The sequence below is a fragment of the Pan troglodytes genome, chromosome X (genome assembly GCF_028858775.2).
Source record: "Pan troglodytes isolate AG18354 chromosome X, NHGRI_mPanTro3-v2.0_pri, whole genome shotgun sequence".
NCBI classification, from domain to species: Eukaryota; Metazoa; Chordata; class Mammalia; order Primates; family Hominidae; genus Pan; species Pan troglodytes.
In genome coordinates this window covers 97,529,818-97,601,906 of record NC_072421.2, presented here as the reverse complement: position 1 = coordinate 97,601,906, position 72,089 = coordinate 97,529,818, and positions in this window count along the sequence as shown.

Below are 72,089 nucleotides of genomic sequence, written 5' to 3'. Positions count from 1 at the left end.
AGTCAAGGATCACATAGCAAAAATACATACTAGCTGAGACTAACCTAGGCCACCTGACTCAAGAACTCATTATGTGCCAAACGTAATGTTAGATGCTGGGGATGCAGTAGTGAGAAACTAAAACAAGTTACCTATTCTCTTCAAGCTCACTGACTAGTGTGGAAGACATATATTTATCAAATAACTTAACAAATAGTTGTGAAATTACTGATGTGGCAGTGCTATAAAGGAGAGGCAAATGGTCAATGAGATTTTATAATATGGAAATCTGACTAATTCTAGGTGATTAAGGAAGGCTTCCCTTAGCTAGTGATGCTGAAGTTGAATGCATAGGTTGAGTTGGCATTAAAAGTGGGGGTAGAGGACACCTTCATAGAGAGAAGGTGGTCTTAGAATAAGCTGGAGAGGTAGTTCTAGGCTGAACCATAAAGAGCTTAGACTGGTTACATTAATGAGTCTGTATCCTATTTACAATGGAAATCCAATGGAGAGTATAAGCATAGATGGAGTGAGGTAACATGATTACATTTGCTTTTCACAAAGATTCCCCTGGCTGTAGTATTGAGAAAATATGGGATATTGGTAGATTCATGTACATTACAGAGGGAGCAGTTGTATTTGTCTGGACAAAAATGATGACAGTTAAGAGCAGGCTATAGGAGAGAAGTGCACATATTTGAAAGAAATTTAGGAAGTAAAACCGTTATGTCTTAGGGATGAATTGGATATGAGGAGTAAGAGAGAGGGATGTATTCAGGATCAGGGAACATGATCAGATATATGTTTTAAAAAGGTGATTTCTGAGCCAGTGATCTCTCTTTTTCATTGTGGTCACTTTATTTTACTTTCAAAAGCTTTAAAACTGGAGAGAGACCTCAGAGAGTCGTAATGGCTGCTTCTATCTTGCTCCTTATGTAAAGACAGAGAAATTATGGTTGCTAAAGCAACACAACTAACAAGTGGCAGAACCAGGATTGGGTCCAGGTTTCCAGACCTCCACCTACAATTGTGGCTCACTCCAGAATGGAAAGTCCTTATATTCATAGGTTACACCAGTTAGTGTGAGAGGTCTGGGATTGTGAAAAGAGGTTTGCCTTGGAGGTAGTAGACAGGATGGTGATCAGAAAATTTGAGCAGAAGAGACAAAGGGCAAAATTTTTTACAAAATTATAGATGGTAGGCTTGGGTAAAGATGATTATGTTTGAAATATATCCTATTCTTGAACCGGCCGATGATTGCACAGTATCCATCCCTCACATTTGACTATTTCTATTTAATTGAATAAAGAGCAAATTCTTGTCAAACCTGATATATAGATATGCATCATTCTGCAGTCGACTGCCACCAATGGATTTGAAGTCTGTGAGAATGAAACTTATTTCTTATCAAAACCATTTAAACATCTTTGAAGTACAGAAAAGAATACATTCTGATATTTGTATAATGCCTATTTTTAAATTTTGTCTTTATTTTATTTTATTTTATTATTGAGACAAAGTCTCACTCTGTCATTGGGCTGGAGTGCAGTGGCGCAATCTCGGCTCACTGCAACCTCCGACTCCCTAGTTCAAGTGATTCTCCTGCCTCAGCCTCCTGAGTAGCTGGGATTACAGGCATGCACTACCACCCCCAGCTAATTTTTGTATTTTTTTTTGAGACGGAGTCTCGCTCTGTCACCCAGGCTGGAGTGCAGTGGCGCGATCTCAGCTCACTGCAAACTCCGACTCCCTGGTTCAGGTGATTCTCCTGCCTCAGCCTCCTGAGTAGCTGGGATTACAGGCACGCACCACCACCCCCAGCTAATTTTTGTATTTTTAGTAGAGATGGGGTTTCATCATTTTGGCCAGGATGGTCTCGATCTCCTGACCTCATGATCCGCCCACCTTGGCCTCCCAAAGTGCTGGGATTACAGGCGTGAGCCACCATGCCCGGCCTATGCCTATTTTTATAACTTTATCTCTTTAACATTTTCCATTCTCCAAGGAGGGACTTGGAGACAAGCAATCACCCATTCACCATGTTGCAGCTGTGAGCAGGTTTTTGGAGATGTGTTCCTGTGTGGCACTGCGATAGGGTATAGTGATTAGAGGATTGAAAAAGTGAAGGAGCTTTCAGATAGGACTGTCTTTCCACCTAGAAAATATCTTCCCATGACAAAGCATTATTGGTGTAATGTGCAGGAAAGCGGTGATGGAAGCATATGTGCTTATGATAGTTCAAAACAAATTGTATCATTCTGTTCTGATTCTTTAAAATAAAAAATCATAACTTTCCTTTTTATTTTCCCTTCCCTTCCTCTACCCATCCCTTGCATTTCTTCCATTTCATGTTCTTTCCTTCCTTTCTTCCTGAAAAATTCAGTCTTGAGTCCACTAAGTAGGGCACAGAAATATAAATGTCTGAGCCTGATTGGATAGGGAGCTGTGGTGGTACAGAGGTGTGAGAGCCTAGAGGGGTAAAGAGGGCATCTGCATAGCAGGACTGTAGGGGATGTTACAGCATGAACAGGGTGAAGAGGGGTAAAGAGGGCATCTGCATAGCAGGACTGTAGGGGATGTTACAGCATGAACAGGGTGAAGAGGGCATCTCCATGGAGGAGCTTAAGTAGGATGAGGAATGCATTCACCCAAAGGAAACCCTCATAGGGTGGCATAGTTTGGTTGGGGTAAGATGAAATAAAAGCCTACACTTTTATTAGATTAAACAGACCCAAAATTACATTTTAATAAATATAATGAGAACAAACATCATAGGAAAAAAACTATTTACCTACCAAAACCCTAAATTAGTCATTGAAAGTGTAAGTATAGGCAATTAACGATCACGTGAGTGAAATGGTGATTCCTCATACTAGATGCCTATATGAACATTCTAAAAGACACTGTGCATATCACGATTTAAAGTTTTCAATGTGACAAATGAGCCTGCTTCTAGCTAATGAATTTACATAATCTAGGCTGGATTGATGACAATGCTACTCCCAAGAAGTAATGTACATATAACTCTCCTATGTTTTGTTTTAGTAACATTTAGAGGAGAGAAATGCACTTCATAAATATGTTGACAGGAATAGAAGACATTTCCAAGCATTTCGGCAGGCTGTAGTTATTACTTTTAACTTTTATTCAAAATAAAATAAATGATGCTATAGTTTCAAAATTCATTTTCAAATGTTCACTGATAATCATTTCTAAAAATTTCCCTGTAAAGTTATAGTAAAATTATCTTTTGTTGAAGGAAATGGATTTTAGAGTTTTAGATTTTATTTAAACATTTGGGTTTAGTTCATGAACTAATCTTAAAATATTTAATGTAATGTGGTTCTACCACACATATGTCTGTGACACAGCTTTCATCAAATGTGAACCATCACGTCAGTTCAACAACATCTGAGTTCAATGACAAAGGCAGTTTCTTAAACACTGTGATTATGTCCATGTGGCTATAGAAGTTTCTAAACTCAGTGGTTATACTTATTTCCTTGTGGACTGGTAACAGCTTGGGCAACAGAGTAAGAACCTGTCTCAAAATAAAATAAAATAAAATAAAATAAAAAATAAAAGACAGTAACACGAGGTTTAAATAGTTTACTCAGGTTATTGACTACCTTGTCTCTTAATTTCTAGGAAATATACCGAACTTCAGCTAAGTCAGGAAGTTCCTGACAGGCACCCTTACATTTCCTGCCCTTACTGGGGAAATATGAATTGGGGAGCTGATATTTTGAAGTTGCCTAATGGCTTCATGGAGATCCCATGAGATTACAAAGGTGCCTGAGGTGAACTTTCCAGATAGCAGTCTGGGCAAATATACTTGATTCTGGGTCACTTGTCAGAATTTTGAGGGCTTCTGGCAACTGCTTCTCTCTTTATTCTTTAACATTTTTGGGCCTTCAATAAGTGGTCTTTATAAGTAAGATCACTTTATTGGTAATAGAACAAATGCCATGTTCTCTTGCCTTATTATTCTACCTTGAGTATTAAGCTGCCAAATTTAGCCTTATAATCATCAAAAGTATGAGCTAGGTATAAGAGTAATGAAAGACAGCACAGCAGACATATATTAGTACCAATACACCAATAGAGAATTCCTTGGCTAAGAAATTCCCAAAGGGAATTGACCTCTTCCTCCTATATTACAAAATGACCTCAAATTGCATTTATGGGCCTAAGGTAGCTGGAATGTATCTATTCTTCTTTTATCTGGCATGTTTATTATTTTTTGTTAGTGGTGGTGTTTATGGGATTGCTCCGCTCCTGTTTAGCATGTACATGCACATTTTCTGTGTATAGTTGCACTTTTTTGTGGTTCAGTTGTTTTAATTATGTGTTTTAAGGACATTGTTTTATCATGGGTATTATTAATTGTTCAATTATCATTCTGTTCCTGCTTTTATGTGTATGGCGTAGCAGCCTTGAAATATTAGAGAAGGACAAACCTAGCCTCCCATCCCAAGAAGGGACAGCTTCACAGTCAGCCCATCTTTTTTTAAAAATATCTCTGAAAAACAACCAGAATGGGTAAAGAATAAAAAGTGGCAGCAGCCATCCTAATCTCTGTCTTCTAGTTAACTTGAACTAGCCACTAAGCCCTGATTCCAATAAGATATTTCTCTTTTTTTTTTTTCCAATTTTTATTTTAGATACGGGGATACATGGGAATATTTTGTGATGCTGGGTTTGGAGTATGGATCCTGTAACCCTGGTAGTAAGCATAGAACACAATAGGTAGTTTTTTTTAGCCTACCCCTCCCCCCACCTTCTAGTAGTCCACAGTGTCTATTGTTTCCATGTTTATGTATATCCATACATGCTCAAAGCTTAGCTCCCACCATAATTGAGAACATGAGGTATTTGTTTTTCTGTTCCTGCGTTAATTTGCTTAGGATGATGGTCTCCAGCTCCATCTATGTTGCTGCAAAGGACATGATTTCATTCGTTTTATTGTTATGTACTATTCCATGGTATATAAATACAAAGTTTTGTTTATCCAGTCTACCATTGATGGACGCCTGAGTTGATTCCATGTCGAATAAAACATTTCTAATAATAAATGCCACCACTACATTTCATTGTAAAAGAAAAAAAAGATGACTCTGAGCTATCCATAGCCCAATTTTGACTTCTAAAAAACAAACTAGAAAATGACTGTCTTCAGATTTGGGGATTTTTTTAGGAGTAGAAATAATTACAGTCTTTCCCAATTTCTTTTGGTAAAAAATTATAGAAACAAAATAACCTTTTAACATTTAAAAAATCAACTCAAATTTGTTTGGATTTGATAAGCAACATCTTTCTGTTTTCTTATATTTGAATAACATCTCCTGGGTAATACTTAAAGAAAAATGAATTAATTTGGACATTGTTGAAATTAATTGAAAATCACAGTTTCTGAATGAGTATCACAAAAAGCCTACCACGCTCTAATTGTATTATTGTTTTTCCTAAATGTATAGTATCTTGATGTTTCTAAGATATGGCTTAATTACTCTTACTGCAGGTTTAACTATTGTCTATTTAGAAGAGAAAAACCATATATGTGTACATATATATGTACCACATATGTATTTCATATACATATTCTTATTAAATATTATTTTATGTATCACATCTTGATAAAAGTAATTTTTTTTTGTTTTCTGTTAAGCATAGTTTCCAATGTTTAAGACTTCAAGCTTCTGAATAAAATATCATTCTTCCTCATGACATATGTATATGGACAACTCACATATATGTTTCTTAACAGTAGGATGTGCTTAAATCATTGTTAGAGAGTTCTTTACTGATCAATATAAAGTAGGTCCCATTCCTTTCTGCCATTCTTTATATTTTATCCTTGTTTGCTTATTTCAAGGTACTTATCACAATTTTAAATAACTTTATTCACTTTCTATGTACTTTATTTGTCCTCCCTCTCACTTCCACCAGAATGTAAGCTTTATGAGGCAGGGCTTGTGCCAGACATGTTCACTATTGTATTCTTGTACTCAAAACATTGCTTGGTACATAGTTGGAGCCTAATAAATTTCAATAAAATTAACAAAAGTTCTTTTAATTCTTAATGTACTATGTCACTGTTCCACTGAGTCTGTGAAACATATGTATCCCATTTTTTCTATTTGTTTTATTAACATGTAATAGTCAGAGAAGCCAAGTATCATACATGACCAGTAAATCAATGCCTCCAACACAAATGATGCAAAGATGATACCTAATACTGGATAAGAACAAGAAAGGGTGAAGTTAAAAAAAAGAGAGAGAGAGAGAAAAAAAATGTAGTCATTAAGCAGTCTGTATAGTAGAAAGAAAAACAGCAGGTAACAAGCTGGTAATGTACCAGGTCTCTGTGTTAGTGTTAGAGTGAGAAGGACCCTGGTTGGGAAATCAGGAGATCTTGGTTTGAATCTGAACTCTGTTAACTTACTGGTTGTATGACCCCAAACAAACGAATGAAATTTCTTAGATCTTGATTCCACAACCCTAAAAAGAGGGTAGTAATAGCCTCATATTCTACAGTGAATATTAAATGAGATAACATATATGTGAGTTCATGGACAGACAACTACATTTTATATTAACCATGAAATTTAAATTCAGCCACTTTTAAAATTCTTTTAAATTATTGTTTTTTTGGCTTTACCACTTACTTCAGTAAGTTATTTAACGTGTCTAGGCCTCGGTTTCCTCATCTGAAAAGTAGGCATAATTGTGCCTACCTATTTGGGTCACTGAAAATTATCTGCGACATTACCTTGAATGGTGCCTAATACATAGAAACGGGTGCAGTTGTTATGGGTAATAATAAACTTTGATCATTTCAAAGCCTGTTGGGGGGTGAGAGGGAGGTAAGAACAAGAACTTGCATTACAGGAGCCAACATCAGAGAGGCACATAGGAAATAAAGAGGGGGCACTGGTACTAATATTCTACAAAGATTGATTTAGAGATTCTGGGATCCACTATAAGCTCCCAGATTAGCGCCTGAGTTAAAGAAAACATCTGAACTTTCTGGAGTTTGGTGTTTTGTAACAGTATAATGCCACTTCCTTACTCCTCAATTCCTATAACTGTTCTAAAAATAATCGAAATAGTGGTTTGGTGACACTTTGAAAGTATAAACATGTTATAGAACTGCTTAATGAGAAAGTACAAAAGAATATACTTCATCTTGTTCAACAGTAAGTGTTGGACAGATAATACTATAAGGTCAATAGTAATGATAATAAATGATATATATTTCCACCCTTAGGATCAAAGAAAATAGACCAGGTAAATTTGCAGAAAAACAGGATCATTTTCTTAGATAGAACATGTGGTGATAGAGATTTGAGGGAGGAGAGTTTGAAAATAGTTTAATGAGATTCGATAAAAGTAAACTTAAGTACCCTTTGCTGAGCTAAGACAGCTTGCCATAAACTTTTTGGGAGTGAAGGCTGAGACTGGGAAAAGCCTTCTCCTGAATCACCACTCTTCTCACCATTTCTGTTTATCTGTCTCGTTCAATGGGTTTGCTCTACAACTGTTTGCTATGTGAAGAAGCTTTGCATTGAATGAGCTCATCTGGACTATGGCCAATGATGTGCTGATAAATGTTTAAAAACTGCCTCCCTGACAACAAACTCTGATTTGTAACATTTGCCAGTTTCCATGGTAGAAACATTCCCACCATGGCTTATTTTCAGCTACCAGTGGTTTAACTGTTAGCTTGAAAAATACTTGAAAATATAACAATCAGCTCTTGTGGCCTAGTCGTAGGCAGCTCCAGCACACCACTTACTCTGGCTACAATGCACATGGCTTCTGGAATAGGTTATGTGGGATGACTGAGGCAGAGAGGGATGGCTTCATAGGAAGCTCAGCTGAGATATACTCAACATCTGATTCTACCATGATAGCAGTACTTTATATTGAATCCCATTATATTCTCTTTAGTAAATACAATCTATATTTTAAGTTTCTGCAAATGCTTAATTATTAATTCCCTAGGGTTTGGCTTCTTTCAATGTTGCCTTCCATTATTTTATGTTGGTTCAGATATTCTGAAGTATCCCAATCTATTGTTTTAGAAATGGAATTTTAAGCCTGTGTCTTTGTTTGCACTGAATGTGGCCATTTAGTTAAACTGGCCAGTCATTTCAGTCTAAACATTCAGGAAAATTGATTCAATTCTCAAAAGCAGTTGATGTCCAGCAAGTACCTATTCTCTGCCTGGCTATGTGCTAACCACTTGCCAATATGAGTGCAGAAAATGCAACTCCTGCCTTCACAGAAATCATCATCTTGCACACAAGTCAGTTACTGTTATGGGCTGAATTGTGTCCTCTCAAAATTCACATGGTGAAATCCTAACATTCAGTACCTCAGAATGTGAACATATTTGGAGATTGGGCTTTCAAGAGGTGATTAAATTAAAATGAAGCTGTTAAAGTGGGCCCTAATCCAATCTGACTGGCATCCTTAGAAGTAGAAAACATTTGGGCACACAAAGAGACACCAGGGATGCATAGGCATAGAGAAAAGACCATGTGAGGATACACTGAGAAGATGACCAAGGCCAAGGAGAGAGGCTTAGGAAGAAAACAAACCTGCTGACTCCTTGATCTTGAACTTCCAGCCTCTATAACTGTGAGAAGACAAATTTCTCTTTAAGACAACTGGTCTGTAGTGTTTGGCTTATGGCAGCCCTAGCAAACTAATACAGTTGCTATAACCAGATATTTATAATATCTATCAGTTAGCATTAGGTTCAGTTGTGAGGAACATAAAACCTAAAATGGCAGTGGCTTTATGGAAATAGAAGTTTATTTATCTTTCGTATAAATGTTTCGATTATAAGCAGTGCAGAATTGGCCACCTCTGGTCCATGATATGCATTTGAAACCCAAGTTCCTTCTAATCTATCATTATGTCATATCGACTATGTCTTCCTTGATTTTATGTTGCAAGATTGTGGCATCTGTATTCTAAGCAGAAGGTTGGAGGAAGATTTGAAATAGAGAAGGGAAAGTTGTTAATGGAGGAAGACTCCTGGAAGCTGCTATAGGATATTTCTGCTTATGTTGCATTGCATATAACTGTGACCCATAGCTACATCTAGCTTTAAGGACAGTTCAGAATGTAATATTTAACACAGCTGAAAAGTTTGTTATTATGAAAAAAGTAGGTACTAGATCAGAAAACAAGTTGGAACTTCTGAGACACTCTACCTTATTGACTACCCAAATAACAGTGCTCATTCTTCTTTCTACGCATAGAACACATTTCACTTCTTCCCAAGAGAGAGGACCCAGAGTCCTATCTAGGTTACTGTGTTCATCTCAAAGTCCAAGATATCTGATGCTACACCCTTTTTATCACATTCAGATATAATTCATTGTCTTGTGGTCACCTATAAACTAACAGACAAGTTATCTGCCCTCTCATTCACCCACCCGGTATACATCTGTAGAGAAGAAACAGGATATTTGCCACAAAAACCCCCATTTAGAAAGGGAGAATTGGAACCACCCAGCAGTTATTGGTCCTTAGCAATGATCCAAATCATTTGGGCACAATTCATAAAAACCATGAACAAAGGGATGAAGATATGAAATTCAATTTTATGAATTGAACAGTTGTTTCATATAACTTATTAGTTATTTCAGTTAACTGACCAGTTTATTTAAGTGTTCATAGATAACAACTGAATTTTCTCTTGATAAGGCTATTTCAAATAATTTAAAGATAATAAAACTTCTCATCTAACATAAAAGTAGGGGAAGAGAATGAAAATGACATTTATTGGTTGCCTATTATATTTATTGATTCAACAAATAATTTTTAAAAATAATGATTGTCCACTCTGCTAGGCACTGAGAGGATAGAGAAGTGAAGAAAACTGCCATAGTGCATGCTGTTGTGGAGTTTACATTCTAATAAGGAGAAGCAGGTTATGAATAAAAATACAATTAAATATATGCTACACCAGGTCTTAAGTGCTATAGAGAAAAATAAAGCTTGGTAAGAGGGTTAGGAAGAACCAGTGGTGGTGATATTTTACACAGTTATCAAGGCAGATTTGAGCAGAGACCCAATGAGACCATTTGTGAAACGTTGCTTTTAAGTCTCATGAATCTTAGAGAAGAATCCTTGATGGCAAGATGGCCAAATAGAGCCTCCACCAATCGTCCTCTCTGCAGGAGCACCAAACTGTACAACTATCCACACAAAAATGTACCATCATAAGAACCAAAAATCTAGGTTTTAAATTCACACCACTGAAAGAGGCACTGAAGAGTGTAGGAAAGACAATCTTAAATCACTGATGCCATCCCTCCCCCATCCCCACAGCAGTGGTAATGCAGCATGGAGAGAGATCCTGTGTTCCTGGGGGAGGGAGAGCACAATTATTGTGGGGATTTGCATTGGAACTCTGTGCTGTCATGTCACAGCAGAAAGTAACACAGGCAGAAGTCAGCCAGTGCCCATGAAGGAAACATCTACACCAGCCCTAGCCAGAGGGGAATCCCCTATTCCCAGTGGTCAGAATCTGAGTTCTATCAAGCCTTGCCTCTGTGAGCTAAAGTACTTTGAGGTCCTATATAAACTTGAAAGACAGTCTAGGCCACAAGGACTGCAACTCCTGGTAAGTCCTAGGGCTGTGCTGGGCTCAGAACCAATGGACTACGGGGGCATGCAACATAGTGAGATGCCAGCTGGGGCCACCAAAGGAGTGCTTGTGCTACACCTCCCCTGACCCTAGGCAGTGCAGCTCTAGGAAATACTCCTTTCTTTTGCTTGAGGAGAGGATAGGGAAAAGTAAAGAAGACTTTGTCTTGGAACCTGGATATCAACTCAGCCACAGTAGAATAGGACATCAGAGTACTGAGGCTGCCATTCCAGGACCTAGCTTCTGGACAGTTCTAGACACATCCTGGGCCAGAAGAGAACCCATTGTTTTGAAGGGAAAGACCCAGTCCTGGAAGGATTCATCACCTGCAGACTAAAGAGCCCTTGGGCCCTGCATAATCAGCATGGTACCCATGAAGTACTCACCATGGGCCTTGGGTGACACTTCAGGTATGACCCAGCACATTCCCAGCTATGGTAGCTATGGGGAGGTACTCCTTTTGCTTGACAAAAGGAGAAGGGAAGAATAAGGAGATTTTGTCCTGCAGCTTAGGTACCAGCTTGGCCACAGTAAGGCAGAGCACCAAACAGTTTCTTGGTGTCCCTGATTACAGACTTTGGCTCTTGGACAACATTTCTGGACTTGCCCTTGGCCAGAGGAGAGCCCATTACCCTGAAGGGGAGTCTCAGGTCTGGCAGCATTCACCACAATCTGACTGAGGAGCCCTTGGGACTTCAATAAACATCAGTGGTAGCCAGGCAGTACTTACCATGGGCTTGAGTTGGTGAAGGCCACGGGGAGAAACTCCTCCACTTGTGGAAAGGAGAGGTAAGAGTGGGAAGGACTTTGTCTTGTTGCTTGGGTGCCAACTCAGCCACAGTAGAATAGAGCACTAGATAGATTCCTAAAGTTTCTGACTCTAGGCTGTGGCTCTCTGACAGCATCCCTGGACCCGCTTGGGACAAGGGAAAACTCGCTGTCCTAAATGGAAGGACACAAGTCTGTCTGGTTTCATCACTTACTGATTATAGAGCCTTAGGGCCTTGAGTGAACATAGGTAGCCAGGCTGCGGTTATCGTGGGCCTTGAGCACAACCCACTACTATGCTGGCTTCAAGACTGACCCAGCACAGTCCCAAGATTGGTGGCCACAGGGACACGTGTGTCACCCCTGCCACAGTTCCAGGCAGCCCAGCACACACACTCACACACACACACAGAGAGAGAGAGAGACTCTGTTTGTTTAGGAGGAATTTAGGGAAGAGAACAAGAGTGTCTGCCTTGTAATTCAGAGAGTTCTTCTGGATCTTATTCAAGACCACCAAGAGCCACAGCATTCCTGAGTTTGGGGTGCCCGCATTTAATGCAGATACAACTGCAATGACCAAAAACTTAGATCACAACACCCAAGTCCATTCAACTACCTGGAAACTTTTCCCAAAATGGATGGACACAAGCAAGTCCAGAATGCAAAGACCACAATAAATACCCAACTCTTCAATACCCAGACACCAATGAACATCCACAAGCATCAAGACCATACAATAAAGCATAACCTCACCAAATGAACGAAATAAGGCAACATAGACTAATTAATCCTGGAGAAGCACAGATTTATAACCTTTCAGAGAGTATTCAAATTAGCTGTTTTGAGGAAACTAAAAAAATTCAAGATAACACAGAGAAGGAATTAAGAATCCTATCATATAAATTTGACCAAAAGATTGAAATAATTAAAAAGAATCAAGCAGAAATTCTGGAGTTGAATAATGCAATTGACATACTGAGAAATGCAGCAGAGTCTCTTAAGAGCAGAATTGATCAAGCAGAAGAAATAATTAGTAAGCATGAAGACAAGCTATTTAAAAATACAGTCAGAGGATACAAAAGAAAAAAGAACAAAAAAGAATGAAGAACACTTAGAAGATCTAGAAAGTAACCTCAAATGGGCAACTTTAAGAGTTACTAACCTTAAAGAGGAAGTAGAGAGAGAGATAGGGATAGAAAGCTTATTCAATAGATAATAACAGAGAATTTCCTGAACTGAGAGAAAGATATCAATATCCAAGTACAAGAAAATTATAGAACACCAAGTAGATTTAACCCAACTAACACTATCTCAAAACATTTAATAATCAAACTTCCAAATGTCCAGGATGAAGAAAGTATCCGAAAAGCAGCAGGAGAAAATAAACAAATAACATACAATCTAGCTCCAATATGTCTGGCAGCAGACTTCTCAGTGGAAATCTTAAAGGCCAGGAGAGAGAGAGGCATGACATATTTAAAGTACCGAAGGTAAAAAAAAAAAAAAAAATCATTTTACCCTAGAATAGTATACGTGGTGAAAATATCCTTCAAACATGAAGAAGAAATAAAAACTTTCCCAGAAAACAAAAGTTGAGGGATTTTATCAACACCGGACCTGTTACAAGAAATGCTAAAGGAAATACTTTAATCATAATGAAAAGGACATTAATGAGTAATAAGTAATCATCTGAATGGACAAAACTCACTGGTAAATAATAAGTACACAGAAAAACACAGATTATAACACTGTAACTGTGGTGTGCAAACTACTCTTATTATAGGAAGAAAATCTAAATGATGAGCCAAGCAAAAATAACAACTACATCAATTTTTCAAGAAATAGACAGTACAATGAGATATACATAGGAACAACAAAATGTAAAAAGTGGGGGAATAAAGTTAAGGCATAGAGTTTTTATCATTTTTCTTTTTCATCAACACCAGACCTGCCCTACAAGAAATGTTACAGTTTAATTATTAAATACCTAGAGGTAGCCTTCTTTGCTTGTTTGTTCATGCAAACAGTGTTATGTTATTCCCTAATAATAATGGGTTATAAGATAGTATTTGCAAGTCTCGTGGTAACCTCAAACAAAAAATCATACAACGTATACACAGAAAATAAAAATCAAGAAACTACATCATATGACCAGAGAAAATCACCTTTACTAAAGGAAGGCAGGAAGGAAAGAAAGAAGGAAGAGAAGACCACAAAATGACCAGATAACAAATAACAAAATGGCAGGAGTAAATCCTTAGTTATCAATAATAACATTGAATGTAAGTGGACTAAACTCTCCAATCAAAAGACAAGGAGTGGCTGAATAGAGGAATAAACAAGACCCATTGATTTGCTTCCTACAAAAAACATACTTCACCTATAAAGGCACACATAGACTAAAAACAAAGGGATGAAAAAAGATACTTTATGCCAAAGGAAATACACAAAAAAGAGCAGGAGTAGCTATACATATATCAGGCAAAATAGATTTCAAGACAAAAACAATAAGACAAGAAAAAGAAGGTCACTATATAATGATAAAGAGTTCAATTCAGCAAGAGAATATAACAATTTTAAATATATATGCACCCAACACTGGAACACTCAGATATATAAAGCAAATATTATTAGAGCTAAAGAGAGAGATAGATTCCAATACAATGATAGCTGGAGACTTCAACACCTCAGTTTCAGCATTAGATGGGTCTTCCAGTCAGAAAATCAACAAAGAACCATCAGTCTTCATATGTACTATAGACCAAATGGATCTAAAAAATATTTAAAGAATATTTCTTCCAATGGTTGCAGAATACACATTGTTTTGCTCAGCACATAGATCATTCTCAAGGATAGATCATATGATAGGTCATAAAAGAAGCCTTAAGAAATTCAAAATAATTGAAGTTACGTCAATTATCTTCTCTGACTGCAATGGAATCAAATTAGAAATCAATAACGAGGAATTTCGGAAACTATAGAAACACATGTTAATTAAACAACAGTCTTCTGAATGACCAGTGGATCAATGAAGAAATTAAGAAGGAATTTTAAAAATTTTTTGAAACAAATGATAATATAAACATAATGTACTAAAACCGGCTGGATACAGCAAATGCAGTACTAAGAGGAAAGTTTATAGTGCCTACATCAAAAAAGTAGAAAAATCTCAAATAAACAACTTAATGATGCATTTTATAGAACCAGAAAATCAAGAGCAAACCAAACCCAAAATTAGTAGAAGAAAAGAAATAGTAAAATCAGAGGAGAAATAAATGAAATTGAAACACAGAAAACAACATAAACGATCAATGAAACAAAAAGTTGGTTTTCTGAAAATATAAATAGTATTGACAAACCTTTAGCCAGAATAACTAACGAAAAACGAGAGAAGACCCAAATGAATAAAATTAGGGATTAAAATGGAGACATTATAACCAATACTGCAGAAATTCATAGGTTTGTTAGAGGCTACTATGAACAATTACATGCCAATAAATTGGAAAACAGGGAAGAAATAAATTCCTAGACCCATAGAACCTGCTGATATTTAAACATGAATAAATCCAAAACCTGAACAAATAACAAGTAATGACATTGAAGCCATAATAAAAAGTCTCCAAGTAAAGAATTGCCCATGACTCAATGGCTTCACTGCTGAATTCTACCAAATATTTTAAGAAAAATTCGTACCAATCTTACTCAAACTATTCCAAAAAATAGAGGAGGAGGGACTACTTCCAAACTCATTCTACAAGGCCAGTATTACCCTGATACCAAAACCAGACAATGACACATCACAAAAAAAGAAAACTACAGGCCAACATTCACCCCATAAATATATACAACTATTATATACCCACAAAAATTATACATACGTTTCTTCACCCTCATGACATTGGTATTTTATTAGTTAACATTATCATCTTACAGAAAACTAAAAGAAAAGTGAGGATGGGAAAACTACACTTCTCAAAGAAATCAGGTGTGATACATCAAGGCAATTCAGAGTGGATTATACTCAGATCTTATCAACGGGCTCTGTTCCTCAGATACTGTTCAGATGCATTTTTGTAATTTTTCACTTTATATAATTACTTATAAAATATACAAACAGGTTTTTATTCGTTTAAGACACATGCGCCTGGGTGCGGTGGCTCATGCTTATAATCCCGGCACTTTGGGAGGCCGAGGAGGGCAAATCGTCTGAGGTCGGGAGTTCGAGACCAGCCTGACCAACATGGAGAAACCCTGTCTCTACTAAAAAATACAAAATTAGCTGTGCTTGGTGGCGCATGCCTGTAATCCCAGCTACTCGGGAGGCTGAGGCAGGAGAATTGCCTGAACCCGGGAGGTGGAGGTTGTGGAACAGGGAGCTGAGATAGCACCATTGCACTCCAGCCTGGGCAACAAGAGTGAAACTCTGTCTCAAAAAAAAAAAAAAAAAAAAAAGACACATGCTATTTTTCTGTATCTTATTCTGGGTGAACAAAGAAATATGGGCTGCACTGAGCAGGGGTATGTACTGAAGAAACCAGGCTTTAAAATCAGATTGACTTGAAGGTGAATCTTAGATCTGTTCCCTTCCAATCTTAAAGACTTGAGTATTGTTTCTTGACCTTTTGGCTAAGATCAAGAGTTGTAAAGACTTGGGAAAATTAATTTGAGTCTTAGTTTCCTAGACTGTAAAAGTGGGTTAATACCTACTTATCTTATAAGTTTGAGAAAATTAAATGTAAATATAAAGGGTTTAGCATCCTACCTGGAAGATGCTCAGTGTTGATTGCCTTTTTCCATGATGCATCTGCAAACCACTTTATATAATTTGAAAAGGTAATATAAACTACAAAATTATCATTCATAAGAATAAGAATATAAACTTAACTAAATTTTGATGCAAAAATATACTTGATTGTCAATGTAATAAGGTGGTGAAAAGGGCAAATTTTGGAGTCAGGCAGACCTAGAGTTCCCTCCCTTTTCCATTACTTAATAATATATGTCTTGTATGTTGTCAGGTACCTTAAATGCCGTTTTTCTTGATTCTCACAACAGTCCCGCGAATTAAGTATTATTATCTCTATGGATGTATAATAAACTCAGGTTGAGTGTTATTTCCATGATAACAAAGCTAGTAAGCAGAAAAATAGACATAGAAACACATGCCTATTTATTTATTTATTTTTAATTTTTTTATTATACTCTAAGTTTTAGGGTACATGTGCACAACGTGCAGGTTTGTTACATATGTATACATGTGCCATGTTGGTGTGCTGCACCCATTAACTCATCATTTACATTAAGTATATCTCCTAATGCTATCCCTCCCCCCCCTCACCCTACAACAGGCCCCGGTGTGTGATGTTCCCCTTCCTGTGTCCGTGTGTTCTCATTCTTCAATTCTCACCTGTGAGTGAGAACATGCGGTGTTTGGTTTTTTGTCCTTGCAATAGTTTACTGAGAATGATGGCTTCCAGCTGCACCCATGTCCCTACAAAGGACATGAACTCATCATTTTTTATGGCCACATAGTATTCCATGGTGTATATGTGCCACATTTTCTTAATCTAGTCTATCATTGTTGGACATTTGGGTTGGTTCCAAGTCTTTGCTATTGGAAACATGTGCCTATTTAATTTCAAACCCGTGCCTTTTAAAATTATATTGCACTCCCATTATGGCTATCAGTTTGTAGATCCAATAAGCATTGTCATGTGGCCCACTTTATCTCTCTAGAGGCGTAAGATATTTACTAGTGCAGTGATAGGTTAGATGAAAGCAATTTCTGACTAGTTTTCATTTCTGGTTCTTTCATACCACTAAATGTTCTCCACCTTTTGAATCACTTTCTTTTATTGTTGACGGCAGAAGATGTATCAGTCTGTTCCATTTCAGGGGAAATTTTCCCAATTCCTCTTTGACATTCTGAATTTTTTACGATGGTTTCCAGTTTGTTAATTGTGTTACAAAGGTTTCTCAAAGCTGGATCAGGATGACAGTGGAATGGGACCATACAGATGTAGGTGGCTACTCTGCAATAAAATGCAAATGTTTTGAAATCACCTTCTAAGGATTTTAACTCTGTTCCCATTATAATATTCTGGACATTTATTTTGACTTTTTAAATCAAATGTCTCACTGATTATATTTTCAGCAACCACTTTTTCATTTACGGATGTGATACAGTAAAGAAACTTTGTTGAGGAACACTAATATCCTTAGTATGTATACTTCAATTTATTTAAGAAAAAGTGAATGCTTGGGGCTTCTTATAGCTTTATTGATTCCACATGTAATATTGTGCCTACTTTTTTAAACCATTCTTTGAGTCTACATAGCTAGATTCCTTCAAAGCAAAGAAAGGAATCTAAACATGTTCAAAATGAGCGGTAGTCTCAATAGAAAATCAACTTGTTTTTCCAGTGAAGGTGATTGTGTAGGAGTTCTCCATAGCAGACATACCAATTATTGACAGGTTTTGGAGTTTGAAAAAGGCATTCAGGAATTTTAACAGCACCAATATCAAAATAATTCCCATTCCATCTGCAGAATTAAAAACTTATGAAAATTATCACATACACACATTAGATGAGATGAGATTTTATTGTTTATTCCTAAAAACAAAACAGGAAAAAAATCCCACTGCTCTTTTATTCTGGGTTTTATGACTTCTAAAACAATTGAAAATAATCCTACGTATTTCCAGAGAAATCATATTTGACCTAAGAACATCTGCAAGACTCTGAAACACATTTTTCCCAGCACTTCACATTGTTTCTCATCAATATCAAACTTTCTCTTAGTTTTTTTTATGATATATCTTAGTTTTATTAAACCAATATCAGTGATTTTGGAGTCTTGCCAGTGTCTTTAACATCATCAGTAACAACCATTGTAAATAACCTACTGATACTGTCCATAGCAGTTCACTGTTGTGTTATAAATGTAAATTCAAAGAGCACTTCTTCCATCTATAGTTTACTCTTTGAGTTATGCAAAATACTTTAACAAACTGAGAATAAATTAGAGATATTTCCTGTATTAGTATCATGCTTCTGACTCAAAAAAAAGAGGAACATAGCTTAGCAAAAATTATAATACTGGTTATTTATTGGATGCCTACTCTATGACAACTACTTTCCTAACGTTACATAATTTAATCCTCACAACAAACTGTATGAAAAGTATTATTATATTCATTTTTTTGGGGGGGAAAGATACTTTTTATTCCTATGTCAAAATTTCAAGTTCATCTGCACATTAGAATCACTTGGAGATGTTTTAATAATTCCAGTGCCCAGGCAACCCCATCCCCCACCAGTCAAAGCACAATCCTTGGGAGGTGGACACAGGCATTAATATATTTTTCAAGTTTCTCCGTTGATTCCAATGTGGGCAAAGTTGTGTAACTACTGACCTTATATGGTTAGGTTCTTTGATAGGAATCAGGCAATTTGACCTGCAGAAGCATGGAAAATTGCAGACATAGGACATGGGGATACAAAGCAAGATTCCATACACAGCCATTCAGAGTGACCATCTGATGTTTTAGACAAGGGCTAGCATGTGCTTGCACATTTAAGATTATTTTTTAAGATAGGAAAATAAGCTGGGTTTTCCTGGCATGGAAACCCTTCTGGGATAAGCTTAATGAGTAAGTATTTTCTCTAATTTATTTATTTATTTATTTATTTATTTTAACAATAATAACATATATATTTTTTGTTAGTGAAGCTGTCTGGGCTGGGAGATTTCTTTCTTTTTTTTTTTTTTATTGATCATTCTTGGGTGTTTCTCGCAGAGGGGGATTTGGCAGGGTCATAGGACAATAGTGGAGGGAAGGTCAGCAGATAAACAAGTGAACAAAGGTTTCTGGTTTTCCTAGGCAGAGGACCCTGCGGCCTTCCGCAGTGTTTGTGTCCCTGGGTACTTGAGATTAGGGAGTGGTGATGACTCTTAACAGGCATGCTGCCTTCAAGCATCTGTTTAACAAAGCACATCTTGCACCGCCCTTAATCCATTTAACCCTGAGTGGACACAGTACATGTTTCAGAGAGCACCGGGTTGGGGGTAAGGTCACAGATCAACAGGATCCCAAGGCAGAAGAATTTTTCTTAGTGCAGAACAAAATGAAAAGTCTCCCATGTCTACTTCTTTCTACACAGACACGGCAACCATCCGATTTCTCAATCTTTTCCCCACCTTTCCCCTCTTTCTATTCCACAAAACCGCCATTGTCATCATGGCCTGTTCTCAATGAGCTGTTGGGTACACCTCCCAGACGGGGTGGTGGCCGGGCAGAGGGGCTCCTCACTTCCCAGTAGGGGCGGCCAGGCAGAGGCACCCCTCACCTCCCGGACGGGGCGGCTGGCCGGGCAGGGGGCTGACCCCCCCACCTCCCTCCTGGACCGGGCGGATGGCCGGGCGGGGGGCTGACCCCCCCACCTCCCTCCCGGACGGGGCGGCTGGCCTGGCGGGGTCTGACCCCCACCTCCCTCCCAGACGGGGTGGCTGCCGGGCGGAGACACTCCTCACTTCCCAGACGGGGTGGCTGCCGGGCGGAGGGGCTCCTCACTTCTCAGACGGGGCGGCTGCCGGGCGGAGGGGCTCCTCACTTCTCAGACGGGGTGGCTGGGCAGAGAAGCTCCTCACCTCCCAGACGGGGTCACGGCCGGGCAGAGGCGCTCCTCACATCCCAGACGCGGCGGGGCAGAGGCGCTCCCCACATCTCAGACGATGGGCGGCGGGGAAGAGGCGCTCCTCACTTCCTAGATGGGATGGCGGCCGGGCAGAGACGCTCCTCACTTTCCAGACTGGGCAGCCAGGCAGAGGGGCTCCTCATGTCCCAGACGATGGGCAGCCAGGCAGAGACCCTCCTCACTTCCCAGATGGGGTGGCGGCCGGGCAGAGGCTGCACTCTCGGCACTTTGGGAGGCCAAGGCAGGCGGCTGGGAGGTGGAGGTTGTAGCGAGCCGAGATCACGCCACTGCACTCCAGCCTGGGCACCACTGAGCACTGAGTGAACCAGACTCCGTCTGCAATCCCGGCACCTCGGGAGGCCGAGGCTGGTGGATCACTCGCGGTTAGGAGCTGGAGACCAGCCCGGCCAACACAGCGAAACCCCGTCTCCACCAAAAAAATACGAAAACCAGTCAGGCGTGGCGGCGCGCGCCTGCAATTGCAGGCACTCGGCAGGCTGAGGCAGGAGAATCAGGCAGGGAGGTTGCAGTGAGCCGAGATGGCAGCAGTACAGTCCAGCTTCGGCTCGGCATCAGAGGGAGACCGTGGAAAGAGAGGGAGAGGGAGACCGTGGGGAGAGGGAGAGGGAGACCGTGGGGAGAGGGAGAGGGAGACGGAGACAGAGAGGGAGAGGGAGAGGGAGAGGGATATTCATTTTACAGATAAAGAAATTGAGCCTTCTAGAGGTCTTGTAACTTATCCAAGTTTATGTGGCTAATTTGTAGTAGAATCAGAATTTAAACCCTGATATGTCTGGCTGCAAAACCTGGCCATTTTTATTAAATAAAATTTCTTCCTTAGATTACATCAAATAAGAAAAGTCCTGGAGAATTCAAGACACATGTTCTTCATAAGTCTGGGTTGTTTTCTTTGAGTAAACAAGCTGCTTTGGCCCTTGAAAACCGAACTTTCATTTGTTATCAAAGCTAAAAATGTTATTTTTTATAAATATAATTTTTTGTTCTGGGCCTATTCTGTTTTTGTGGCCTCTTGATTGTGAAATTGGGGGAAAGGAGACAGGACTGCGGTATCACTTCTAGGAATTTTGTCATATGGCATCTGATTCACTTGAATTAAGAATTGTGTCTTTCATCTTCTCAGTTTTCATGTATGTTTCCATTCTGTCATGCTTAATGTAAATTTTTTCATGTAAACCTGGTCTTTAAGAGGTACATTGTATCAAAAAGATGATGTTCATCTTGAGAATTACCAAACTATATTGTATTTTTATGAAGAAATGCATATTTCTCAGGGAAATACTTCTTTAAAAAAGGTTTTATGAGTAACAGTGGGGAAAATTCTAGTTGGTTAAATATAGAGAACTGAAATGTCAAATCCAAGAATATTCCTTGGCATTAGACCCATGGTGTTTTCATCTGATTGTGAAATAAATAAAATTTCAGTCTTTTAAATTAATTGCCTCTTAGTAATCTACTTAGAGAGGCAGACAAGTGTCAGTGGCTATGTTGTTATTACTTAAATGATTCATTTTACCTACATTACTGGCTGTTAAACACAGCCTCATGCTTGCCAAAATGAAAATGTATCTAGTGAGTGATTACATAAGAAACTGTAATTGACATGGAGCTGGGTTACCTTCTTCGAAAGAGAGGTAGGCAGGGTTGTCAGTCAGAATTCTAAGATGCAAGCAACAGAAAGTGACTGGGGGTGATTTAAGTAGAGCAGGAATTGCTGAGATGGTGAGTAGCAAAGTATTTATTTTCATACCTACTTTGCTTTCTTTCATTACCAGTCTAAATATTCTTCCTTGTATCTTGCAGACATTTTGCAAAACATAAGAAAAAAATCTAGAGTGATTCATTTTGTATTTTGAAGGCCTCCTTCATCCACTCTTCGTCCCTCCTGTCTAACTTAACCTGATTCTCAATTAGACAGAAATATGGTGCTTCAGTGTCTTGACTCCACTTTCATCACTACTTACTGTGGACAGTACTCACCCACCCGGTGTAAAGTCAACAGCTTGCTAGATGTGATTTAAGGAACATTGAAAATTCCTCTGCTTCAAACAGCTTCCTTAGTCAAGGTATCAGATATATATATTTTTTCAATTTCTTTGGCTTAAGAGTTGAAGTTTTTCAAATGCATACATTATATGGGTAGGGTAAGCTATTAGAAGACATCAACTTTCTTCTTGTTTTACTAATTAATGTAATGTTGGAACACCTTCTATGTGAAAATGTACATTATTTGTTGCAGAAGAAAAAGACAAATTTAGAAACAAAAGACAGTCTCAGTTTTCAAGGAACATAATTGGGGAGTTAAGATAACTCCAGGGCCTGTAATCCCAGCAGTTTGGGAGGCCGAGGTGGGCACATCACTTGCGGTCAGGAGTTCGAGATCAGCCTGGCCAACATGGTAAAACCCCATCTCTACTAAAAAATACAAAAACTAACCAGGTGTGGTGACTGGCGCCTGTAATCCCAGCTACTCGGGAGGCTGAGGCAGGAGAATTGCTTGAACCCAGGAGGTGGAGGTTGCAGTGATTGTGCCATTGCACTCCAGCCTGGGCAACAAGAGGAAAACTCTGTCCCAAAAAATAAAATAAAAATAACTCCAGCTACCTTGCTGTATTCCTGAGTAATAACATAGCCAACATTTGATATGAGTTGAAGGATAGCAAAGAAATTTTTGGCATATTGCATTATGGACAAGGTTGAATGGATCCCTTCTTTGGAGGGGGTTGAAGGTAGGCAATAAAGAAACAGTATAATTGTATTGAATACCATGATTTTTTTTCCGTGTATGTGTGTGTGTGTGTGTGTGTGTGTGTGTGTGTGTGTGTATGTATAAATGTGAGTTGCATCCTAAGGGAGAATGAAGCCCCTAAATAAAGTTACACTTTTTTCAAGTGTTTTCCCTGTTTGTAGGGGCTGTGGCACTCATCTATAATCACATATCACTTGTTGGTTCCACTTTTCCAGGAAGTAGAATGACATCTACCTAACTAATAGACTTTGTAGGAAACGAGGTGGTCATCGGGGTAAAAAAATATGATGTGTATACTGAGTTTGGTGAGAAAATGTAAGAAAATATAATTTCCAATATAGCTTGCTTCGTCTTTGATCCATTTCTATTTATTCTGCATACCTGGGAAACCCTACTAGCCTCTACCAAACTGCAGAATTTTTAACTTGTAAACAGGACTTAAAAACATGTTTCCCATTAGAATGTAAAATGGCACAGCTTCTGTAAAAAGCAGCATGGTGATTCCTCAAAAATTAAACAGAATTACAATATAATCAAGCATTTCTTTCTGTGGATATATAGTCAAAAGAATTGAAATCAGAGACTTGGACAGATACTTGTACTTGAGTATTTATGGCAACATTCTTCACAGCAGCCCAAAGTTGGAAAAAACCCAAATATCCGTGGATGGATGAATGAGTAAACAAATGGTATATACATAGAATGGAATATTATTCAGCCTTAAACAATGAATAAAATTTTGACACATGCTACAATGTAAACAAACCTTGAAAACATCATGCTAAGTGAAATAAACCAGACACACAGGGTAAATATTGTATGATTTCACTTACATAAAGTATCCAGCATAATCAAAGTCATAGATACAGAAACTCAGTGGTGGTTGCCAGGGGCTAGGAAAAAGTGAGGAAGGAGGGATTTATTGTTTAATGGGTACAGAGTTTCAATGTAGGATGATGAAATAGTTCTGGGATAGATGGTGGTGACCATTGCGAAACAATGTGAATGTAATTAATGCTACTAAACTGTGCACTTAAAAATGGTAAAATGGTACATTTTTTGTTATGTATATTTTACTACAATAAAAATTTTAAAAACACATTTCCCTAAGCCTCTCTAAGTGTGCAAAAAAATTCCATGGCACATCTGAATTATCCATTTTATATAGAGATAGAAATCTGTATGTTTAAACTTATTTTTGGAAGGCAAAGTCCATTTTTTTATCAGTAAGTACTGCAGTGGTATGTTTCATTGGTTCCAGGGCCCCTCACCTCCCAAACCTCCCCACCCCTCACCTCTCCAACCCCCATTGTTCCCCATATACCAAAATCTGTTCCTATTTAAATCCTGAAGTTGGCCCTGCAGAACTTACATATACAAAAATTTAGCCCTCCATATAGGCAGGTTTCACATGTCTTAAATATTGTATTTTCAATCTGCCTTTATTTGAAAAAAATCTGCATATAAGTGGACCTGCCCAGTTCAAACCTGTGTTGTTCAAAGGTCAACTGTATTTTTGATGCCATGGAAGTATACAGAAAGATAAAGCATACTTCTTGCCTTCAAATAATATATAAACTTGTTAGGTACAGAACAATAACACAGAGAAGAAACAAAGAAAACTTAAGATACTATATGCCAGACGTCACATATTACAATGCTAAACTCTATAGACCATAGCTACTATAGTATTTCAAAGAAAACATTTTATTGAGAATTGAGTTATAAGAAATAATTTTATGGAAGAAATGATTGTTGATTTGGGTTTGAAGGATGAATAATATTTGGGTATCTAGGGAAGATACAGTATGAAATTTTAAGTCATGGGAAGACAATAGAAGTGAAATCTCATCTGTGGCAATGAGTTTGACTTATATGTAGGATGGTGAGAATAAATATCTGACTAGCGAGCATAGTAAATACCAGGAAATAAAGTTGAATAGATCTGTTGGGACTGGATTATGAAATACCTTAAAATATAGGCAATTTATTGAAAATGACTGGTATCTGGCTAATTGTACCAGATGCGATCTCTCCCAACTTCCCACTAAACACTTTTGAAGACACATAAAAATAAAAACTCACAACATTTATAAAACTGGGACCATTAATCAATCAGTTTCCAAGAATATGGAGAAAAGTGTGTACTGATAGGCCATTGGAACTGACTCTAGAAACACAGCTGGTAACTAACATATGCTGCTAGACTCCTGTGAGTAGAACAAACCTGCTAATATAAAAAAAAATTAGATGTACTTTTTTCCATCTATTCTTTGGTTCTGAGTTGCAAATTTGTACTATAAAACTGGGTGGAAATATTTCTACTGCATAGGCCCTGCTTTTTCAGCCTTCCCACCATATTCTTTCACTTCTATCAGTATTTCACTTTCTATATATAGTTAGAAACTACAACTCCCACAATGATTCAGTCATGATGTAGGGAAGAACTAACAGTAATACACTAATTTGGGGGTCCATAGTTTCTTTAAGTACTGTGGGCCACCATGGCAGAGACTCACACTCTTTCCATAGAATAGAATTGTTTGAGGGAAACAGCTGTCCCTCCAGAAACTATGCTCTTTGTCCTTCTTGCATCTATATATGGCCATGTTCCTCGCCAAAAGAAGGTGAACAAAAGTGTTATGTGTTGCTTCCAGGTAGAAGTGGTTAGGAAGCAGGCATTCTTTACTATGGCGCCTTTTCCATTTTCCAGCTGAAGGTGAAGAAGGACTCCAAGGCCCTATATGGCAGAGCCATCAGATGAGAGCAGACTGGAAGTTAACCCACTGAATACTCACTAAAGACTTGTTTCAGCAAGAAATACTGTCATGAGCCATTGAGATTTTAGATTTGTTACAGAAGCTAATATTGTTTAACTAATGTAGCATGGATGGACAGAGTAGGGTGTCTTTAAGCAATGTATGCTTGTGTAGTGATATTAGAAACCATCTCCGTATAATAAGAATCTTAGAGTATGGTTTTGTGAGGACAATAAAAGATCTTCTTTCAGTCTATTTAACACAACAAATAAAAAGTAAAAACCCATTAGATACTTAGGATTGGGCTATTGGGCTAGTAACTATGCACAAGACCTCATGTTTAGTAAATAATACTATCTGCATGCCATGCATCTTGCTATATGCACCAATTCACATCATCCTCACAATCTTGTAAGCTAAGTAATATCAACCTAGTTTTACAGATGAGAAAATGCAAATAGCTTCCCAAAGTCATGCAGAAAGTGGTAAAGCCAGGGTATGAACCCTAGTGTTCCTTATTTTAATGTCATTCTTTAACTATTAATTTCTAACACTTATTTTAAAAGAGTTGAGAAAGATATTTGTCCAACAGACAAATGGATAAAGAACAAAGTCAAGAGAAATCTACATATGCTATCTGTTACAGAATTTTAGATCTTGCTAGATATCTTTCTATTCAAGAATAAGTAAGAGGAAAAATAGTCAATTTGAAGATGATTGCCATGTAACTGGTGCATATATCAAACATGACTTGTGGGATATAATCAGAAAGTCGCTACGTTTTCATTTTCTATGAGTCCTTTAAACTTATTCTGTGAGATGACTTCTTCCCTTGCCCCTGGGCAAACTCAAGGAAAGTTCAATAGCTTTTATGGTTCTTTTCAAGTAATAAGAGTCTCATTTTAGTAATCAATATATCTAAAATAGTATAATAATCAAAACTATAGATTTTATTCAAAACTTTTCTCTTTTCCCAGCTCAGGCCTATTGCAGGCTCACTAGTTTGTACAGGAAAGAGGACATGTTTTCTCTACCTTGCATTTTCTTCCTCCTCTTCTGTTATGTTAAGCATGTGTGTGTGTGTGTGTGTATGTGTGTGTGTGACTTCCTCATGGTACTAGAAATGCAGAAGGAGAGGAACAAAAGGAGGGCAGGAAAGGAAGTACTTTATTATACTGTCAGGAGAAGGCAAAAACACTCCCCGGGTTTGGTAGGGATTTAAGCTTGATTGTTTCATGAAATGCAATATTTGCTTTCAGAAACCATGTGATCGCTGAAAATACATCACTTGCAATTCTCCTGATGCTTATCAATGCATCTCTTGTGGCTTTTTATTTGCAGTTTCTTTTTCATCCTGTAGGAATCTGGCTATTTATTCCTTAATTGGAAGTCTCTTGGCCTATCTGGGCAAAGTTCTAGGGAACTCCATGCTGGCTTTTTCTTTTGTGGATGTCATATGATCTACAAGATATACTCATGTATCCTTTGTCCCAACAAACTTTAGGAGTGCAGACGTTCCTCAAATACAGCAACTTCCCTTTTCTCTGCTTTCAAAACAACTTGCCAACAAGCATTGCCTTTAGATTATCCAAATGCTGTAAGCCATGCATCAATCCACTATCTATCAAGTTACCAGAGACATATTTTAAACTCTTCATATGATTCTGTTGAAGACTCTTCAACTTGTGATAAGGGGCAAGCATCCCACACTATTCACCCTTTGAGAAAGTGGTACTCATAGCATACCAACAGCTCTTTCCTAAAATCCCCTCCTAAACACCAATTTTTTTTTTTTTTATCAAACTCTCCTACCTTTTTAGTAGGCTGAAAATGAGATATCCTAATATCTTCATAGAAGTATTCAACCACCTTTGTCAATTCTACATGATGGGTTTCCACCTGTTGGGATGTGTCATCTGATATTTTAGGGCTTCAGCCAAAACTCAAACAAATATTTTTATTTTAACATCATACTACAAAAAATACCAAAACAAAATAAAACAAAACAACAACAACAAAAACAGCAACTAAAATAACAGCAGAACAAGGGAAAGAGCATATTGAGAAGTAAAGAGATATTGTAATATTAAAAATAATCTAATTAAAAAATAAAAACTGTTTTAATGTAATATTATGGCATCATTGAAAAAAACTCTTTCAGGATGGGGATCTAATCTGCATACCTATTCTATAGACAGTGGGATATCTAAAGAGACAATCAGGGGATACTATTTGAAGGTGTATCTCCTGCCTCTTGAGGGAAATGTTGGAGCAATTTTTGAGGACTAGAAGTTGTATCCTTCAGAACATTAGAATTTACAGTTCTGACAAAATGAGGAGAAAACACCACCCTCAATTTCTAGGAGTACTGATCAAAAACATATAATCAATTGTGATGGGCCTATAGATGGGAGGGAGAGGCTTTTTTTGTATGTGTCAACAAGTGATCCATCCAAATAATCTTTGACACAAACTGTTCAAGAGTACAGAACTCACAAGGGTAAGTTATTTTAGGGTGCCTAATTGTACTTACTAGTTGGAAAGTTACCCTTTCCCAACTTCAAGTTTCATTGTAATGGAGAATGGAGTGAGTGACACTGAAAGTGGAGGCAGAGTAGTCAGTGACTGGAGTGGTAGCCTTCATATGACGAGGGTGCAATCAGCAATAGGAATGCTCACATTTTGTTAGTCATTTTGGCAGTGGCAGACAACATAGCCTCATAATAAGTCATCTATCAGAGCAGCAGTGTGGAATAACAGCAACAACAGCAAAAAAATTCAGGAATCATCAAGGCAGTATCATCTACCCATTACTCAGAATAGGAAGAAGACTTGAGGCATTTGGATAGGATGATCATATTATTTATTGTCTAAAGATGGGCACTTTTTAAGAGTGAAAAGGAGCATGTTAATAATTATTCTACTACTACAGACATAAACTAAGACTTTCTGGGAAAATCAGGACATGTCATAGTTCTGGAGTGGATGAAAAAAAATTTTCTGGATTGGGGCTTGGAATCAACAAATTTTATAGTCATTATCCACATTTTTGGTGGTTTACAATGTGAGGGGCTAAGGCATACACAAGAAATGCCATCATATCTATTTTTAAGATGAATATTTAGGAATCAATAAAGACCATTCTCTATATTCTTACTCCTTATTCAATTATTCTCAAGACATCTAGTCTTATTTTCAGCCATGAATTATCTATATCTGTATGCACCTATTCCACATAAATTTAGTATAATTTATAATCTCTACCTTGAATTAAAGAGTAAGGAGAGGTTTGCTTGCCTTAATTCTCTGCCATCAAAAAGCCTTTATATTTTTAATGATTTTTGGAAAATTAGATCGATTTAGACAGTACGAGAAGCGATGCAGATGACTAGGTAGTTGGAAGAATAACAGCATAGGCTAAGGAGCTTAATTTTGATGTGGAGGATTATAAGAAGCTCTTATGGAGTTTGTAGAAGTGCGATAGCATCCAATTGAATTTAGTAGTATTTAGCATCTATTCTGTGCTACATATTATATGTCCCTGATGAATGTATAATCTGGAGAGACAAAAATCTGCACATGAAACAATTCATGCATGAAACAGGATGGTCGAATGTGGAAGTATGAATTTCAGATGATGAATATTATAGTATGTCATGGCTAGAAGGTGGTAAAGAAAAAAATAAAATGTTAATTATAATATCCCACTCCATCCAGACCTTTAATCACTTTAGAAGCATGGTTAAAGACACTGACAGAGATGACTTACCATTCAGCAAACACTTATGCTCCTCCATTTCCATAGTGTGGAGTTGTCACCTAAAGATAGCTGTCCAGCCAATGGTGACATCTCCCTATAGTAACCTTTGCATTCTATTGTGACCATGTGACTAGTTTTCACTAATAAAATGTGGGCAGAAATGATGCATGTCACCTTGGCAATAATTTATCTTGATAAAGTTGGTGTGCTTTCGCTGCTTAATTCCTCTGTCTGCCAGCCGGATGCAAAGGATTTCAAGGCCTTACAAAGGAAACTAGGTTCCTGAATCACCACGTGAGAGAAAGCTACATGCTGACCAGGAAAAAACTGCATTTGACTATTAACATTAATGAGAAATTAACTTCTATTTTGTTAAGCCATTGGAACTTTCAGAGTTTCTTGGTTATAGCTATTAATATTACCCTAAATAATATAGGCACTAAATTTTACAGGAGTCCTCACAAACAAGCCACCTCACAATTGCCTGGGATTTCATTGCTTAGTGATTCGTATGCTCCATTATTCAATATAATTAGGAAATGCATTAGTTTTCCCTCTGTGTTACCTAATAATAAGTGAATCTGAACTAAAAGAAGAAAATACTGATTTTCCAGTTAACCCTTCAATATCTTTACTCATTTTAAAGTAATTTTAAGCTGGCTTAATTCAACAGTTGACCTCTTTACACAGGCTTGCAAGATGAAAATGAAACAGAATAGAGAACACCCCTAGAATCTGAAGTCTCAATATGTTCTGACTAATTTGGAAGGGTAGTCCTTTTTACCTGAACAAACTTATTTATCATGTGTGATAAGTTGTATATTAAATTTAGAATGTATTGCCTCCCACCCAGCTTTGAACTTCAGAAGTTTTAAAATCTCTCCTTTGCTGTTAGATATATTGACTGCCAATTGCATTAGATTTTCCTTAATCATGAGATTTTAGCTAAAGACTAAAGCATGGGCTAAGGAGTTTTACCTTATTTTCTTAGCAATGCAATAGCATAAAAAAGTTCAAATAATAGAATTTCATGTTCGGAATCCTGCTTTTGGCAATTTGATCTGGGAGTGTTGTTATGTCATATTGTAATTCGTAGGAAAATTACAGAAGATTATTGCAACAGTCCAGGCAAGAGATAATAAAATGTACTAAGGTACGTATAAGCAGATTTGAATAGAGAGAATTTTCATATTCTTGACATGAATAACTTAAATAAAATTCTTTCAAAATTAATATTTAAATTTAACATAAACCCAGTAAAAATTTCAATGGGATTTTCTTTTCATTTATTTCTTAGAAAAATGATTCTAAAATTTATCAGAAAGGCCAAAAAGTTAAAAAAAAACTTGCAAGGATAGATGGGCATTTTGGAATAAGAGCAACAAGAGGAGACTTATTCTAACAAATATTAAATTATGTAGTTATAAAAATTTAAAGTGTGATTCTAGTGCCTGATTAGGCAACCAGGTCATTGTGAGAAAGTCACTGGAGTGCTAGTAATTGGCCCAAATGCATAAGTTAGTTAATAATAGGGGGATACTTTAAAAGCAATATCAAAATGAAGGAATATTTTCAGAGCAAATTGCTATTTGGAAAAACTAAAATCAAATTAGCTCTTCTGTAGGTGAGGTCGAGTGGTGGTTTTCTAGGTGTATCTTCTGGACAAGAGTGTCCGTATCATGTGGGAAATTTTAGCAATGAAAGTTTTCAGGCACCACTCCAGAACCCACTGAATCAGAAACTTCGGGTGGTGAGACCCTGCAATTTGTGTTTTAATAAACTTTCCAAGTGATTCCGCTGCGTGCTAAAGTTCGAGAACCACTAGGCTATATTATGCTGCAGTAACGAATCACCCATGAAATTTCAGTGGCTTATCAAAACCAAAACTTAGTCTCACAGTTAAACTACATGTCCATTAATGATTGGCAGTGGGATCTCTGCTTCAGATAATTGCTCAGGGATCCATGATGACAGAAGTAGCAATATCTTATAGTTGCAGTCTCTGAAGCATGTGGCCTCTTTAGAAATCGCAAAAAAGGAAAAGATGGCTGTGGTATCATAAGTTAATTTTTTTATTCTTTCCCACATCCTACCAGAACTAGTTTTATAATCTTTCCTAGCAATAAGCTGTCTGGGAAATGAAGGAGAGTAGTTGAAGTGTTTGATGATTGATCACTATTATCTCTGCCTCAGATCTCTATATAACATCTTATCCAAATATCACAGACGGACAAAATATTTAAAGGCAAACAATAAAATCATACTATAGGATAATAGAAGTCAGTGTTTATAAAATACTTTTCATGGGGGAAGACTGTCTAGGCATGTTTTAAAAAAAGAAAAGCAGAAATCAAAAAGGCTTTGAACGGTTTTTCCCATGACAGATACTTTACAAACATTGACCTATATTTTCTGATCCTTCAGGTTTCAGCTTAAATGTCACCTCCCTCAGAGAGACCTTTCCTGACAACCCCATCTATATTAGGTAACCTGTCATTCCTCATTATAGCATGCTATTTATATCTCTTACGGCACCAATCACAACCTGTAATTATTTGTTGCTGCCCGATTTTTCCACTAGAAAGTGAGTTTGGTGAGAATACATTTTCTTGTTTACAGGTATATCATTAGCAGTTAGCAAAGTGTCTGGTCCATAATAGGAGTTTAATAAAAATTTGAGAGGTAGAATGGAAGGAAGGAAGGAAGGAAAGAAGGAAGGAAGGAAGGAAAGGGAGGGAGGTAGGAGGAAAAGAAGGAAGAAAAAAGGAAGAGAGGAAGGAAAGAGAGAGGGAGTAAGGAAGAGGGAGATAGAGATGGAGGAAAATTTATATAGAAAAAGTCGGGAAGGATTTATACCAAAATGTTGACAATGGTTATTTATGAAAAGTGAGATAGCAGATGATTTTTACATTTTCCACTATATTTCTGCATTTTCTGAAAATTCTTAGTGCAATGAGTTTGCATTACTTGTATAAGCAGAACAAGAAACTAAGTAGTTTTGTTTTAACAAGAGGAAATTGTATGAAAAATGATGAGGACCTGAATTACATTAGTGACAGTAGGAATGGAAATGAATGTTAGAGACACTCTAGAGTTAGAATGAACAGGATGTAGCAGCTAAGTGTGGGAGGAACATGAGGAGGGGAAGGAGTCAAAGATGACATTCACATTTCAAGAAGTATAATATAATTAGAGAGTGCTCCACATTTCTTCCTCCTTAATATGATTGTCCTCTTAATCCTTCTTTTCATTTAATGATAGAGTGAATAATATAACACATTTTGCCTTCAAAATGTATTTCTGATATCAATGGTGTAGTTTGGAAACTGACATTGGGGGAAGTATGTTAAAGGTCTGGTCTAGAGTCGTGGCTGTGGGGATATGATGTAGACAGATTTGGGAGTTACGGAAAAGAGAATTCTCTGGTTTTACTGAGAGAGAAAGAGAGAGAAAGGAGAGAGCTGAATGGAGATCAGAGGTAGGAAGAGGAAGAAATCTGTAATCACTACCAAGTTTCTGGCTTGTGTCACCTGGCAGATGTGAATGTGCTTCCTGGAAAAGAAAATACAGGCTTAAAAGCAGGACTTTTTCTGATTAGTTTGGAGGAGGCTCCTGTATTGCCTCAGTTTGGAAATTGATGAATTACAGGCAACGATGTCAGGCTTCTGGCTTAAGCAAGGAATGCTATTGACTTGGGGCAGGTAGCACAGGAGAATAATACTTGGTAATTTTGTGCCATTAGGGACATTTAAGTGTAAAGTTCTGCTGTTTAGTTGGATCTTTGTATCTGCAGCTCAAGGAAATATTTGGGGATGGAAATACTGATTTGGGGTCATCAAGTTAAAGGTGTTAAATGAAATAGAGATCTTCAGAAGCCATAACATTTAGACTGACCTTTCTCCAAAAGCCTAAAATATCTCCCTTTCCCCTTAATAAGAAAGCACTCCACTGTTGAAAGTATCCCAGCACTGCAACTGGGCCTGCTACAGACTACAACCTATGTTCCTTTAAGAATAATTTTTGTCATTCTGAGATTTGCTTCTCAACCCTTACTTCTGCTTTGATTATTTCTTCTGGCTGTCTGTCACATATAATTGGAGAAAAAATTAGAGTAATGTTGAAAGTTTATATTTTATTATTCTTTGAGTTCTGAAGTCATTCTTCAAAATTGAAATAAAAGAAGTAAGTCACCAATGTACCATTTTTATTACTGGCAAAAAGTTTGCTTAATGCTTTCAATCTTGTACTATAAGTTATGTTACACAAAACTCACTCTCTAGATTAGGACTCCAATAGCTTGGATGGAAAATGTTCAAGGAGTACAGGAAATAATAAGGAATTAGAAAGGAATCAGGTTTTAGCAATGAAAAACCTGGCAAGAAGTACAGATGATATTTTCCTTTCATACAGTTTCTCCTTTCTACCAGACCTGACATTTATAAGAAAAAAAATTCCCAAAGGATTATAAATCATTCTACTATAAAGACACATGCACACTTATGTTTACTGCAGCACTGTTCACAATAGCAAAGACCTGGAACCAACCCAAATGCCCAATGATAGACTGGATAAAGAAAATGTGGCATATATACACCATGGAATACTATGCAGCCATAAAAAAGGAGGAGTTCATGTCCTTTGCAGGGACACGGATGAAACTGGAAACCATCTTACTCAACAAACTAACACAGGAACAGAAAACCAAACACCACATGTTCTCACTCATAAGTGGGAGTTGAACAGTGAGAACACATGGACACAGGGAGAGGAACATCACACACCAGGGCTTGTCGAGGGGTGAGTGGCTAGGGGAGGGACAGCATTAGGAGAAATACCTAATGTAGATGACGGGTTGATGGGTGCAGCAAACCACCATGGCACATGTATACATGGTGAAACCCCATCTCTACTGAAAATACAAAAGTTAGCTGGGTGTGGTGGTGTGTGCCTGTAGTCCCAGCCACTCGGGAGGCTGAGGCAGGAGAATCACTTGAACCAGGTAGTTGAAGGTTGCAGTGAGCTGAGATCGCGCCACAGCACTCCATCCTGGTGACAGAGCGAGACACCGTCTCAAAACAAAAAACAAAAAACAAAAAACAAAAAAACAAAAACACACAAAAAAAACCCCCTGCACGTTCTGCACAGGTATTCCAGAACTTAAAGTATAATAAAAAACAAAACAATTATTCCATTCATTTTCTGATGAAGAGTAATGTAGTTTAATAACATTGTCTCTTTTATTCATTTCTTGTCAGAAAAATATATTAGAAGCAAATAGCTGTTTAATTTCTCTATTTGCAGAATACTGTGTTCTTTTACTTTTGGGGGTAATTGTCTTTGCTTCATTCCTCAGTCACAACCCTAAAGGTCAAAATATTGTATTTAGTATATGCAGGCTCTCCCACTTCTACCTCATTCTCTGCGAGGGCTAATTCATATTTTCCAAAGATGTAATTTTAAAATCATTATACCCCAATGAGTTGTCTTATATTGAGCATGTACATTTGTTAACAACAACCAGGAGTTAAAGCAAATTATTTCTTTGGTTTATTTCCTTTCTTCAAGGATTATCTTTACTTCTCTTATCAGAATAATCCTTCTGGGTTTGAGGACCTTATTACATTAAAAATTTGTCATTTGGGAAATCAGAAACACCGTAGTCAAACATTCCACCAGTCCAACAGATAATTCATGTTGTACCTGGGTGTTTCCCCCTTGTAATTCTCCTTTTTCATTTGCTATGACCTATGAAGTGAATGAAACAACAAATCAAAGTTTATGTTTTCTCTCCACCCTCAACTCCCCAACCAGTTAAGCCAACTTTAAGCAATACTTAATATTTCTTTTTTCTCCTTTCTTCCAGGATGTTAGAATAAAATATTTCTAATAGCAAAATGACAGACTGTAAACACTAGTTGATTATCTTACTGTATTTGAAACCTGTCAGTCTTAAAAAATTATACAATTAAGTGCAAAAAGCAGGAATCTGTTATGCAATTAAGAGGATGGGTACCACATTCTATTTAAGTTTTAAACATGACCTAACTTTGTCTTCTTTTTAATTAGGTAAAGGGATTATTTAAGCCCAGATTTCCCAGAGTGATGAAGGTTTGTCTATTAAACAAAGACTTTAAAATTACTTACTTACCTCCTGTAAATAATTTTAATACCACTCTTGGATCTTCCATGTTAGATTTTGACATGGGATTCTTGATCAAGACTGAACTACATCACAGTCAGATACACAGAATGAATTTCTACAACATCCTGGCTTCATTTGGAAAATGCTAAATGATTTAACATGTATAGTAGTAGTAGCCTTCATTTGTTAATATTCTTTGTGCTTCCTGTAAAGGTGACTCTTTTCATCAGACCATTATCTGTTACCAGATTATGCACCATAGAATTTATTCTAGTTCTCTTTTCAAAGGTTCAGGCTAGATGTCTTGCTCACTCAAGAGACACAGAATAGCCACAGCAAATAAATTAATTCATTTGGTCATTAACGCATATTTTAAGTGTTACAACTTGAAGCGAAAAATTCAAGAAAAGTGTAATAAAAGTTAGATTCCTATTGTTAACGAGGCGTATTGTCTATTGAAGACACTAATTTCACCACAGGGTGCAGTCTTGGAACCTTTCAGTCTGATTAGAATTCGTTTCCATATTCTTTATCAATTTCTCCTTCAGCTGAAATCTTCTCAAATGACCTTTTTTTCTTCACTTATGGCTCACCCAAAGACTTTATTTTTCCCTAAACAATCATGCAAATACCACTGCATTTTTCCAGTAAACACATTCTAAAAATAAATGTCCTTGCTGACACACATCTACTAAATGGGAGGAAGACATTGACTATACTAAGCTTTTTTTTTTTTTTTTTTTTTTTTTTTTTTTTTTTTTTTGTGCGTAGCAAACACTTTTCACAAATTTTTGAGGTGAGTAATATTAAGTGGAAGGGATGTTTCTTGGACCTCTGAGAATAAGAGAATTGGATGTGTGCTTAAGAACTTGCAGTTGGATTAACTATATTTGTTGTTGTCTAGTGCACACATGAACTGAATGGAAACCTTCAATCCCATATCTAAAAGGAAAAAGAGAAAAAGCTGTGTTCTCTACACAGGGACTCAGCAAGGAAAACTGCCTACACATAACTTACCCTTTGATATCATCAAATCTGCTTAAATATGCATAGCTCCTGAAGGCTTAGCTCAGCCTGCCTGACTGAGTGCTTTGGCTGTTCTTATTCTGGGTCATTCAGATGACTTCCAAAACTGTTTCTGGAAGGCATTACCAATGTTTAATAATATAAGCTAATTACCAGACAACATTTATATTCAACCGTATTATCTGATTTTAGATGAAAGGCTAATTTGTCATTAACAGTCAGAGGGAAATTTCTGGGTGGGTTTATGGGGAACTGTGGCTAACCTGGATGAAAGAACAAACAAGGGAACAAATATATCTCCCTCTCCTGGAGGGACTGTAGAAGGAGCATTTGATCTCTTCTATAGTGCCTGATAGGGTATTGTGTCCTATAAAAACAGAGAGATAATCAAAATGATTAATATTGAGGGAAAACAAAAACTGGTGCACTGGAAGCTCTCAGTAATTTTTCAGTTAGTTTAGTATACAAAATTTGACAAATGGGAAGTTATCTGAAAGATGAATCTGAGCTTTATGAATTTCTACCTATGAAATTATAACCAAATTTGTAGTGAGAAGGAATTAGAGAGTATTGAATATACTTTATATTTCTGAAATTGCGAGGTCTTTTGTTTGTATATCATTGTGGTTGGAAATGCTATGACATTTATCTTTATGATACCAGAAGTGACACATATTGCTCTTCTTCAAGATCTTGTTATTAGTGGTAAAGCTTATATAACTCATCTTGAATTTCTCCATAGTGTCTTTTCCCCCTGCATTGAGTGGTTCAATGCTTTAACAATGCTGGGGAAAATTGCAGTGCAGATTATTGCTGTGACAACAATTAATCACAGGGTCTTATTATTCAAGGTTGGCTCCACTTTTCATATCACAAAGTAAGATAGTTGAATTCAGTCTGAAGACATTAAAAAATAAATTCACTGATCTTCAAACAAAAAAGTTAGGTAGCTAATTAAACACATTGTGAAAACTGAGATTATAGTTAAAGATCAGCCCAGACTCAAACAATATCTTTACTGAGTTATGATATGTACAAGCTAATAAAAATCTCATTTGACAGAAATTGTATCAGTGATTCTCCATAGTGAATGTAGATGTCAAAATGACAATCCAGGGAAACTGTTGAGAACATTAATTTTTTTTACAGACTTGCAGTTCATAATTAAAGTTCAACATCTTTCACAGGCTAAAACTCTGTTGTAATTTGGAAACTGTTGTTGTTATTCTGCCACCTAAATATTATTTTCAAGGCACTTGACTTAGTTGTGAAGCACAAATTATTTACATTTTTTATTATACTTTTGGGTCACTATACAAACAAATTTCTCTTACAAAAAATTTCATGAACACCCACAATTTTTTGTTGATATTTTAAATTTAAGGCGGGAAATTTAAGTAAATGATATTGATATCTAATTGATCCTTTTGACAGAACACAAATTTAAAAAGTTCGTATAGAACATTTTAGCAATCATCTTCCTGCCATGCAAACAATATAGCCTTTGTTAGAGATTTGGATAAAAGAAAACAAAAAGTCTATAGAAATTTGAAGAAAATTTGTTACAACCAATTTAATTTGACAAACAATTATCAGACATCACAATGCAAAACTGAAACAGCCACACTGCGAAATAGCTCTTAAGAAACCCAAAATCTAGTATAAGAATCATAAATAATACAAAATTCCTATTAAAATTGTATCCCAACCCCAGTATTCCTTAGCCCCCTACCTGGCTTTAATTTTTGGTAGCATTTTTAACATTCTTATATTCAATATAATTTACTTCTTTATCTCTTCACGCCAGAATCAAATCTCCATGAAAATTGGAGGTTTTTGTCTGTTTTGTTCTTGCTTAGTGTTTAGATAAGTGTCCGGCACATAGTAGATGATAAGGATTGTTGAATTAGTGAATCCATGAAGAAATGGTACAAAGAAGACTGTAATGAGTGTTACAATAGAGGTAGAAATAAATTAATTTTGAGGTATACAGAGAGATGAGAGATAGGTCAACTCGATCACCCTGGTCAAATGTTAGCTCTGTGTGAAGCTGTGTCCAGATTGCTCAAGCAGGTTTTCTTCTACAATCTTCCTATTCCTACACACCTCTCTTACAACAGGTACTATATCATAGCATAATGATTCATTCATCTCTCTCTTCATTAGACTATAAAATATTTGATGACAGAAACTCTTTTTTTCTTTTACCTACTTGCCCATTATAGTGTTTTGTATCTGAGTGGTTATTGAATTTAGGAATGAATGTTTAGTAAGCCTAGTACTGAGAGATTGGGGTTGGGATGTCGGGATAGAGGTGTGATCAAGGTAAAGGCCATAGCCACAGTGTCTCAATAGTTGTGGGGTCAACTGAGTGACAGATGAGTCTGGTAAAGTAGATTGGGGAAGAAATATGGAGTACTATACATGTCAGAATTATGAACTCGACTTTATTTCTGTTTGCAGTGGGAGCTCATAAACATCTTTGAATAGTGAAAAGATGCAATACCATCTACCTATGATTTAGGAGAGCAAAACAATGGACTAAAGTCAGAAACACTAGTTGTTATAATAGTCAAAGTCTGAGATAATGAGGCTTGAGCTAAGATAGTAAATACTTAAATTTTCTTGGAAAGAGGGTATAATATTATAGCGATAGAGGTAACAAGATATAATTCATGCTTAAATATAGAGAATGATTAGGAATACGGAGGAATAAAAATGGATGCTGAGGTTTAGGCTTTAAGTACCTGAAAAATACAGAAGGAATAGAAAAGTTGGAAGTCTCATGAGGTGATATGGTTTATACATGTTAAGTTTGAGATGCTTCTGGAATATTAATAAATGCTAATCAGGCAGATACAAATTTGGTAATGCACTTCAGAAGAGAATCAGGGGTTGGGCAGTTTATTGTTGAAGTTATGGGAAAGGATGCAATTGCTAATAGTGAATAAATGGCAGAAGAAGAGGATCAGGAACAGAACATTGGGAAATACCTTAAATAAGAAATGCTTAGAAGAGGAATTCATGAGAAGGACAGAAGAATTCAAAGAGAAAAGAAGAGAAGAAAAATGAGACCATCACAGAAATCACTGGAAGAGAAAATTTAGGAATGATGGGTTGCCAACAGTAACAAATTATACAAATAAGTAGATTATACCAATAAACTGGAAGATATCATTGGAATTGGTACTTTGCAGTGACTAAGTTTTCATAGTATGCTTGATGTTGAACCCAGAATGACTGGAGCTGAAGAAAAACAAAAAGTAAGTATGCAGTAAGTGTAGACTACTCGGTTTGCAGAGATTGAGGGGAACAGAAAAGTTTTATATTAGTTGCTGCAGTGGATTCAGTAAGGAGGTAATTATTTAGAAATGAAAAGAAATGATTAAAAGTGGGGTCTCAGTTGAAATTTTAGATCATGAATATTTAATGTACCTAATCAGATTGGTGATGTGTCTTTCTTGAAGCAACTTGCATAAACTGGGAAGGAGATTCAAGAAAATGGTTGGTTGGGTTAATTCAGGGTTGGGGTTCAGCATGGTAGGTATAATACAAGGATAAAGGAGTTGAGAGGTTCAGGGAATTGGTAAGAATTCAGTTGAAGCATTTGAAAATAGGATTCTTGATGCATGGTGAGGCCAATAAGGTATTGAGGAAGTTATTAAAACATGATAATAGGAAACCATCAGAAAACTAGGAGGAACACAGTTAGAGCAACCAGGAAATTCCATGCAATGGTTAAGTATAAGATGAGGACTGAAGTGGAGTGGAGATGGATGTTATTTAAGCTGAGAACATTTTTATAACATAATTACAAGGAAATAGTTTTGCTATGTGAAACCTTTCAAGAAATTAAGTTATTAGGGCATTATGAAGTAGCCTCTAAAATATGTAACTTAATACATATGCATTTATTATACTTTAAATTCTGGGATACATGTGCAGAAGGTGCAGGTGTGTTACAAAGGTATACACGTGCCATGGTGGTTTGCTGCACCCATCAACCTGTCATCTACATTAGGTATTTCTCCTAATACTATCCCTCCCCTAGCCCCCCACCCCTCGACAGGCCCCGGTGTGTGATGTTCCTCTCCCTGTGTCCATGTGTTCTCATTGTTCAACTCCCACTTAGTGAGAACTAAGTGAGAACATGCAGTGTTTGGTTTTCTGTTCCTGTGTTAGTTTGCTGAGAATGATGGTTTCCAGCTTCATCCATGTCCCTGCAAAGGACATGAACTCATCTTTTTTTATGGCTGCATAGTATTCTATAGTGTATATGTGCCACAATTTCTTTATCTAGTCTATAATTGATGGGCATTTGGGTTGGTTCCAGGTCTTTGCTATTGTGAATAGTGTTGCAATAAACATATGTGTGCATGTGTCTTTATAGTAGAATGATTTAGAATCCTTTGGGTATATACCCAGTAATGAGATTGCTGGGTCAAATGGTATTTCTGGTTCTAGATCCTTGAGGAATTGCCACACTGTCTTCTCCAATTGTATAGATTCAATGCTATCCCCATCAAGCTACCATGGACTTTCTTCACTGAATTAGTTGTATATTTTATATCAAATATACTTCATAACCATATGATGGTTTCTGAATGAAATTTTGAAGCCCAACCTAAAGCTTTTCAAAAGGAATGGATAAGAGAGCAGGATACATTGACTACACTGCTAAAATCCTAGTCCTATAGAATTTATTAATCTGAAACCCAATCGCTTGCATGGTTTACCTTTGATTAAAAACCTTAATTATCTACTGTGTTCTAGGTGTCAGGCTAGCTGTTGAAGATATGTTAATGAGTACCTTGTTCTTAAATTACTCATGGTTGTCTACTTAAAGGAATGTATCAGTTACTAATTTAAAAAAAAACTTTATTATAAAAAGAAATACATGTTCTTTTGATCTAAAAAGTTAGAAAATGCAGACAAGCAAAAAGGAGATAATAAAAAATTGCCTATAAACCCACTATATGGAGATATTAACATTATTTTTTAGGGGTGTGTGTGTTTCTAAAAATATGATATATGCATTGGTTTATAAGCTGAATTGTCACTTTTTAATAATTTCATATGACCATATTTTCATATCAATAAGTATGCTTTTATACCACCTCTAATGTCTACATTGTTTCACACTGTATGACTGATTGGTAATTTATTTTCCCAATACCCTATATTTGGACATTTATTTTGTTTCCACTATAGCACCATAAATCAATACTATATATACATTAGAGTATATGACTTTTAAATATATGTTTTAATACAATTGAGAGGAAATTATTTTAGAGATTCCTTGAACTTACTCCTCTAGCTATTTGATTAAATGGCATTTCTTTAGGCATAGATGAAACAGACAGTAAATCAAATGGTATATTTTCAGAGACCTTTCTCCTGACCTCAAATATTTCTCTGTCTTCAATGTCTTTTAATTGCCTATCTTTTTCTTTTTCTTTTTTCTGACAGGGAGTCTGGCTCTGTCGCCCAGGCTGGAGTGCAGTGGCATGATCTTGGCTCACTGCAACCTCCGCCTCCCGGGTTCAAGCGATTTTCCTGCCTCAGCCTCCCAAGTAGCTGGGATTACAGGCGCCTGCCACTGCGCCCGGCTAATTTTTATATTTTTAGTAGAGATGGGGTTTCTCCATGTTGGCCAGGCTGGTCTCAAACTCTAGACCTCATGTGCCTATCTTTTTGATGTAAGTACTTAAAGAAAACACAATGTTATTAAAGAGGGATAAACTTTAAGCCATTAGTGCTTAAACTTGGATGAGTTCATTAGAGAAACTATTCGCTTAGGTTCACAAAGGCATGATATTTATGAAAAGCATGTTTTGATAGAGGTGAGAAACAAGAGTCAACACTAAAATACTGGGAATCCTAAGTAGGATGCTTTGTGGTGGAATATAAGAGTATTGGTGTTTTGGGAAGTGAAGATTAGTACCTAAAGCAAAAGGTGTGTAATACGAGGTGGTAGAGCTTCTTGAAACAAGTTATCATCATTCTACACTGGTACAAGGGGCCAGTACTATAAACTGAGAGACTCTTGACCATGTGTATGTAGCTAAAAGGATTTTACTGATGAAACAAATTTCAACCAGTCTAGATACATATTTCACCCTTATTCTCTGATTCCTCCATTTCCCTAAAAATTGCTCTGTTGAAACATGTCTTAGGCTTCTTTGTGCTGCTATAACAAAATATCACAGACCGAGTAATTGACAATGAACAGAAATTTATTGGCTCATAGTTCTGAAGGCTGGGAAGTCCATGATTGGAGGCTTGCATCTCATGAAAGCTTTCGTGAGGGCAAAAGAAAGCAAGAGAGGGCCAAATTCACTCTTTAATAATGGCATAAATTCCACCCATGAGGGCAGAGACCTGGTGGTCTAATCACCTCTTAAAAATCCCACCTCTTAGTACTGTTACAACGTACATTACTTAGTATGTTACAACTCACATTTCAACATGAATTTCGGAGCGGACAAATATTCAATCCATAGCAAAACATATCTTTATTTATTTTTTATTTTTATTATACTTCAAGTTTTAGGGTACATGTGCACAACGTGCAGGTTAGTTACATATGTATACATGTGCCATGTTGGTGTGCTGCACCCATTAACTTGTCATTTAACATTAGGTTTACCTCCTAATGCTATCCCTCTCCCCTTGTGGAAGTCAGTGTGGCGATTCCTCAGGGATCTTGAACCAGAAATACCATTTGACCCAGCAATCCCATTACTGGGTATATACCCAAACGATTATAAATCATGCTGCTATAAAGACACATGCACACGTATGTTTATTGCAGCACTGTTCACAATAGCAAAAACATATTTTTTAAGGGAAAAATGTGTGCTCTACGTCCTATAAAAGAGGCAGAAACTTTGAGCAATCTAGGTTTTTTTTTTCTTTCTTCCTCTCCTGAATACACTCCCCAAAACACCCCTTTCCAGTTACAATTAGCATCGTGATCCAAGCAGATGCTACATGAAAGAGGAATCGCCATTTACTCAGAAAAAAATGTCCCTTACAGGAACCGGCAGCAGCTAGGCAAAGTCGCCCGCCGGCCTCCATCCAAAATCACGCTCGCGTGCTTCGGAAGCATCCGAGTCACTCCTTTCCCACTTTTTCTTGCAGATCGGCCTGGGCCGGTGTGGGTTCTGTTTCTCCCCTTGGCTGCCTGTAAGCCCACAGCCTTCTGGCTGCAACATTATAGAATTGGCCGTGTCCCCCCTGGTGGGGGATTGGGGATCTGTGTTTAGCCATTTATATCTACTTTAGCTGTTAAAGAAGTCCAAATGAAAATCAGGTGATGGTGGAACCATGGGGACTTGGGGGTGGGGCAGAGGTGGGAATATTTGTATCAGTTAAGTCAGCTTCGTGGCTCCCTGTGGAGCCAGGGCTGAGCCTTGTGACGCGCACTCGCCAATTAGAGATTGATCAGCCAGCAGTCAAATGCATTCTCCAGTCCTTGCAAGAAGGATCAGCCCTTTCTGTGCCAGCCTCGATCGCCTTGTGCTTTGGTCTCTTTTTCTCCCCTGCTTGGATCCTGCCTCACGCGGGCCGTCCTGTTGCTGAGACTCGGGGTACCGTTCTGCTGACCCAGCTCCCTTTAGTCACGTTTGCTTGGCTCTGGTACCAAATAGTTGGGATTACCGAAGAGTCCCCTTCTTCGCGTGTCAGCACAGATGCTGTGACTGCCACCCGCGTCCCCGTCAAGTGCCTGTGCCCGAGCTCGCCGCCGCCGTGTGTGCTGCGCTGATTGAGTTATGAGGTGCCTTTCCCGGAACCCTCCTCTCGCCTGGACCCAAGAGAGGCGACAGCTGTGGCTGGGGCTCTTGGTTTCCAGAGGGTCTGGACTGGTTTGGGTGCTTTAAAATAGATATTTAGTTCAGTGGTGCTTATGGGGGAGATGGGACTAGAACTTAAGTGTGAGACTTGGGTGGATGGGAAAGTTAATTATTGGTCTCTTCAAGTTTTTTTTTTTTTTCTTTTGCTATTGTTACCACTTGTCACTGTCTCCATGTTAAAATGCCAAAAATGATCTAGTTGTTGTTGCTTTTTTCCCTATTTTCCACCCCAGTCGCTCCTTACCGTGACTCCTGCCCTTGGAGGGCATGTAGCAGTGTCTGTCCTGCCAGTCCCAAGGCCCTGTGGGAGGAGACTGGCCTGCATCTCTCTAAGACTTAGTCTGACGCCACGCACATCTCTTGTTCTGTGTTCAATCAGTAGTCCAGGGGAGAAGCTTCTGCTACTTCAGAGCTTTGCTAAACTAACCTAATTTGTCCAAATCACCCCATAACCACCATCTCTGACTCAAGCTTCCATGTGACAGCCTGATCCATTTCCCTGGAGAAGTCTCTTTCCTGGAATGCAGCCCAGGCACCTGTGCTCCTGGCACCCTTGAGGTCTCTCCTTTGAGTCGTGGTCACCGAGAGGGTTGAGGACGCACCACCCGAGGTCCCAGCCTTTGCAGGAGCCGCCCTGGGCGGAGCTGGACTCGGATCTTCGGTGGCCTCATGTAAATCCGGCAGCCAGCCTCTTCTAGAACCCTAGCCCAGGGACTGGAGCAGGACAATGACCTTCAAAGTAAAGACTGCCTTGTCCCGCACCTCCTTCTGGCTTAGATTGAAAAATGGGCTTCCTAATAGGTTAAATCCTTTAAAACAAGGAGTTGTGGGGGAAGGGTGTCACGCACTCCTAGAGAAAGGTACACAGTTGTCCGGCTGGGAACGTGCTTGGCGCGACCCTGCGGGCATCTGACTGGTCTTCCAGCTCAGGAAAAAGAATTTGAAAGAGGCTTAGCGTGAAGGGGAATCAAAGAGGAGGTTGTGATTTGGTCGAAGGTGCCTGGTTTAGTGCTGTAATTGTCTTATTTTTTTATATATCTATTTCTTGGAGTAAACATTTTAAATAAACGACATCATTGTCTACTGAAAAAAAAGAAAATTTGTATTATCTGCCTAATTGATGGAGAAAATATTTATGGTTTGCAAGTAGCATCTCAGAATTCTGATTCTTCTATTTGAGATTTTTCTTCACAATTTCCAGATGGTGATACACACACACACACACACACATACACACACACCCCCCACAAACACACACACCACATATTTATATATTTAAATATAAATGTATAGTTGACCCTTGAACAATGTGGGAGTTAGAAGCACTGACCTTTCCTGCACAGTCATAAATCCAAATATGACTTTTGACTTCCCAAAATATTAACTACTAATAGCCTATTGTTGACCAATAACCTTACTGATAACATAGACAGTCGATTGACACACATTTTGTGTGTTATATGTATTATATACTGTTTTATTACAAAAAAGGAAGCTAGGGGAAAGAAAATGTTATTAAGGAAATCATAAAGAAAATATGTTTACTGTTAATTAAGTGGAAGTAGATTATCATAAAGATCTTCATCCTCCTCATCTTGAGTAGGCTGAGGAGGAGGAGGAAGAGAAGAACTTTGTCTTACTGTCTCAGGGGTGACAGATACAGAAATCAATGTATGAGTGGACCCCTGAAGTTCAAGCTCATGTTGTTCAAAGGTCAACTGTACTTTAAATACATAAGTGTGTATATATGGCTCATGTCAAAACCATTGTCTTTGAAACTGAACTTACATGACTGCTTATATCATAAATAATACAATTATGTTTTTCAAATCACTGGAAATTTTTACTATACTAAAGATGTCCTTTAGTTTGAATCACTTATTTTTTATTTAGGTATGAAGACTTTGAGAATGTGACTACATCTGACTGTATTCTCTAAATAGTCACATATGTGTACATGTAGGGATATTGAAATTGAAACCATGAAAACTCATTAAGTAGCAACTATGAATATACACAAATATTTTACCATTATTTTACAGACAGAACGAGCCAAAGATGGCCTCTGTATATTGGCCCCTATGTTATTTCTTCACTGAAGGATAAAACCCATTAGCTCATAAGCCCACCAACACCAAATTCAAATTTTTATACATCCAACTATTTTAAAAGTTATCTCCAAAAGCAGATTTTTAGCAATTTGGAGCCCACCTTATTTGCGTACCCTATGAAACCTTACCCCACATGTGCTCACCAGTGATAAGATAGAGCCTTCTGGTTATAAAACTCCAAGCTGCGGTGGGTCCTTAGGAGTCTCTGACCCAGTAACTCCCCACCATGTTTCTGAGTAATATAACCTAAACACATAAGCCCACTCCCTGATCCCCTTCTCCCCTGGGAGTTCCTTGTTCTTCTCCCCTTCTGATGAGACAGCCCCCTTCACCACAGTCTGTAGACAGACTCCTGCTGTGAGGGAGTTCCTCCCTCTTGCAGCCCTGTGTAAATGTCACCCAATGTTTGTTTTATTGTACCTGTGGTCATATCGTACTCTTTGATCAGTCCCCAATCATTTGAAATTATGACAGGACAGAAAGATAAACAATCAAGTATAGACACAGACAATTAAACTTGTAAAACATCAACTGCAAATCTAATTGAATATATTATATATGAAGATGCACATGAATGAAAAGTATTATGCTCAAATAGTGAATAGTATGACAAAGTTTTATGAAACTGTATATTTGTAGAAATATCTGTATAGTTTGCAATATACAATCAAATATACTATGTTCTGCGTGTTTTGAAGCAATGGCTAACAGCAGACTTTAAAAATTTATTCTGATCACTTGCGTCTTTGTTTTGCACCCTTCCTTTTTTAAAAAATTAATTCAATAGCTTTTAGGGAACAGGTGGTTTTTGGTTACATGGAGTTCTTTAGTGGTGATTTCTGAGATTTTGGTGATGCCATCAACCAAGCAGTGGACACTGTGCCCAAGGTATAGGCTTTTGTCCCTCACCCCACTCCCATCCTTGTCCCTGAGTCCCCAAAGTCCATTGTATCATTCTTATGCCTTTGCATCCTCATAGTTTAGTTCTCACTTATAAGTGAGAACATAAGATATTTGGCTTTCCATTCCTGAGTTACTTCACTTAGAATAATTGTCTCCAACTCCATCCAAGTAGCTACAAATGGACTACCAAACTGGCACTACAAGAAATGCTAAAAAGACTTCTAAATCTGTAAGCAAAACCTCAAAATACACCAAAATAGAAGCTCCTTAAAGCATAAAACTCACAGGGCCTATAAAACAATAACACAATGAAAAAAAAACCAAGGTATTTAGGCAACAACTAACATGATGAATAGAACAGTGCCTCACATCTCAATACTAACGTTGAATGTATATGACCTAAGCACCCCATTTTAAAGACACAGACTGGCAGAATGGATAAAAGTCCACCAAGCAAGTATCTGCTAACTTCTGGAGACCCACCTAACACATAAGGACTCACATAAACTTAAGGTAAAGGAGTGGAAAAAGATATTCCACCCAAATGAAAACCAAAAGCATGCAGGAGTAGCTATTCTTATATTCGAAAAAAAAATAGACTTTAAAGCAACAACAGTAAAAAAGGACAAAGACAGACATTGTATAATGATAAAAGGATTAGCCCAACAGGAAAATATAACCATCCTAAAAATATATGCACCTAACTCGGGAGCTCCCAAATTCGTTAAACAATTACTACTAGACCTAAGAAATGAGATAGACAGCAACATAATAATAGTGGGAGACTCCAATAGTCCACTGACAGCACTAGACAGGTAGTCAAGACAGAAAGTCAACAAAGAAACAATGGGCTTAAACTATACCCTAGAACAAATGGACTTAACAGATATTTATAGAACATTCTACCCAATAAGTGCAGAATATACATTCTTTTCACCAGCACACGGAACATCCTCCAAGATATACAATACGATAGGCCACAAAACAAGTCTTAATACATTTAAGAAAATCAAAATTATATCAAGTATCATTTCAGACCACAATGGAATAAAACTGGAAACTATATCAAGTGTTAATTTTATTCCACGGTAGAATAAAACTGGAAATTAACTCCAAAAGAAACCCTCAAAACTATACAAATACATGGAAATAAAATAACCTGTTCTTGAATGATTTTTGGGTTACAAATGAAATCAAGATGGAAATCTAAAAAAATTCTTTGAGCTGAACAATAATATTAACACAACCTATCAAAACCTCTGGGATACAGCAAAAATGGTATCAAGAGGAAAGTTCACAGGATTAAATGCCTAAATCAAAATGTCCGAAAGAGCACAAATAGACAACCTAATGTCACACATCAAGGAACTAGAGAAACAAGAACAAACCAAACTCAAACCCAGAAGAAGAAAATAAATAACAAAGATCAGAGCAGAATTAAATGGAATTGAAACAAACAAACAAACAAAAACAATACAAAAGGTAAAGAAAACAAAAAGCTAGTTCTTTGAAAAGGTAAACAAAATTGATACACCATTAGCAAGATTATCCAAGAAAAGAAGAGAGAAGATTCAAATAAACTCAATTACATTTATTTGTAATTAACAGAAATTATTAAAATTTATACCACAGAAATACAAAGGATCATTCAAGGCTCCTATGAACACCTTTACATGCACAAACTAGAAAATCTAGAAGTCTAGAAGAGGTGGATAAATTTCTGGAAATATACAACTCTGCTAGATTAAATCAGGAAGAAATAGAGACTTTCTATATTTCTTTTTAATTTGGATATAAAAATGACAGAAGCATAAGTTGATTTTTGACAGAAATTTAGTTATGAGCAAGAGTTTTTTATAATTTAAGATAATCCTTGTAATTTGTGTGCTTAGCTTGTGATATATTAAATGTCTAAGTTTGTCAAATAGAGCACCTGAACTTTACTTATGAAAGAAAACGCTTTATTTCTAGTCATAAATATTCTTTCATTTATGAAATTCTGTTTTGTTCATTTATTCACTTACTCATTTGATAATCAATGATGTAGTGGAGATAGCATGCATTTTGGAATTAGACTTGGGCTGAAATTATAGCTCCAAAGTGTACTAATTGTGAAAATTGGACAAATTAGTTAACATTGTTGAACCTCATTTACCTTAATCTCCTATTACTTAATTATTTTATATAAGCACATATTTATGCTTATATACTCAAGCATTTGTTGAGTACCTAATATGTGCATATATTGGACAAACTAAAACCTCCCAGTTTAAGCAGTCCCAAAGCCTACCAAATGAGTTGTTTCAAAAGTTCTTATTAACTAGTAATCAGGTAATATGATGGAACCTGTTCTGGGTTTAATGGGGAACAGTATCCCCAGTTTGTATTGCTCCTGTCATGTACTTGACAGTTGTCTTCTTTTTGCCTTCTTTGAAAGGGGGAACTATCAAAACACTAGTTTAGACTGTCACAATGCAGAAGCTTAACAGTCACATGAAAAATAATCATTATGGAAAAGAATCAAGACAAGTAAGGAAAAGAGCATTTAAATGACTGACTAAACAGAAGTGAACTTTCTGAAGAATGTAAGATAGAGCCATGGCAATTCCAACTGCAAGAAATTCTGGTTTTTACTTGTTTCTATTCTGGCTTACTCACTCTATTATTACTCTCAAGAAAGAAAATGATTTAATATATACGCTTATAGTCACAAACTCTTTTTAACCAAAAGAAAAGAGTTCTTTTTCTTATTGATTCAGAAGCAAAATAAGCTCTTAAGAATTCATGTTTTGACAATATTTGCCTTTGCTATGAAAACTCATAGGCTGTCTTATCTTTGTACAGAAAACATATTGAACAGTCATAATTTTATGCCCAAAAATCTGGAAACAATTTAAAGACCGATTCTTGATAATTTTGAAATTTCACCGTTTGATAGACAAATGCCTTTGCTCACTCTACTGGTGATTACTCTCAAGGATTTCCTGAAGTGAAGCCTGTTAAGTATTTCCAAGCCATAAGTTCAAGCTTTTAAATGATTGTATATATAGCTACTCTCTGATTACTCTTTGAGTTTATGTGAAGTCAGTGTAAGTTCAGTCCAAACCCTATTACACACTTCTCACTATTGCTAAATTAAACTCACGAGTGGCAATAATTGATCTCTTTATTGTTCATAGAGACCTTAATTTGCCTAGATATAGGTATCAGCTAGATATTCCAGGTTAAGAGTGGAAGATGCTCTATTAGGTGGATGTAATCTGTACATTTAGGATTGTGCTTAATTAGTATTGAGTTGTTGGGGTTTCCCATCATACTTATAATTGGCCCCCAATACTTACAATTATCTAGAATGCTTTACATTTTCTGACATTATCTGGTTCCCACTATATACCTGTTTAACCTCATACTCTGCCATTTTTCTCCTTGTAAAGCTCCTGCCATGTTGACTTTTCTGACCCTTAAACACATCCAACTTATTCTCTCCTAGGGATCCTTTCACTTTTCATTCTTCCTCCCTAGAAAACTATGCCCTCTGATCTAGGATAATGTTCTTTTCATCCAGATCACAGCTCAAGTATTATTGCATAGAGATTCTTTGCCTGACCACTGAATCTAAACACATGTTTATCCAATACCATCTATCATTGGCAGTCACTCTCTATTGCTTATTTCTTCATATTAAGTACTTCTTCATAATGTCATGGTCAATGACTATCTGAAGGTAGTGCATGGATGGTAAAGGGATTTACCAAGACAGTAATGAGTTTAGAAAGGCAGATTTATTTAGAGGAAAGGAGGAGATACATTGCAAGGGAGCAAAAGGCAAGACAGAAGAGAGAAGGCTGTCTGCCAAGAGGCACGGGCTGGAGGGGAGTTTTATAAGGTGGTGCTGCTTAGGCTGAATGCTTGAAGACAGACTGCTTGGATGCAGGTGGGCTGTGAGCCGGGTGCTTGTAATAGGATGCTTGGGAGCTAGTGAGCCATTTGTGGTTGGCCTAATTTCTCATAACATTTACTCCCCTCTACCCTTGTTTCTGTTCCTGCCAGCTAAGCCCATTTTCCAATTTTCTGTTAACTTCTTAGGACTATACACATAGCACTTATCTCTATCTGGAATTGTATAGTTTTTATTTGTCTCCCCTCACTAGAATGTAAGTCCAGGGAAAGTGGGACCTTGTTGCCTTGTTCACAGGTATATCTTTAATAACTGGAATGACACCTTTATTAATTGAATGAATTAATAAATTTTGACAGTGACTTACATCTTGTCTCCTCAATTTCTTAGTTCAGAAGTAGATTAATGTATTTTGGATTAAGGAGTTGGGCCCCAGGAACAAGAACACTCAAATCTGATATAAGAGAGAGGGCTCCAGGTGTATCCCAATCTTACCCTTCAAGAATCACAGGGGTGGGGAGGGTATCTAAAGCAACTTTGATGTAACTCTCATAATTCTAAATTCCATTAATGTTCTCCTTTCCACCAATATTAGAGAATTCAGATATGATGTTCTTTGATATGGAATTTAAAAGTAGGTCTTCTCAGAGCTTCTATCATATCATTTTCTTTTCCAGTCCATTCTTCGCACTAGACAGAAAGATCTTTTTTCCAAAAATGTAAATGCAATAACATTCACATGACTAATTCCCTTCAGTGGATAACATCCAAAATCATCACCTTATTTTTAGAGTCTGCACAATCTGATTTTCCAACCTCCAGGCACTCTGATCTTTCTGTCCCTGGAACATGCCATGCCCTTTCTCGTAGTTTAGGCCTTCACATTTGCTATACATTCGGCTTGAAACACTCTTTCTTTCACCTTCTCTCCTTGCCCAACACATTCTTCAAATCTCAGATAGATATTACTCTCTCAAAAAGGTTCCCTTTACCCTTCAGACTTGTTCAAAATCTAATGTATACTCCCATAGGCCCCATCACCTCCATCATTATGCTCAACATACTTCATGTTGATTACAGACTGGAGACAGCAAAGTATGTTTTGTTTACTGTTGAATCCTTAACATAGTGCCTGGCACAGAATAGGTGCTCAATAATTATAATACTAATTAGCTTTAGAAAATTGACACAGACCTTTCTTATTTCTTCTACTACATTCCACGTTATTTTATTTTTGTCCTATGAAACAAAGCTTCTTTCCATTCACTCCCTTTACTTTTTTTTCCACAAAGAGCCTTTTATTTAAATTGTCTCAGAACTTTGAAATTGCCCTTTTTTTGCTGATTATATCATGTCTTCCCATCTTTAAATTGCATTCCAGAAGAGCCGTCTTCTCAGAAAACAAACAATGAAATGATAACATTTGCTGTGATATTTTTTTACCTATTATTTTTCAATTATAGAGCATCAGTGCAGAATCAGAATGTAAGTTTCATAGGCCAAGGATCTTGCCTGTTTTGTTTATATCTTTTGTCTACAGTGCTAGAACAGTACCTGGGACATCATAGGTACTTAGCAAGTATCTATTAAATGGATTTGCCTCTGTCTACCACTGTTGGCCTAGAGTAAAGAAGATCCACAGTTTCTTGTTCAACTTGGCTTTCTTCTGGATGTTGTAGTTTTAGATTCCTGGAGACAGGTTGTGGCACTTAAGAATCAGTGCAAGCAAACACTAGGTTTGGAGGACTCAGGGAATCCTCTGGGCTGACTCCAAAGTTACTATATAGCCTCATGGTCACCACAACTCACTCAAAAATGAGAACCATATCTTCTCTGGATTGTGGGATAAATACTGGAACTAAAGCATCAGTGATGGTTTAGATCTTTACAGTAGCTAAACATCTCAGTTCTGTTGAGTGTTGGTACATTTCGTTAATCATATTTTTACCACCAACAAGCTCCATTTTGAATTGATGTGATGTACCTATTAGAGCATCCCATACGTGATGTATCAGAACTTTTGTATCATTAGTGAGTGCTTTTTGATCAAGATTAACTCATATTTTACACTGTGATGACACACTGTTCAAAAAAAATACTACTGGTCAAAGATCATAGGAGATTTGGTGCTTTAACTGTAGTGCCCTCACTTATTCAGGTGACTTTTAGCAATCTTGTATAACCTAATGAAACAATATTTGCTTTCACAGCCAATTCACTCTCATCTTCTACCCTTAAGTGAAAAGATAAACATAGCTAAATACTGGAAATACTGCTTATCTCTACTCATAAAGTATCTCCCACCGTATTGAGGAAGAGTGAACAGATAAATATGTGTGCTTTATTTGATTTAGAAGGATAGACAGATGGATATTAAGATGTACCTACACTTTCTGGGTGCCCTGAAATTTCTTGTTCATGCTGTTGTCTTTCAACGTGCTGTGTTGAAACTATTATAGGTCTGACAAGAGTTCAAAATTTAAGTTGTGTATAAATGTGATTTTTAAAGTAAGCTACGGTAAACTTGGTTTTGAACATCAAACTTTTTAGACATAGTCTGAAGTTTTATGTTTGTGATATTGTGTGTTGTGTTGGTAGGAAATAGTTTGATTCAAAATATGTAAGTATAAATAAAATATTTTTTCAAAGGGCAAATAATTAGTACTGAGGAAGGGAAAATTACAGTCCTTTGAATGAAAGAATGCCATGCAAGCAAAGAGATTTACACAGACTTTTACAATGATAGAGGAAAATTGTAGTAATTAATAATCATAATTGGGGATGCTGGAAAGATAACTTCATGCCTCCTCTTTGATAAGATTTGGAAGCAGTTTGATCTTTTGTTAAAGACAGTTATTCTTTAGGAAAACATATCAAGTGGTATTTGCAAGAATTTTCATTTTAAATGGGACAAAGAGTTGTAATGTTGCAGTAGAAAATTTTTGATCCTCAAGCAGTATTCTCATTAATCCTGAGGTTAGGGACAAAGTGAACAAAGATTAATAATTAGCATATTGGTTCATAATTACTGAGAAAGGAATCTTAGGTAAAAGTTTATATTTATTAATCTTATTCTATGTATATATCATCTTTTAAAATATGATTTCTAATGCAAGTCAGTGGTTAAGCCTAGGTATTTTAAGAAAGATGTCCATTATTTACAATAATAGTAAGGTTAAAAATCATGCCATCATTTACATTCGTTCTCTATGAGGATCTTGGCTATAGTAAATCTTGCTCTTTCGAATATGAGAGTACAATTAACACACATCTAACCGTCTAATTTATCTAAATTTTCAGCAAAACACCTTATTGGTAATAGCCTGTCAAAGTATCTTTTAATACAGACAGTACCAAAGGGGTTTTCTCCGCCCACACCAAGTGCAGTCGCTATCAGGATAAATAATTCCAAAGTCATTTTTACCTACAAGCTTCCTTAGTGTAATCACAGTTTGTGAAGGTACTTGGCTTATCCATTTCAAATTATCTGGACTACTCTCCCTTACCACTGTCAATACTTTTACATATATTCTCCACAATCTTGCTTAATAATCTGTGAAGATAATAAAACTAGACAAAACTTTGACAAATCACCTATCTATCTATCTATCATCTATCTATCTACCTATCATCTGTCTTTTTATTATACTTTAAGTTCTGTGATACATGTGCAGAAGGTGCAGGCTTGTTACATAGGTATACACGTGCCATGGTGGTTTGCTGCACCCATCAACCCATAATCTACACTAGGTATTTCTCCTAATGCTATCCATCCCCTAGTCCCCCATCCCCTGACAGGCCCCTGTGTGTGATGTTTCCCTTCCTGTGTCCATGTGTTCTCATTGTTCAACTCCCACTTATGAGTGAGAATATGCAGTGTTTGGTTTTCTGTTCCTGTGTTAGTCGGCTGAGAATGATGGTTTCCAGCTTCATCCACGTCCCTGCAAAGGACGTGAACTCATCATTTTTTATGGCTGCATAGTATTCTATGGTGTATATGCACTACATTTTCTTTATCCAGTCAATAATTAATGGGCATTTGGGTTGGTTCCAAGTCTTTGCTATTGTGAATAGTGCTGCAATAAACATACATGTGCATGTGTCTTTATGGTAGAATGATTTATAATCCTTTGGGTATATACCCAGTAATGAGATTGCTGAGTCAAATGGTATTTCTGGTTCTAGATCCTTGAGGAATTGCCACACTGTCTTCCACAATGGTTGAACTAATTTAGACTCCCACCAACAGTGTAAAACCATTCCTATTTCTCCACACCCACTCCAGCATCTGTTGTATCCTGACTTTTTAATGATTGCCATTCTAACTGGCATGAAATGGTATCTCATTGTGGTTTTGATTTGCATTTCTCTAATGACCAGTGATGATGAGCTTTTTTTCATATGTTTGTTGGCCACATAAATGTCTTCTTTTGAGAAGTGTATGTTCATATCCTTCGCCCACTTTTTGATGGGGTTGCTTGTTTTTTTTCTTGTAAATGTGTTTAAGTTCTTTGTAGATTCTAGATATTAGCCCTTTGTCAGATGGATAAATTGCAAACATTTTCTCCCATTCTGTAGGTTGCCTGTTCACTCTGAAGATTGTTCCTTTTGCTGTGCAGAAGCTCTTTAGTTTAATTATATCCCATTTGTCAATTTTGTCTTTTGTTGCCATTGCTCTGGGTGTTTTAGTCATCAAGTCTTTGCCCATGCCTATGTCCTGAGGGGTATTGCCTAGGTTTTCTTCTAGGGTTTTTATGGTTTTAGGTTTTATATTTAAGTCTTTAATCCATCTTGAGTTAATTTTTGTATCAGGTGTAAGGAAGGGGTCTATTTTCAGTTTCCTGCATATGGCTCACCAGTTTTCCCAATACCATTTATTAAATAGAAAAATTTTTCCCCATTGCTTGTTTTTGTGATGTTTTTCAAAGATCAGATGGTTGTAGATGTGTGGCACTATTTCTGAGGCCTATTTTCTGTTCCATTGGTCTATATATCTGTTTTGGTACCAGTATCATGCTCTTTTGATTACTGTAGCCTTGTAGTATAGTTTGAAGTCAGGTAGCATGATGCCTCCAGCTTTGTTCTTTTTACTTATGATTGTCTTGGCTATACGGGCTCTTTTTTTTGTTTCATATGAAATTTACAGTAGTTTTTTCTAATTCTGTGAAGAAAGTCAATGGTGGCTTGATCGGGATACCATTGAATTTATAAATTACTTTGGGCAGTATGGCCATTTTCACAATATTGATTCTTCCTATCCATGAGCATGGAAAGTTTTTCCATTTGTTTGTGTCCTTTCTTATTTCCTTGAGCAGTGGTTTGTAGTTCCCCTTGAGGAGGTCCTTCACATCCCTTGTAAGTAGTATTCCTAGGTATTTTATTCTCTTTGTAGCAACTGTGAATGGGAGTTCACTCATGATTTGGCTCTCTGTTTGTCTATTATTGATGTATAGGAATGCTTGTGATTTTTGCACATTGATTTTGTATCCTGAGACTTTGCTGAAGTTGCTTATCAGCTTAAGGAGATTTTGGGCTGAGACGATGTTTTTCTAAATATACAATCATGTCATCTGCAAACAGAGACAATTTGACTTCCTCTTTTCCTATTTGAATACCCTTTATTTCTTCCTCTTGCCTGATTGCCCTGGCCAGAACTTGCAATACCATGTTGAATAGGAGTGGTGAGAGAGGGCATCCTTGTCTTGTGCTGGTTTTCAAAGGGAATGCTTCCAAGTTTTGCCCGTTCAGTACGATATTGGCTGTGGGTTCATCATAATTAGCTCTTATTATTTTGAGATATGTTCCATCGATACCTAGTTTATTCAGAGTTTGTAGCAACATGTATACAAAAATCCTTAAATGGCTTTATCCTCTGTGACCTAGTAATTCCACATATTGGAATTTATTCTAAAGAAACAATCAGAGATGCATAGAAAGACATATTTAAAAGGATGCTGACCACAACATTATTTTAATAACAAGCATTTGAAATCAGTCTAAATAGTCAAAGATGAGGGATTATTTAAATAAATTATGATGCATTCAAATGATGGAATATTGACACCATCAAGAAGCATGTATTAAAATAATATGTAATGACATGAGAAATGTATATAATTTAATTTTACATAAAGCAGGATATAAAACAAAGAATTTGAATGTGATTTTATGATATTTATGCACACATACATGTATAGAAAATACTAAAGACACACAATTTTTAACAATGTTTATTTAATGAATTCATGGTGAGATTTCAAGTAATTTTATTTTAGTTTTTTTTTCCCCTTTTAGATTTTCTGTATTTTCTAAATTTTCTTCAGTGGATTTGTGCTACTTTTTGTTATTTTAAAAACGATGATTCAGGCTGGGTGTGGTGGCTCACGCCTGAAATCCCAGCATTTTGGTAGGCCAAGGCAGGTGGATTGCCTGCGCTCAGGAGTTTGAAACCAGCCTGGGCAACACGGTGAAACTTCGTCTCTACTAAAATACAAAAACTTAGCCGGGCATGGTGGCGTGCACCTGTAGTCCGAGCTGCTCGGGAGGCTCAGACAGGAGAATTGCTTGAACCCAGGAGGCGGAGGTTGCGGTGAGCCGGGATCGCGCCACTGCACTCCAGCCTGGGCAACAGAGCGAGACTCCATCTCCAAAATAATAATGATAAATTTAAAAAATGATGATTCAGAATGTTCACACTGAATTGTTGAAATCCACCCCACCTCATGGAAATCTCATAACAAAGCAGAATATGAGTCCATTCAGAGCCTACCTACAATAAGTGAGGTACTCAGAATTCATTAAACTTCAATAGGCATGAAGAAAATAATACTTCAGAAACCTGAAAGCCTTAAAAGTAGCAAAGAGCCCAAATAAATGTGTTATATTAATAATAGGTAAGTGAAAGATAAATTCAACAAGTCAACACGTAATTACATCCATTAGCGTAGAAGGGGTAAGTGAGGTTCTTTAGACGGCAAACTGTTTGAGAGATCACATTTTACTAGTTCCTGGGTCTTTTGCTTTTCATTTACCTTTCTTCCTTTTTATGATATATTAAATGTTTTATCAGATCCACTTTGCTATAAGGATGGATTTCATCATTTAGCATTGTATTATCAGGAGTAAGCCAACTAGACCATGTATTCAAGGTAATTTAATTTTGTCTGGGAAGTATAATTGAAGAATTGTATTTTCAATGTTAGACAATATCTGAAATGGTTCCTAGCATGAACCTTGGTCAACTTGATACAATCCTATTTAATCTTGCCTTTGATAGCATACATTTGAAACCCCAGTGCCAAATTCTAGGGGGAAAAGGACCTTGAATGAAATTGGTTTCTTAAAGGAACAAGGAAGGTAACAAGTCTCAGAATTGATGACAATCTTAAAATGTCAAATCTACCTGCATTTACATAGCCCATTCATAGAAAAAATGAGCTCATTTTTGCATAGCATAAAAAATACACACAGGTAGCTACAGAGCTTCCAGAGGACAAGTACCTATTTCATCTTTTCTTTAAGTTGCTGGAAAGTAGGCTTAAACATATTCTACAAAATAGCTTTTACAATATTGGCAAAGAGAGAAAAAATGACCAAGTAATTTGATTAAAGTTCTAATAATTATGAGATTGAAATACAATTTAGTTAACTGTGCTTTATTTTAATTTCAGCTCTTTAAAATAGAGATGCATAGCTATAGGGCATAATAGAGTTACTTTATTCCCATTACAGAGACTGAGTCACCTCTATTTATTATAAGAATTAATTGGTACAAGAATAGAATTTAAAGGTGCTTACCTTTTGTGGCAAAGATAATCTTGTAGGTGGTACAATTTGCACATGATTTCAGCCAAAAGGCTGGGAAACAACAGTGGCTACAGTTTGGAGGAGGGAGCTTAATTTTCCTTCATAACACAAGAGGAAAGTGGAAAATGTGATGAACACTAAAGTAAAATGGACAAGAAACACATTTTAAAAAACATTTAACATTTTTTTTATTATGCAAATAATAGAGAAGAAGCAGGTGAAGATAAATACAGGAGCCACACTATCTTCTTGAGTAGAGAAATATTTGTAGATTGTGAAAATGTGTGTGTGTGTGTGTGTGTGTGTGTTGGGAGAGGGGGAGGGTGAGGGTAAGCAATAGGGAGAGGGAGCTGGGTGAAGCAAGGAATGGAGTATGGAAGGGTTAAATAATAAAGATCTACTCAGGGTATTAGTTCTGTAAATCATCTGAACAATTATATCTAAATAATTGTCATGTCAGTAGGTCAGACCAGTTCCTTGCGTTTTTGTCACTCTAACACAGAGTGACAACTTCCTGGATCTCACTGCATCTAATACTACTAGGTAACATACAGTATTATCTTTCATTGACTACCTTAGCCATTGCTATTTTAGTTTCCAAAAGTGAATTGGTAAAATACCATCCCAAGAGCTCTCATGTGTGATAATGTGGAAGCCAGTCATTTGGAACATAAAAACGCAGGTGAATGGGGTGAATGGATTGAAACTGAGTTCTGAGGACAATGGAAGTCAAGTGAAAATGCCAAATTGATCCTAATATTGACCCGATTTCATTTAGTGGATTGGGTGCCTGTATCATTTTTGGCATCTCAGGTGTGTTATGAGTGCTACTTAATGCTGACTCATTGATTCATATGTAAGGCTCGTCTACATCAGAATTTAGGAAGATGTCCAATTTCTCTCTCTCTCTCTCTCTCTCTCTCTCTCTCACACACACACACACATAGTTTTCTTTAATTCGTCTATGTGAGAGAAGACATGATTTGAGAATACATGATAGTATAGAGTTAATGTGGTGAGAATGCAGGAAGAGCAAGTAGAAAACGTGCTACAGTTTTGAGTTAACCTCTTTATATTTCTGAGTTATACCTTCTTTTCCTCCAACATCTCCCACTCCCCACTTATCCTAATGGGATAGGATCTCTTATCCTTATAAAAATCCGTAGCAGAGAGTAGGGACAGATCACATAAGAGAGTCAAGGCACTGATGATTTGGAAAAATGACATTTTTGTCTTTGGAATAATCAGACAGTTTAGTTCAACAAACACAAGTTGTGTGCCTATTATATTTCAGGATAGTGCTAGTCCCTAAGGGGACTGATATGAATATACACAGGCCTTGGTATTAAGGAGCTTATAACTTAGAAAGGGTAGAAAGATAAAATAGTGAATTTTATTTTAATGTGGTAACTGACAAGATAAACCATAAGTCCCATGAAGGCAAGAGTCATGACTAATGTTGCTCACTTATATCCTGATCATCAAGTACATTGTTTTATATATAAATGTTTGTTCAAGAAGTAAACACAAATATATGATGGGTGTCATGGTATCAGTGAGGAGAGCAGATCACATGTTGGAATTTGAGGTGAATTTCTTGGAAGGGATGATGGCTAAACTGAGTCTTAAACATTAACCAGTTATCTAGGTTAAAAAGGGTGGTGGAGGGACTGTAAGCAAAAGGAATAACATGAGAACAGAAAAGGAAGTATGAAATAGAATGTTAAGTTTGAAAAACTAAGCATTTTGATAATACTAGAGAATAGTATATTTATATATTCTATTACTTTTGTGAGCTTGAGGATTTAAAGTGAGGAAAAAAGAAAGACATATTTATGTAATTTATATATAAAGATCATGGTGAAGTATAACCTTCCATATTTTAAAACATGCATTTAAGCAGTGATAAAAATCAGTTAAATTATTTTTTAAAAATTGTGTTTATACAAAATGCACAGTTACAAATCAATGAGAATATTGCTGTGATCAGAGGACTTATTCTGGAACCAAGGGTAAATTTACTCAAAGCAGTAACTCCAGCTTTCCATCTCTAGTGGCCTTAATAGTGATTTCAGAAGTTACATAAAGGAAAATATGCTTTCATAGAGCCAGATGGACCCAGACATAGCCCAGAGTTTGGTCACATAGCCAGAAGTTTTAGAATTATTTGTGCAATTATATTTTCCTCTCCAAAATTTGACAGATATTATGCCTATGTAGTGGGTGTAGTTTGCTTTCAGCTCAATCAGTTCCTCTTTGAAATGAGCTTCACTAATGGGTCAGATGTGTGATAATTCAGATACTTCCTGAGATATGAATTCCAAAGGCAGCTGCAGAATTTTTTTAGCATGAATCATTTATTTTTTAAATGTACAAATAACACATGATAATTTTAGGAAAATCAGAAAATATAGATAAGCAGAAAAACTTAAAATCATTCTATAATCCACTATTCTGAGTTAACCATTACTAACATATTGATATATATCTATCTTGAAATGCGTGTGGGACGTGTGTGTGTGTGTGTGTGTGAAAGAGAGGAAGCCAGAAAGAAATTAATTTACTAACAAAAATAGAACTATACTACACTGTTCAATAACTTGATTTTATAGTTAATATTATCTTGTCACAGATATCTATCATGTTCAATAACTATAGGACGATATATTCATTTTTTATGGCTTCACAGTATTCTATCATTGGCAGGTAATGACTTATTTAATGAGCAATTTTCATGGACATTTAGGTTGTTTTCAGTTTTTCTGCAATAGAAGTATTAGTGCCATAAACATATTTTTGCAATTATCTTTGAATTATTGTGCTAGTACCATATCAAGATAAAGTTCTCAAAGTAATAACTAGCAATAAGGGTGAAGAATCTGAGATTTTGCCTTATTTGCAAAGGAAACATGTTAGCCTGCCACAGTTTCATGGATGTTGGTAGAAGACATAAAATTCCCTGGTGAAAGATAGAGAACAGTTTACTATTCACAACATTCACAGTAGCCCAGAGTATCAGCATTGTGTGTGTGTGTGTGTGTACGTGCGTGTACCAATTCCTCAAGTACTAATTTCCAGAGTGACTGAAAGAGGACCAGGTGACACTTTCATGCATAGTGAATTATATTATAGGAGAAAAACCCAGAGTTTAGGGAACCTGAATCTTTTATAATGGGCAGTAATCATGCTTCCTGTTTGCTCTGGGGTGAGACACTATCTCTGTCATCTCAAGTTGTAAGAAAATCTGTCCCTTTATACTAGAGGGAGGCAATACCTCCATCTTCCACTACATAAACATCCTTGGAAAGGTGGTCAAGAACAAAGAATTGTCAGTGCCTCGCTGTCAAGATAGGTAGTAATGCAAGAGACCCATGGACGGGAGAATTGTCTCTCAATGGGATTATTGAGTCAGAGTGTATGTGCATTGTAAGTATTGCCAAAACTGCCCTATTTAAAGGTTATACTAATTTCCACTCCTATCAATGATTCATGAGAGGTCCTATTTATCTCTACTCTCAGCTACACTGGAATTTGTCAACCTTTTAAATTTTAGCTATTCCAATTGGAGAAAATGACACTTCATATTTCAAAAGCTTTCTTTTCTTACTAGTAAGATTAAATATACTTTCATGTTCATGTGTGCCATTTGTATTTCTTCTACTGTGAATTGCCCTTTCATATCTTTTGTCCATTTTTTTCTATTGATGTTTTATCATGTTGATATATAGGTGGTCTTAGTATATTAAAATACGAACATGTTGTATATCATGAATTGCAAATATATGCTGTACATACCTTTCTGCATTTGTCTTTTAACTTTATTTTCTTTCTTAGCTAAAGAAATTTGAAGCATGACCTATATTTATTAAAACTCCTGCCTCTCTTTCAAAATTGCAACTTTCTTTCTACAAATAGCTCTACATTTAAAAAATGAGTTTAGTGCCATTCTGTAATATTAAATGCATACAATCTTCCGATAATATTTGCTAAATTCATGGTCAGTTCAAGTTCAAATACACACTTCCTTGAATGTATCAGCAGTGCGTTTGTTTTTCCCTGAAGTTTCAAGTTTAGTGCGGTCAGATATCTTGTCACATCAGTGAGAAAGTACAATATTATGAACCATGGGGATCCAAAAATTTTAGCCCATTAGAGCTCTTTTAATTCCAAAAGTCCATGCTCAGTGAATTTCTTTAGCAAGTTTTATGACCTAGCCATCTGACAGCATTCAACAAAATTAAATATCTTATCTTGTTTATCTTCTTCCAAATATTTCGGGAACTGACTGTGGTTAGCAGCACAAACACAAAGAAAATTCACTGTCTCGATCACTCCTTTCACATGACTTTACCTTATGAAGCACAAACCTACCTGATAAATGATGGAGTGGAAACTACATACAGAACCTTTCTTTTTTCACTTGAATGAACTGTTGAAATGTTCTCATTTATTGCAAGTGCCTCATATATAGAAAGTGAATCCAGCTTTTATATGTTTGGAGGAAAGTTTTCAAATTATTTATTGGCAAGTAGTTAAATACTAGGTATATCATACATACTGGAAACTTTGCAATTTAACACTGATGTTGGGGAAGATCTGTGATGAAAGGATGAAGTATTCAATAAATAGATCTGGAGTTATCCATATGGAAAAAATAAAATAAATCTCTACCTCAAACTATATACAAAAAATAAACTCCATGTGAATTAAGTGGTTTGATGCCAAAAGCAAACATTAGTACTATTTGTGTGAACTTTAAATAACTATCACCTTAAGGAAGATGAAAGATTTTTTAATGAAAACATATAAAATACTAACCATAAAGTAAAATAATGATTATTTTAAATATATTAACAATGAACTTTCATTAACATATACCTTAAATATAGTGAAAAGACAACCTACTAACTGAGAGAAGACATTTGCAACACATAGCTGTCATAGACCTGCTACTCACAATGTAAATAAAACTCCCATAGATCAATCAATACAAAAACAACAAAGAACATGAACAGAAAAATGGGCAAAGTCAATAAAAGTCATCTCGCAAATGATAAAAAATACATATGGCTAATAAATGTATACAGAGAGGTTTGATCTCATTAATAGTATAATCCTGTAATATGTAATATATAAGTATGAGATAAAACTTACTTGAAAACATAAGGAAATGACAAAATAAAAATCAAGTAGTGTCTTCTTAGGTAGAGGGAAGTAGGAGATGAACTAGCAGAGAAGCACAAAAGTGGATGTACGTTACTGTCATTGTTATGGTTCTCAGGTTGGGTGGTAAGAGCAATTAAGTTCATTATATAATTAAAAAAGTAAAACCAAGGCTTAAAGAAACAAAAGCAATTTCCTCATGTGGCCAGGGTGTGACAATAATAATACTCTATCTTACTGGCCATTGGCCATGATAACTATACAAGAGATGAAAGTGATTCCAACTGAGCCAATCAAAGTCTTCCCCAGGGATTTTTCTCACTGATGCTGGTAGTATGGCCTTTTTGTCTCTCAGATTGCAAATAGTGAGTATGGGAGGGCTGAAATACTGGTGTCCGCATCCTTCATATTTGGAAGAGCTGGTCTGTGGAAATGGCCAGCTATTCCAGTATGTAGCAACAAGCAGAAAGTAGAGATGGAAGGGCCCTAATGTTGTTTGTGTCCTTGATATAGTCATATTAGAGGTGAACTCCACTCCTAGACTTCCCAGTTAAAGGAACAAACAAACTCCCCTTTCTGCTCAAGCTTTCTCAAGTAGGATTCTGGACACCCGAAACCAAACATTCTTGACCAATACAGAGAATGCTAAAGATAAAGGATCAGAAGCAGAGATGTGTTGAAAGAACACCCTCCTCAGCAAAGCTTCAATCTTTCCCCCTGTACTTGTTGAACATAAGGCATTTACATATTATTTTAGACCTCAAATTACCTACCTTTGGAATCAGTGGATTTCTTGATTATCTGCATCCCTTGACATCTTATGATAACTGTTAATCGTTATTTCTGTCAGCATTGACTCAGTAACCAGTAAAACAGAGCCCCAGACTAGGCACTACTACTAAAGGAAGGAGAAGGCATATGTCAGAAATAAAGGATGTAGTTCCTGACATTGAGAAACCCAAAACTAACTATCACAGATACTGTTTACTTCAAGCCTCTTGGTTTGTAATTTGGAAGGTTGGATCTAGTGAGGTTAAGTAGTTTTTCTAAGGTCACACTGCTAGTTTGTGTAAATACCTGGAACTAGAACCTAGGTCTCCCTAGTTTAGTGCTCTTTCAATTATGTAACATTGACCTCTCTCTTTCCCCACCTGTCGTAGTGTAGTAGTCAGGGTTCTCCAGAGGGAGAGAACCAATAGGATATATATATATATATGTATAGCTCTCTCTTTCTCTCTCTCTCTCTCTCTCTCTGTGTGTGTGTGTGTGTGTGTGTGTGTGTGAAAAGGAGGTTATTAGGGAGAAATGGCTCATACAATTACAAAGGCAAAGTCCCACTACAGGCCATCTGCAAGCTGGGAAATTAGAAAAGCCAGTAGCATGGCTCAGTCCAAGTTCAAAAGCCTCACAACCAGGGAAGCCGACAATGCAGACCCCAGTCTGAGGCCAAGGGCCTCATCGAGAACCCATCGAAGGCCACTGATGGCTAGTGCCAAAAGCCAAAGAATTTGGGAATCTGGAGTCTGATGTCTAAGAGCAGGAGGAGAAAAGGCATCTAGCTCTGGAAGAAAGAGAGAGAGGAAAGAGAGAGAGGAAGCTCAGCAAACTGAATACGTGCTTCCTCCACCTATTTTGTTCTAGCTGCCCTTGCAGCTGATTGGATGGTGCCCACCCACATGTAGAGTGCATCTTCCTCTCCCAGTCCACTGACTCACATGTCAATTTCTACTGGAAACACCCTCACAGACACGCCCAGAAACAATACTTCATCAGTCATCCGGCATTCCTCAATCCAATCAAGTTGGCACCTAATATTAACTATCACACCACCCTAATGTAGATTAAACACTAATCAACTAATTGCTTATTACTATTAAAAGGAACAGCAAAGTATAATTTGAACAAATAATACCACCTGGAAAAAATGAATGAATTCTGCCTAACTTCAACTTTTTTATTTCCTGTGTAATGTAGAAAGAGTGCTAGATTGCGAGTCAAGAGAGAGTTCTTATCTTGGTTTTGCCAGTAGCTAATTGAATCACCTGCAGAAATGACTTTTTCTCAATGGATTTCAGTTTCCTCATCTAAAAAGGAGGGGCTTCGCTTTATGTTCTAATACTTACATGCAATGTTTTAATTCTGATGTCATCCAAAGCATGCAAGCCTTCCATCAAGCTTCTTGTCATTTGAAAGTAGCTGTGAGTTGCAGACTGTCTGGCCCCTACAAGTCACTCTCTTGTTTCTGGTTCTGAATTTTCTGGCATCATAATTCAATTGTCAAACTTTTGATTATTGTTAATTCTAATTACTCTTAGCTGTGACCTTATCTAACCCTATCTTCCCTCACCAGGGCCTCTTTTATAAATGATGTTAGCTAGAATGTAAAAATGAAGAAAAGTTTATTATAATAGCATAGCCATTGATCAGGCATCACTCCATCATGAGTTCCTTCAGTTTCAAAAGTCTGAGATTATTGTCAATTTTCTTAATATTTATGCTGTCAGCTCACTTATTTCCTCCTTCCAACACTGAAGCATGGGTTATTAAGCTTCTCTCATCTTCACTCTGCACTCCTTTATAAAAAATAGCCGATATACTACAACAACTTCCTCAAGCTAGCTTATATTTTTTCTATATATCTTAGGCCTTAGGCCTCCTAAAGTAACATTACCCATTTCCCCATCCCCTTTCAATTCTGAAGTTTTCAAACATTTTGAACAGAAACATTAAAAACTTGGTTTTATATAATAGATTTCTCATACTCTCCTACAGGAATTTATATGAAAGGAAATAAAGAAAACAGTGAAAGCAACTTATTGAACTGAAAGTGATTGAGAAAAAGTCATTGTTGTACAATGCCAAGGCTTTATTCAGGAAATACAGACCTGAAAAATGTAGGAGAAAGATACAGATGTCCAATTGGTGACAATAAAGTGTAATATCATTATATCTCCAAGTGTTTGATCATTAAAGCCTTGACACTACTTCCAAGCCAGGGGGCTTACAATTAGGAGACTATCAGATCTCCTCATGCCAGTCTCTATTTTTAAATTATGATTGAGGCCAGGTGCGGTGGCTCACTCCTGTAATCCCAGCACTTTGGGAGGCTGAGGCAGGCGGATCATGAGGTCAGGAGTTCGAGACCAGCCTGACCAACATGGTAAACCCTGTCTCTACTAAAAAGACAAAAATTACCCGGGCGTGAGGGCATGCGCCTGTAATCCTAGCTACTCAGGAGGCTGAGGCAGGAGAATCACTTGAACCCGGGAGGCGGAGGTTGCAGTGAGCCGATATTGTGCCATTGCACTCCAGCCTGGGTGACAGAGCGAGACTCCATCTCAAAAAAAAAAAAATTATGATTGAAAAATTAAATTATAATTGAAAAATGATTTAGAATAAGCTCAATTATAATTGTGTTGTGGGATACAGTAAATCTGAGTAAAATGTAGCCTATTTCTCTTTCCAGCTATTTATGTACAGATCATCATCCAGCTAGAATTGAAGGCCAACTAGGGTAGTTAGATAAACAAAAGCTTTTACGTTAAAAGTACACCTATATTACGTTAAGCTTTTAAAAATTCCATCTCACTGAGGAATGAGGGGCATATCACAATAGAAAAATACCTACATTTTGAAAAAATAGTACAACTATCTAACCCTTGACATTCCTGCTGAAAACCTGTTCCTGGGTTAGTTCTTTCAGTTACGTGGAGAAAGCTCCAAAGGTAGTCATTGAACCCTTTGGATTAGTTAATGCAGTCTACAGAACAGCTTGTCATTTAAGACATAAAACAGAAACATTCAGTAAATTACGAATAAAAGTGTTTTCTGATTCTTAAGAAAAAAAGGAGATGTAGTAAGAGTAAAAATGAGAGTCAGGGCTGGACGTGGTGGCCCATGCCTGTAATCTCAGCACTTTGGGAGGCCCATGCGGGTGAATCACCTGAGGTTAGGAGTTCGAGACCAGCCTGGCCAACATGGTGAAACCCCGTCTCTACTAAAAATACAAAAATTAGCCTGGCGTGGTGGCAGGTGCCTGTAATCCCAGCTACTCAGAACGCTGAGGTGGGAGAATCGCTTGAACTCGGGAGGCGGAGGTTGTAGTGAGCCAAGATCACGCCACTGCACTCCAGCCTGGGCGACAAGAGTGAGACTCTGTCTCAAAAAAAACAAAAACAAACAAACAAACAAACAAACAAACAAAAAAACGAGTTGCGTAGAGAGACAGGCAGAGAGAATGAGTTATGGACGGGAAGATTAATAAGATTAAGACAACTAAACTATAATATTTTATTAATATTTAATGCTATTCATCCAATTAATTCAGAATATATTACAAGCATTAGCTTAAAGCCCAGTGAAATCTCACCTTAAACAGCTGATGTCTAGTGACAGACATTTTCTCCAAAACACCCGTGGGAAATGTCGGTGGAATCAGTGGTGGGTAAGGTCACAGTTTCTGGGCCTTTGTCCTGTTTGACAATATAATGCTGGAATTTCAGTCTGTAATGATTAATTATTAACTTTGCTATGTTGAAGTCAATTAATGTGAAAGTTATTTACTGTTCTTGATAATTAGGTATAGTGATTAAACCATGTTTTATATCATGCTGGAGTTTTCTTTTTAAATAACTCATGAACAGAAAACAGCAGCTGGATTAGATGATGTGGTTATTGTGTTAGTCTTTGAAGGGAGGTGGTAGGTACATTCTTTCTATATTTAAACGATCTAATTGTAGCATGCATTGTGAGCCTAATATTGTTTATGGAATTGGATGGTAAATGAGTAAAAGATAGTCATTGTTTGCTGTGCATAAAGATGGCAGCTATTTGTTAGCTTAGGTGACTCACTCTGCTAGACCATGCTAAATAGTCATCTACAAGAGACATGCCTGGTTTGTGTTTGGTTTTTGGTTTTCAGATATGGTGAAACAGGCAACGGTGTTACACTCAATGTCTGGCTGGTCAAATGAGAAAGAACAGAATATGATAAACGGTGGAATAGACTGCAGAAAGGGACTGAAAAAAATCCTGTACACTGAAGCAGGCTTAGTACTTCTTTTTTCTGATTGGAAATCTGTATGGTCTGCTTGATATTCATGGGTAAAAAGAGTGGCTTATATTTAATATAAATAAGGAGACTGATTTGAATTGTCCGGATGAAAACCACCCTCTTCCCACACATACAAAGGATAAGTATAGGCTTTCAATTTTAATTATTGACTGAATTCTTCATATCTTGGTGGGTGATAGGCATAAGTGTTGAATAGACTTGTACATAAAGTACTAATGTTTTGTATAAGCATCTATGCATAGGATTTGTGAAATAAAAAGTGAAGCCTGCCAAGGTGTGTGATTTAGGAAGATGCCTATTTTGATTTTAATTGGAGAAGAAACAATTTATTAACAAAAATATAATATCCAGTAAAGCAAAAACGCAAATGCCACAAGATTAACAGACTACTTCACATTAAATATTAGATAGTAAGAGTAACCAAGACAATGTGAGCACCTAATATTTAACAATGTGGTAGACATTTTGTCAGGTACATTATTCATTGTTTTTGGAGTCGTGCCACATTTTATCTCAGTAAACCCTCACGTGACATTGTGAGGTACGAATGACCATTATCAGCACTTTATTTACAAAAATAAAGAGGCACAGAGAATATCTGGGTTAAGTTACTTGCCTATGGTTGTGCGGATATTAGGTGGCAGAGACATGAGAACAGGCCGAGAAATGGCAGTGTGATTATTTGCTGGGAATTGTAAATTAGAACAATGACAGATAGCCAGCTGATCTAGTTTCTTCCCAAAGCTAGTCAGGCCACAGATGGCTTACCAATCTGTCTTTCTTTCAGTTAACCATTCGCTGTAATTTTCAGGATACTCCTCTTCCTACTTCCATGGATGTCCTTTAGCAGCAGATTCCGTCTCAGACAGAAGTACAGTTGTGCATGACTTCTGACAATTTCTGGGCATCTTCCTGATGGACTTCGTTTTTTTAAGATAATACTTTCTGAGGCATTATTCTTCACAGAAAAACATATTTTTTAAATAAATTGAACAATTAGCTCAAGATGAAAAGTTGCAGAATATGAGAGAAATACATATGGTAAACATGAGTGATCAAAAGTAGAACCTAGTTTTAAGTAGATATATAATCGGTATGGTGTGTTATTTCAGAATAAACTTATATAGGCAAAAGACTATGAAATAAAAAAATTTGGATGGAAGAGGTATTATATAGAGTATGCTGATGAAAAGAGAAAGTTGAAAGACCAGAGTTCCTAAAAACTCACCTGTCATGAGCAATAAAATGATGGTTATAGATGGAGATAGGGCCCCAAAAAGAAATGAGCAGAAAGTACTGATTTACTCTGTGTACAGCAATTGAAGAGCTATTATTACGGAAAGCCTGAATGTGCAGTGGGGTAAATAATAATTTAAAAAGCCGCTGACTCAGGAGTGAGATCCCATCTTTCTATCAAGGAAAAGCAAATGGGTGGCTGAAGGGAGGGGTGGTGCAATTTTATAAGATAGCCCTGGGAATATAAAACTGAGGAGCTCTATATGAATGGAGGTGACAGACTGCTATGTACAGGAATTAAATCATAACAGCAGCACAGAACTTAATGATACTTTTAGTCAGGGTAGCAAAAGGCTACAGTGCACCTGCACTGTTTCTGAAAGAAAATATTTGCACATAACAAACCCACTTGTGCAAATGTGTAGTTGGTAATCAGCGCAGCAGATTATCATCTTATCTGCAATTGCATGTTGTTTCAGGGACAAGCAAGCATTGCAGAGTACTTTGAAACCTCTGTTTCATATTCCCCATGGAGCAAAACTAACATTCATAAACTGCCTCAGTGATCTAGTCTGTAGCTCCCCCGATCTCCTGCTAAGGGACTTGGATTTCATGCTCAGAGTAAGCCAAGGCAGATGGGAATTATTTCGAATTTGGAAAAACAAGGGAAGCTTCAATTAATGGGCTGCTGGCAGGCAACCTCTGCAGTTCATATTTTACTCCCACACACATTTTGTTCGCGTGTACACACTCACGCATATGATTTCTTTTACCTTTTAAAGAGAGGATCACACTTTTAGTAATGACAGAATGTCTCTGAACAGAATTCAATATGTGTTATGTCTTAGCAGTTTAATTTAATGGTAACAGAGGGGGAGTTATGCAAATCCAATTTCAGAAACAGAGATGAACTACTGACATATTTGGTAAAGGCAAGTCCAACTTCAAAACCAAACAATCTTTCTCTCAATGTGTGGCAGACCTAGTTAAATATAAGTTTAGTGTCATGGAGGGGAGAAAAAGAGCTACTCATGCTTGATACATGTGTGTGTAGTGGCAGGCAGGATGGGGAATACATTCTAATTCCCACTGCAGGGGTATAGTTTACTGAATAGGCCAGGTCAGAGGGAATGAAACTTGTGTTCCACTTCCTCTCACAAGTGGGATGGCATTAGTTCTTGGTTCTTAGCCAGATTCCAGGGAAGCTCGTGAATAAAGAGCTATGGAATACATAATAATATAGCAATATTAGAATTCATAGTTCTTCCCCACCTAATTGCTTTATTGTTTCACTTTCTTGCAAGTGCACAATGTGAAGGAAGTACAAATTTCAAGAAAATAGATATAGCAAAAAAAGTTTCTAATTAGATAATATATTTTATTATGAGAAAATTAAGCAAAAGACATTGTTTTATAACCATTTGTTTCTTGAAAGACAATTAGAAGGTTTGTGAATTAGTTTGTGAAATG